Raw genomic sequence first — 71,104 nt, forward strand, 5'->3', positions numbered from 1 at the left:
GGCTACCTTAACTTAAAATTGTTCCGTAACTTTTATATTGTCTGGTTTTTAAATAAAAAGTGTATTTATAACTTAAATCATAAAAGACAAGAAGCTTTTTGTATTTATTGTGTTGTCTTAAGTTTTAATGCAAGTGCTGCAAAGAAATACTGAGTTGTGATTTTGGAAATTAATATCAAGCTTGTCGATGTGTCAGCCAGCGTATGTTGGCTATTTCAGAAAGGCTCTCTCTTTTTTGATGCGTTGCTCATCTTTCAGCAAAAGAGTTGTGTAAGTTTAAACAAAGTAGTTAATCATCTTTTCAGAACACTGTTCCTGACATTAGTAGTGAAACCCCTTAAAATGGACAAACTATGCAATGCAGATACAAGGAAAACTCTGCAATGTAGCAATAAGGTAGAAGAAATTACAGTGTATTGAATTATACTAATGACCCAGGTACTCTCAAAGCACTGTTCTAGTTCTGTTATCTAACTGCATTTATTTGAAAGGAAGATAGCCCTAAATGGAAGATGATCTCTCGAAAAATGTTATGTATGACTTTCCAAAGTGTAGCATCCCCGTAGTGTTTTAGAACTACACGTTTTCTTGCTGATACCAGTGCTGTCGTTTCTCTTCTGACCAGTTGGTGTCTTTTAAAAAGATCAGTGTGCAGAAAAGATGACAGTTTTGTTTCAAAGTTGTATGATAAGAACGATACTCTCATTCAGTTGTGGATGGGACAATGATTTTTTTCACCACAGATCAGACAAAAAGCTCGGCAGCTAGCCAGTGCTGAACTCTTTAAAGTGGTTGCATCTACTGTGAGAAAAGCCCTACAGCAAGGGAGGGAATGGAGTTTAGCAAGAGCATCTCCATAAGTTCACTGGGAGCAGTATTGGTGCGTTAGAGTCGATGTTTTAATTAAACTGCGAAACCTTTTCTTAGGATCTATAATATGTCAAATTGCGCTTATCGCCAAGATAGCATGTATTAGGTGATAAGTTATAACACTAAATTATACAAAGCCAACACTTGTTTAATTTCTGGAACCTCTCAGTTTGCTTGCTCAAAATTCTGATCCCAGTAAAGTCTAGCAAATTTGGTTAGTTTTAAATTAAGAAGACTCAAAAGGAGCTTTGGGAAGAAGATAAATATGAGACTGTCTTATTAAAAATTGCCATCCTTCTTTCGCTCATGTGCTGCATTCTTTAATTTTGACCTGACATTTCAGAAACGCTAAAATAGGTTTGTAAATTGCAGGCTCAAATTATATGTGATCATGGGAGACCCATTTGTTTGAATCTGGATCTGTCCTAATTTATTTATTTATTATGTCACCTCTCCAGATATTTGCTCAAGACAAAGTAAAACAATATAATAAAATGATAAGAACATCAACATAAGAAATAATAATAAAACAATCCAGGAGCATAAAAATGGCATAAAACAACATTCACTTCACCAAAAATAATACCCATAAAACAGTCCTCAGACTAGAAGCAGGCCATAAAAACAGCTAAAATAGACGGAACCCCAAAGTTAAAAGCTTGAGTAAAAAGAAATGTTTTGACCTGCCTGGCACCTAAAGAACTGTAGGGTAGGTACCAGGTGAACTTCAAGGGTGGTGGCATGCCATAGGCAAGGCTCTACCACTAAAAGAGCCCTGTCTTCATTGCCACTCACCTCACTTCTGCATTGGTTTCTCACAGGGTTGGGGAAGGGGATCGTAACTGGTGGGGTGGACAGTACAGGAGGAAGAGGTGCTTCAAGTAATCCAGCCCCAAGCCACTTAGAGCTTTATAGATAATGACCAGCACTTTGGATTATACATTGCAGTAACTTTACCTGAATATGTTTAGAGTATGAGCACCATGACCATATCACGCTTTTCAAAAAACAGCTATAGCTCACAGGTAGAGTTGACAGGTCCCCCGGGGCCCAAACTGGGGGATGGGGGGGGGCTATGGGGGTGCGTGTGGGAGAAAATTAATGTAAGCCTTTGTTGTTGCGTCAGGAATTACATAATTCCTGGTGCAACAATGAAGTTCCAGAGCGTGCTCCGGAGCTCCTAATCCGGGCACCTTTCCCCCCCTGCTGGCCAGGTAAGAGGCAGCGGGAGGGCAGAGGCTGGTTGCCGACCAAGGAACCTGAGAGCTGTCACAGCTGCATTTTGTTGGCACCTCAATTATTTATAAAGTAGAAGGAGGAAAAATTTTAAAGCCCACAATTTTGCTTTTAAGAGTTCCTCCCTTTTCCAAATGCAGACACTATTTTTTTCCCCAAAGGGCAGAATGGTGCAGGAGAAATTGCTCTTTACCCCTTTTGTTTGCTATTTTCTTGCTGAAAACCGACACCACTGAGCAGCTCCCCCTACTGGGGAAAACTTACAAGTATCTGTTTTTCTTCAATGGGAGGAAAAGTGGCTTGGCAATTGGGATGGCGTTTTTCAGCCGGAAAATGACAGCTGGGGAAGTTTAAAGTTCCTCTCCCCTTGAGATGTTCTCTTCCTCCAAAAAAACAGCCTGATCAATTGTGTTTACAAACTCTCGAAATGATCCCAGAATTAAATGCTGTGTAGTTCTCTCTTGAGCAGATTTGGCTCTAATCTGCAGAGGATACATGGATGGGGTCTTTTCAGTTGTGATCCGTTGCTTCCGGAACTCTTCCCTGCTACAGTTATTTTCCTGGTGTCAGGCCTATTAAGTACCAAGTTTAAGCTCTTAGACAATTTGTTGGGGGGAATTATTTTTCTTCTTTCCTGACCATTACTGTTACTTTAAAATGTTTTCACCATTCATGCTGTTCTCTGGTTTTATGCTTGGACTCCACCCGCCACACCCCCGGTTATGCTTGGATTATATGGCCTTGTAAATCATTGATATTTTTATTAGTACCTGTATTTGTATTTTAATTTGTTTTAAATTAGGTAGCTGGTAATCGCTTTGAGAGTAGTGGCTGAGAATGTGAAGTATACCTTTTAAATTATAGGTGTGTGTATATATAATGTATATACAAGCTTGTCACAATAGAGCGCTAAGTACTGCTTTCCAACATGTTACCATGTGCTTTCAGAAACATCTTTCCTCCTTAGGATTTGCACTGATCATTGGGACACCAGTGATGTAAGTATAACATTCTGCTGCAGAAATTATTAATTCAGTTCTTAATTAGCTTAGAAAACCTTTATGGTTAAGAGAGTAATGGTAGTATTTGGTGATACAGTTTGTTCCTCTTGCAGAACGTTTGCCTGTTTCTATCTTTTACTAGCAAATACTGATTGCATGAGAGCACATGTGATATCAGTAGTAAAAATGGTTTCCAGCCTCCAGGTCAATTGTGTTTACAACAGAAACATTACAATAGATCTCTAGACTTCAGAGATCAGTTTCCATGGAGAAAATGGCTGCTTTGAGGGAGGGACTTTATGGCATTATACCCTGCTGAGGTCCCTCTGCTCCCCACAGGCTCCAACCTCAGATCTCCAGGGATTTTCCAAACTGGAGTTGGCAACCCTAATTAGTAAACATGCCTGCTTGTACCAATAGGGACCTGTGTGAGGGGTTTGTTACAAGCATCTGCTTAGTTGCATTTGAAGTCCTGGCAAATGTGTTCTCTTGGGGTCAAATGTAGCTGGAGCAGGTAAGGGGTGTCTGTGATGGTATCTCAGAAATCATTGTTCCTGTGTGTGGATGAGAACAGTGAATGCAGCTGAGCACTTGTAATATGCAAACAGTAAAGGTTTATTGAACTACCTCCAACTATAGGAGAGAAGAATTTCAGAATGCAGTTTCAAGGTTTGCTTAAAGACAAGTGGGAAGAAGAGACAAACTTCTAGGGAAAAAGGCTTAAAAAAAAAGAAATTATTTTCTTGTGTAATTCTTGAAGTTCCTGAGAGGTGTTTCTTTGCTGGGACAAGAATTACAAGAAAGGACCTTTTCGCACTCTCCTAATGTTACTTAGTTGGTTTCTCTTCGACTGTTTTGACCTGGGATGAGACGACCCTGCCGTCAACCACTTCCTCTACAATTGTCTTAACCATTCTGGTTTTCGTGGACTCTGTAAATAAATTTTAGAAAGGGATAAGATTACATAGGTGCTTAAAATAGATTATTGCCTTTTCTTCCATTATATGTATTTTACTGTTCTTGCAGAAGCAGGCTATTATTATTAAACTTTAACATAGAGAGGGCCTAACTAGTCATTTTCTTTGCTGGTTTGTTATTTATATTCTACTTTTCTCACTGAGCCGCAAGGTGAATTGCACAGTGTAAGTTAATCCAATCAAAGGCTGGTACATTCAATAAGCAATACAATAAAGTACGACTGCAGAAATTTCAAAACAAGCATAAATCTGAACACAGTGCTGAAACAGGGCTAGTGGCAGATGCGTGAGTCAGTTCTCTATCAAGTGGGGTAGGGTTTTTAAAATACACTACGGGTGCATTGAAGGGGGAGCTGAACCCCTCCCCTCTTTCTTTCCTTTCTGAAATTGCTATGGTGTACCAGTTATCCCCTTGATTGAAAATAATCCTTAATGGGACACCTGATTCAAGTCCTTGCTTGCTGCGATACCTGCTTGATGATCTTGGGCCAGTCATTCTCAAACTACAAGTTACTTGATTAGTGTCTGGGTTCTTCCAACCTGACTTTGACTTAAACAGTCACACATCAGGGTTCAAGGAACCTTATTTCCAGGGTAAACTGGGCCCTGATTTGTGCTGGAACCATGGCACAGGAAGAGAAGGGTCTTTAGCCTTCCTCCCAATCAAGAATGGCTTGGAGGTGCTATTTGTCCCATTGGGGGGATATCATCAGTATATGGACACCGTCAGTATATGTGCAGCCTCCCAGTGACCCCTGGGCTGTTTCAGGTCAGGAAAACTGCTGAAGCCCTCTCCCTTCACCATGGTCCTGATCCAGAGGCCTGCATGCTTTGCCCAAGTCTAAAGTATCTGTTTTGAAGGTATGATGGAGGAAGGGAGAGTCATGTATGTTGCCCTGAGCTATTTGGAGCAAGGGTGTGATTTTTAAAAAAAATTCAAACGGTGCAGTGCTAACAAGTTCATTGGAAATAGAAGGTTGGATTGCACTGTAAATAAATGAATGAAACAGCAAACGAGGAATAGTTTCAGGGAGAAAAGCAACGGGTTCATCCTGCTGCCCCTGCTCTGGTATTGTCAAGACCTGGTTTGGCTCTTGCCACATCATGTCTAGTTGTGCCCTGTTAGGCTAGTAAATTATTTGTTGGTGTCAAGCATATTAACTTTTAAGCACCATGTGCAAAAAAAATTTATGCCTCTAGATAATTTGTTCGGGGGAAGACACATAGTGTTGAAGATGAACTGAAATTAAAATTAGTCAGAACAGTTACAGTATCACTTATAAAAAGCCAGACAGTTTAAAGTTGGCAAAAATCATATTCTTCCAGTGATTTTAAGTTAGGACGTAGGGGACAAACCCAATGCTTAGACAGGCAGCTGAGATGCTTGAGTTGTGAAAGTATAGTGGGCGGTGAAACTCAAGATATATCTAGAACACAACCTTAAAGATAATTTCAGAATAATTTCATTTCATCAGGGCATCTTCCAAGATAGTAGGGTTAGGATTAGGGTTAGGGAGGAAACGGTTAAAAAAAAGGGGGGGAAGTGGGAAAAATGCCATATGGCACCCAGGATGATAAGTGGCAACTTACTGTGGTTAAGAGGGAACTGGGCAGAAGCAGCCTTTGAACCCAGAGGTCTGTAGGTTAGATGTTGTGATGTGTGCCTCATAGAACAGAGACATGGTATTGGTGGATGATGAGTTTCAATACTGATATTAAACAACTGGCTAAGATGTTCTCTGTATATCTTTATAATTACCTTTGCCAGAGCCTCCTGAAAACGTAGAACCATAGCTTGCAGATCCGTAGCCTCCCGATCCAGAAATACTGTTAAAAACAAGCCACACACATGGGTTTGAAACCAGTAGTGCTATTCTTTGCTTTTTAATAAGTGGGTGTAGAATGATTATAACAACGTGTTTAATGTGATTTGATAATCTGTTCAGAGTTGTGTTTGAATTGGACTAATGGGGATCATTTATAACCATATGCAATTATTCCAGATTCACTTGGGAAGGGGGGACAGGACAGGATCGAGCCCACCAACCTTGCTCCTGATCTCTGTGTGTTTATCTGAAACCACAGCCCCCAGAGTTACCTGGGCGGGAAGGTGGGGCCTGCATGCCCAGTCTCCCCAGTAAGGGGATTCCTATAAGGAATCTTGGGAGAGAATTATGGTGGTGCATGCGCAACTCGGGGGATGCCGGGGTATATTCACTCCCAGGTGCCAGGGGAATCACACAGGGGCATATACCCACGTGATCCCCACCTCTGGCTGCCTCTCCTTGGTCCCCCCCTGTGGTAGTCTGGGGGGACTGACAGACATAGGCTGGCAAGTGGGTCACCCAATACTTGCGATCCAACCCCTATGCATTGCCAGTGCTCCTCATAACTGTAATAAAGTTGTGGCTGTTTTTAGTCCAGAAAAACATGTGGTGTTCGTTTGTCGCTGTGCTCCCCACTCCCCTTGGCCACCATCATCGCTGGGCTGCAAATCCTGTTCTGAGTCTATGTGTATGCAAACACTGTGCACAATCAGCCTACATGTTGATTTGAAGGTCCTCAGAGAGCTTATGCGTCTGCAAGCTGTACATGCTTTGCATATACATTAGGCTTTATGTAGACCATACTTGGGTGGCAGGTCTAGTAGTTACGGTCTCAATCTCCTCTGGGTTTGTTGCTTCTCTACAAATGTAAAATGTTTGCCAAAAGCTGATCTGAAATCCTAGATCTTGCCCTTTAGCATATATGTAGATGTGCCCGAATGTAGAGTGTGTTCTCAAATGAATGAACGGATGGAAAGATTCAAACTGATTTCAGTGAAGGTCGTGGTATCCATAACATGCAAGTGGATCTGTGGATCTTGCCTTATAGTGAGATTTAGCAAGCTCCAGAATTTAATTTGGGATACAGATTTGACTATTGGGTGAAATCTGTGTGATGTTGAGAATAATATGGGTCATATAACTGGAACATTAATATAGACATGGAAGAATGTTAAGGGATCTGACTTGGGATAGGGTAGTGCTCTGTGGAAAGAGTCTTCTATTTTGTATTTACCCTTGGCTGACTGCCTCCCTGCACTTTGGTGACGTCATCATGCAGGGCGGACGGAAGCAGCGTGCGGGGCTGAGAAGCCGCCCGCCCCATTCGCCTCCCTGCAGGCGAATGGCGCGGGGGGCCTCGCAGCCGCCCGCGCTGCTTTCACCTGCCCCGCAGGAGAGGACAGGGGGCGGCCGGCTTGCCGTGCACCCCCTGCCCTCCACGGCAGACAAAAGGCAGTGCCCCCCCCGCGCTGCTTTCGCCAGCCCCGCAGGACAGGGGGCAGCCAGCTTGCCGCGCACTCCCTGCCCTCCAGGGCAGGCAAAAGCAGTGCAGGGGGCTGTGAGGCTGCCCGCGCTGCTGCCTGCGCACTCCGGCAGCTGGGAGCTGCTCCCGGCGCCCCCTCCCTGGCGGCGCCGGGGGCAGACTACCCCCCTGGCCCCCTAGATCCGGCCCTGGATGCTGGGTTAGAAGGGCCACTTTTTTATTCTCTTTGGAGTGGGTAGAAGGTAGAAAGAAACAGAGCAGTGGATTAGTTCTGGTTTGGTGGGTTTGTATTTAATATTTTAGAATGTTTTAAAATTGGGGAAGTTTGATACTTTACATTATATCCGTATAGAAATAAATTGATTGATTTGACATTTTTAAAAATATTTTGGTTTCTTCTTTGACCACATCCACACTGATGTGGTCTATCTGTATTTCTACAGAAGTCACAAGTGATATTGTTTAATACCCGTCAGTTAAATAGGAACAGAAATCTGTTGCAGCAGAGGAGAGAAATCTTGTCACAATCAAATGATATGTTTTCTGGACAAATCTGTTAACTGACATGGTAGAGTCTTCAGTAGCATATGAAATCTCTTCCTTACCCCCCTTCTCCATCCAGTAGGCGGCGGTAGGTTTCAATTTCCCTCTCCAGTCGTGTCTTGATGCCAAGAAGCTGCTGATATTCTATGTTCTGGCCCTCCATTTCAGATCGAAGCTGCAGAAGCTGTTCTTCTAAGCTACCGATCTGACCCTGTATTTGGCCAAGCTGGTCACAGTAATTCCTTTCTGTTTCTGCCAAAGTGCCTTCAAGGGATTGTTTCTGTCATGTAACAGTCAAGGGGAAGGTGGAGGGAAATGATATCACACCAATTAGTGAATACAGACAGAGGAATACTTCACTAAAGAAAGTAAACATCTTAATTGAAACGAATAATTTTAAATCCTTCCAACAGGAAATTTCCATTGCATATTTAGATGTTATTAAAAGTTGTGGCTTGCCTTGTCACCCTTTTAAGTTTCGCTTTTCGCTTTCTTCCTTGCTGCTTCCCTCCATTTTGTAAATGTTCTGTTTTCCTCTCCTATCCCTCTTTGGGCAATGAATGACCATTTTTTTTATGATTTATGATTTCAGGTGGGTCCTTGTGTTAGTCCACAGCAGAAGAGCAAGTTAAGGTGCAACAGCACCTTAAAGGCCCACAAGATTTCCAAGGTATAAACTTCCGAGATCAAAGCTCTCTTCATCAGATACTTTATAGAACCAGGTTTCTGAGGAAGGGAGCTTTGATTCTTGAAAGCTTATGCTGTGGTAATCGTGTTGGTCTTTAAGGTGCTACTGCACTTGAATCTTGCTGTTTTATATGACAGTTCCTATGTTGGCTTGATGCAAATGCTCCAATGTGTCTCCTGCACAACTTGAGATGAAGATTCAGAATCTCCCAGAGAGCTTTCAAAATATGGATCACATCAAGAGATACCGTATTACCAATCCATCATATATGGGAAATATTTGTAAAACAATGCTAAATATAATTAATCACATCAAAAATAATTGTGTGAATTGGCTCCCCTCCCTCCAGACTACAGTAGCATAATGTTCACAGTTCCTTCTTTACTGTTTTGAATATCTACCTACCATGGCAAGTTGGGCCTGCAACTCCAGTTCCAGCGCTTGCAGAGTCCGCTTCAGATCCGTGATTTCACTCTTGCTTGAGCTCAGTTGATCCACATTGGCAGATATCTCTTGCCTCAGAGCTCCGACCTGAGAGAGGACAGCCAAACAGATGAAGCATTTTAGCAGATTAGTTAATCGGAGCATTTTCTGTGTGTTTTGGGTTAGGCTGCTTCCTTGCCTGTTTGTTGAACTGTTCTTCTGCCTCTCGACGATTCTTCTCTGCAAGTTGTTCATATTGGGATCTCATGTCATTTAGTAGCTTAGTCAAGTCAATTCCTGGTGCAGCGTCCATTTCTACATTGACGTCGCCACTAGCCAGCCCTCGGAAGCTCTTCAGTTCCTGCAGAAAGAGAAGCCCAATAGATTTTTGGCATGGTTGTTACTGGCCACCAGATTACTGACCATTAAATGACAATCTATTAAGAACAGGAGGTTTCATCTGCAAATTACATTGGGATGTATCCAGTGACTCTCTTCTGCTAAGTGAGGAGTCTGATGAAAGAAAATTATTGATGTATTGTCGAAGGCTTTCACGGCCGGAGAACAATGGTTGTTGGGGGTTTTCCGGGCTGTATTGCCGTGGTCTTGGCATTGTAGTTCCTGACGTTTCGCCAGCAGCTGTGGCTGGCATCTTCAGAGGTGTAGCACCAAAAGACAGAGATCTCTCAGTGTCTCAGGGACACTGAGAGATCTCTGTCTTTTGGTGCTACACCTCTGAAGATGCCAGCCACAGCTGCTGGCGAAACGTCAGGAACTACAATGCCAAGACCACGGCAATACAGCCCGGAAAACCTCCAACAACCAAAGAAAATTATTATTTATTATTTATTTATTGCCGACCTTTTCCCCCAAAGGGTGCCCAAGGTGGCTTACATCCTTCTCCTTTTAATCACCATAATAACTCTGTCAGATAGATTAGGCTGAGTGACTGGCCCAAGATCACCCATCAAGCTTCCATGGCAGAGTAGGGATTCAAAACTTGGGGCCCCAGATCCTTGTCCAACACTCTAACCACTACACCACAATGGTTGTCATAAAATGTCTCATTTAGGAGATGGGATTCATTGAATTGGGCCCTACAAGCTTTTCTGCAAGCAAAAGAAGATGGAGGTTTCCCTTTTGACAACCAAAAAGGTTATGACAGGGATTGTGATACTGGCATGGATGAAAGCTGTGCAGGACACTGTGAGGAGAGAAATGAGTGAGATCAAGAGGAAAAGCTACTAGGATCCCCCTCCTTTTTGAGCTTGTAGGCACCTTTGGAATTTTGAGAGGGAGTGGTTTGTGCCACCCCAAAATGGCATCTGCAGGAGTTGGTGCCAAATACCTCCCTCCCCACATCTCCTTGGAAGAAGGAAAGCTTGAAGGGGGAATAAAACCACATGCTGGCTCAGGAAAGCCCAGGTGCTTATCAGTTTTCCTGGTCCCCTTTCATTTGAACGAGGGCAGAAAATAACAAGCCCTGCTTTACAATGGCCCTACCCACTTTCTGAAAAGATCAGTGGGTGCCAAAGGAAGTACTGGCAAAAGCCATGGTGCTCATGAGTGCCACATTGGGGTACCCTGATCTAACTCATTGGCGCTAGCACATGAAATCCCATCCATTGGAAGGAAAACAATCTGTGCAAGGGTGCATAGGTTTTGTGATTTTTGTTTTTCAGGGTTTTTTAAGGCAGCATAGGAATGGAACTTGAACATGTGGGAGGGGCATATGGTTATTCACATTGAATCTTTTTGAAAAAACTGGACTATAATGCTGTTACAAATAAATTGTTGAATTACACTTCAGTTGCCTGTATTAGAAAATTGTTGTAATGGCATCTCACATATGAGAAGAAATTATTAATTCATTAGTATCATCACAAATTCTACTTCCATGGTATGTAGACATACATACATAGAAAACACTGCGAACAAATTCTATACACACACAATCATATAACTCTCAACTCTTCCTTGTGTGGGAAGTTTTTGCATTTCGCAGAGATCTGTCTTCACTCCAAGTTGTGAGAAGTTGAATGGGTGAAGGTGGATGGGAAGGATGGAGTGTGATGAGTCAAAAAGATTATGGCAGGGCATTTTTGGACAATAGCAGCTGAACTCCACCTTTATTAGCAGGTTGGCTATACGAGGAAGTGGAATTCAGTTCAAATCTGTCTCTCTCTTCTCGCATTTGACCACTAGATGGCAGATACACCTGACATTATGGGATTTTTATTTGAAGGGATAAAAATAAAGGTTTTGAAATAAAGGTGGTGAAATTGGAATTCTTAAGATTTCTATATAGATTACATATTTATATAGTTGCAAATGTAGGTTGTATTGAGTAGTACATTTAATTTTTAAAAAAACATTTTAAAATAAAGCTTTACTTGAAATGTGGTGATATCATATCCTTTATTCATCCGGAAAATTTATATGTCACCTCTCCAGAGGCCTGCTGATTTTTTTCTTATCCTTTTGTTGAATGATAAATTTTATATTAAGAGAAATTCAGGAAGCCAAACTTCCTGAATTTTCCTAATTATTTGCTAATCCTTTCTCAACATAAATTTATCTTTTATTGTTTTAGAATGATCTAAGCGTTCCCATCCTTTAAAAAGGATGCAAGTTTTCATCACTCGCTCATTCCCGGGCAGAGCAGTAAAAAGAGGAAGGCAGACCATGGTGAGTCCTGCTTGGCTTTAAGATCCCATAGGACATTCCATTAGTGAAGGGGAAATGCTCTGAAACCAAAGAGGATGGCTCCCTTTCCCAGTACTGCTGGGATTTGGAGGCACTCATGCCCATAAGCATTCAGCTAAAGAAAAGAGACACAAGTTGGTATACTTGTGGCCAGGGCTTTTTTTTCTGGGAAAAGAGGTGGCGGAACTCTCAGTGGCTTGCCCACGGAGAAAATGGTCACATGGCTGGTGGCCCCGCCCCCTGATCTCCAGACAGAGGGGAGTTTAGATTGCGCGGAGGGCAATCTAAACTCCCCTCTGTCTGGAGATCAGGGGGCGGGGCCATCAGCCATGTGACCATTTTCAAGAGGTTCCGGAACTCCGTTCCACTGCGTTCCAGCTGGAAAAAAGCCCTGCTTGTGGCACACCCTCATTCTCCCAGCAAGGTTCACTTCCTTAGCACTGCCCCCTTCCCCATCACCATTCCACATTGCAAAAGTCTCATATTCGCATGCTGTGTTCCTTCCTTCTGTAGTGGCTTGTCTTGCACAGGTTTCTGAAGTAGGATGTACATTAGTGAGGCAACCGTCAATAGTTTCCTTGTTTTTTAAAAAATAAAACTACGGAACAGAATGGATCAAACAGTTTTTAGAGAGACTGCAACTTGTTACAATGGAATTGCAAAACATTATGTAAATACTTTGCCATTCTCTCCAAGGTCCAAAATGTATACCTCTTCCTCTCTAAGGTGTGGCATAGTAGCTTTGAAATAAAGAGTTTTTTCCTACCTCTTCGTGGTTTTTCTTGAGATAGGCAAGCTCCTCATTCAGGTTTTCAATCTGCAGTTCTAGGTCAGACCTGTTCATGGTTAAGTCATCCAAGACTCTCCGCAAGCCATTGATGTCACTTTCCACACTCTGATGTAGGAACAACTCGTTTTCATACCTTTTAAAGGGAATGCAGGAATCACATTGGCAGAATATACTGACTGCAAATCACATGCATTTAAAATCAAGGGCAATTATATGTTAGGTTTTTGCTTCTTGCCAAGGTGGAGGAAGAGATGTACAGGAGGGGAGATTTCATTTCCTTGTCCTTGCCAGGACTTTGGTACTTACTTAAGTTTGAAATCATCAGCTGCCAGTCGAGCATTGTCGACTTGCAAAACGATCCTGGCATTCTCAATAGTCGCTGCAGCTATCTATAATGAAACACAAAATCTTGTTGCAGTGATTCCTAGACAGGGTATTGTTATTATCATCATTAATTTGTATATATTCTGGATTTTATTTCTTTATTTACTTTATTTATAGTATTCTCTTTGTGTACTTCATTTTTAGCAACAGCAACTTACATAGCTTCCCCACCCCAGCAATATTTGGCATCCTGGACATTTTACACCAAAATAATACAGTGAAATCATACTGAAAATCCTTTAAAAGCTATTGTTAGAATGGGGAGGAGAAAGAAAGGGACTTCACCGATTTCGTTGGGCTTAGACTGGAGTAGCACTAATTGCAAGGGGCTGAGCATAGAGTAACTGTGCATAGGATTTCACAGTTAAATTTGCTGGAGTTTTTGGTGGTGTAGATGTCAAAACAGAGATGGCTCTATGGAGGGAATCTGCAGCAGCAAAAAACACAAACAGCCCCTCCAGTGAGATTCCAGAGGGGCGTGCTATTCAAAATCCCTCCATTTCTTTCCTTTCCATTCTCACAGTGCAACCAAATCTAACTCTGGCAGCTCTGACAAGAAACATCCCTCAGATTTTCCATGGAGAGGCAGACCATTTATTTTACAGTATTAAAAATACACTGGATTCACTTGTGTTGCATGAAGTGTCATAGTTCAGTCATAAAGCACGTGCTTTGCATGAAGAAGACTCCTGCCCTTGACATCTCCAATGAAAAGGATTACAAATAAAAGAGCTGGAGGGACAGACCTCTCCCTTTGACCTTAAAGAGCTGCTACCGTTCATGGGCAGCTTGTCTGTAAGCTTCACATGTGGGAAAAGAAGGTTTTTCTCTTAGGATAAAGTAACAATATGTCAATTGTCAAGGTAACTGATTGTGTGCTAACAATTTTGTATTGTATGTTTTGTACAAATGTAACACTCAAATGTGGAATGGAGTGTAATCACTAAAATTTCACATTTATCTGGGATTTGCTGCCTCTCATTAAATAAAATGTGTGATTATTAGCTATTTTTACATTTAATTACTTTACAAAAATATTTAACATGAGTGTGAGCAGTGCACTTGTCTAGAGATCAACATTTTCTTTTATTTATTAATTTTCAAATGCCTGATGGTGACTCTGCCCTAGCAGTGAGAAGTGTTACTCCTATTACCTCTGAGAGTAACGGTTACCTGGAGTTGTGAAAATTTTACCAATTGACTCTTCAGTATTGTAAAGCAGAAGAATTATGAAATGGTATAGATACCAAGTTATACATTAGCATAACATCTGAAGATTAAAGTCAGGGTATTTTAGGTTACTTACTTGATTCCGTAGATCTTCAATCATTCTGAAGTATTTGCTGTAGTCTCTGTCAGTGTCAGGAGTGCTGTATTTTGCATACCATTCCTTAATTTTGCGTTCAAGTTCTGCATTTGCCTCTTCAAGAGCATGTACTTTGCCCAGGTAGTTGGCAAGGCGGTCATTGAGATTCTGCATAGTTTGCTTCTCATCACCAGTTAGGAGACCGCCATCTCCCCCTCCAAAGCCACTAGCAAAGCCACCAGCAAAGCTGCTACCCAGGCCCCCACCAAGGCCACCTCCGTATCCAAGGCCACCTCCATATCCCCCACCAAGGCCACCTCCGTATCCCCCACCAAGGCCACCTCCATACCCCCCAACAAGGCTTCCTGCTCCATAACCCCCAGCAAAGTTGGAACCACCACTGAACCCTGCGCCACTAGATAATCTGACCGATCCTCCACCACCACCTCCAAGACTGTATGAGGAAAGCTGTCGGGAAGAGCCTGATGTGAGAACAGAAAGAGCCATGGTGTTTGAGCAAGAAGTGTGGCCTCTGTCCTGTCCTGTCCTGTCCTGTCCCAGCAAGGCAAGCTGATCAGAAAGAGTGCATCGCTTCGGTGGGTTTTCAGTGTTTATATACCGTTAACAGAGTGTATCATTTCCGCCCCATCACTGCAAAATGTTTCTTTTGCCAAGTTACTGCCTTAATATCTGTAATGAGATAATCATTTTGTCTAATTAAAAACTGATGTTACCAAGTTCAGTTCTGCAAAAGTATGTATCTCTGGGCTATTTGTTATGCCCAAATTCTGGATGGAAGAACATGGAGAGAAGCCAAATCTATTTTGCTTTCCCTTTTATCTTTAACATTTTGATGAGCAAGCCATTTTTTCCCTTTTCCTCTCTTTCTTTTAACTTTGGCTATATTACATTCTTTTCAACATTTCAAGCCTCCAGGCATAACCCTTGCCAAGCTTCAAGTGACACGTACGAACAGCACATACTCTATACTCTGAAGTGTGGGGGGTATTTTTTTTAATGTAGCAGAAAAAGAGATCTTAAATCCCCTGTCATTGTTTGGCTCAAAGTTGCAATTTGCCTGATTTATTCATTACTTCTTGGATGATGATTAAACACGTTTGATGTTAACTCTGTATTTTTCATTAGATATTCAGCCTGTCTTTGCAAGTCCTAGGAGGTGATGAGAAGTGGGAGTTTGGATTAGCAAAGCAAAGAATTCCTGTTTAAACTGCTATTTAGAAGCAGACAAGTTAATTCATATTTATTAGTAGTAATAAAACTCTGGTGATGATATATATATATTTCAGCATATTTTTACAATCAATGATTTAGCAAAAGTCTACAGTAAATATACTCTTCATTTGCAAGAGCAAAGCATGCATATTGTGGCTGCATCTCCTTTATTTCTCTCTGTTCTTCATTTGAGAATGTTAGATCCTCTTTTAGGCCACAACTTCAGCTTTCCCTGTGAGAACTTATTTAATAATCATCCTCGTAACAACTGTACTTATATCCTGCTGTTCTAAACAGATTAGTTCCCCACTCAGAGCGGTGAACAAGTTAGTATTATTATTATCCTCACAATGTGGCTGGCGAGCTGGGGCTGAGAGGAGTGGCTTACTCAAAGCCACCTACTGATCCTCCATTTTTCAGTGCACTGTGGTTGCACATGGCTTACAAAACATTTGGAATAGTACTAAACCTAGTGAAGATTTTGCACATTTTGAGCTGCTGTGTAATTTGGCCAATTTTCACTTTTTCCAACCATACACTGCCAAATGTGTATGGGATTGACAAATACTAAGAACCATGTATGCTCAAGGCCTTTGGTCAAAGGAGCTTATTAATAAAGGGACTAAGAAACATGACCCAGTACCTTTTTCCAATTGAACAGTACGTGACTTGTCTAGACTGACAGACACTTGCTTTAAAATATTTTCTCCCTTTTGTCTTATGCTGAGTGTGGCACTACCTTATGTATTAATTTTTTTCCCTGTTGTGGGACTGATTGATGGGTTGCATTTGCACAAAGTAGAGCTGAGATAAAGAAAAAGGGAAAATCAAGGGGGAAAGGGAGGGGCTCATATTTTTAAAGAGGAAGGAGCAGGAACTCAAAATGTTTGACTGCTGTGCTTTCAGTTGCAAACATCATTTTGCAATTTAGCAAACAGGGAGATTTGGCCTTTGTGACTGATGGGCAGAGGTCCTGCCCCTTTTTGTCAGTCTCCAATCCCGTCTGCTTATTTGGTGTTTGAGTGTGCAGAGCAGCTAATAATGAATTGGCCCATGGCTGGTTGAGGAAGCTAAAATGCGTGGGGGTGGGGTGAGAGAGAAAAAGCTGCTACAGAGTTTGCTCATATCAGAATAGGGTTTGCATTCCAGAATGTTAGTTGGGAGAGAACCGGTCTCAGAGTCTGTTTTAAGTGCAAGCAGACTATATCCGAAAATGTTTCAAGAGAGGATTTGTGCTTAGAAAAGTGTAGACTCGTAATCCTTTCTCAGGAGACTTTGGAAGTCTCAGAGGCTGTTATGATAAAGCAGGTCAGCATAGTGAATGCTTGAGGAAGAGACTGAAGTTGTCTCAGAGCCCAGTTTCTGAGGGAAACTGGCTAATAAATTTGTAGTTTCAGGAAAAAGCTCACATTTGCAAGAATCCTGTGGTTTGGGGAAAAGACCATAATCGCCTGAAGTATACAAGTTTGGCTGTTAACTGTTCTGTGCACCCAAGCATTGACATTGAGAACGTTGACTTAATGTGTCCAGCAAAACCTATGTGTGTTATCTGTAAATAATTTTACACCTCATTACCGAACGCCCTTAATTCTACCATCCCTGGTAGAGAATAAAAGTTATTTTTTAAAAATCCTGTTTCTCTGATCTCTTATACATAATAACTACATTTAGAAGGTGAGTTGGGTTTAGTCTGCCAACAGAAAGACTGGGGTACTAGAGACCACTGTAGTCGAACTATGCAGCACACTAGCTCTGATTAAATGGCCTTAAACCCCCAATTTGCACAACCCTTTAAAGCAGTTTTTAAACATTTCAAAACATTGCCTATTTGACTCAAATTGCCACGAATTTTTTCAATGCTGAAAGAAGCAAAAAACAGATTTCTAGGATACAGGATTATATATTTAGGAGCAAGACTTCTATTAGACTGAAAAATAAATCTCAATCCTGAAGAGTTTACTCTGCTTGTAGGGTTGCCAGGCCCCCTCAACCTCCTGGTAGGGGGATTGGGGCCTGGCACTCACCTTTCGGGGGGGGGGAGTGATGTCCGGGAAGTGACATCATCATGCAGCACCCCCCCCGGAGCACGCCCACGCTCCACAGGGGCTTGGATCGGGGCAGTTGCAGAAGGCAGGAGCACTCCTGCCCTCCGCAGCGGCCCAAAATGGGCCCAATCCGTGCCAAAACTGGCTCATTTTGGGCCCATTTTGGCACGGATTGGGCCCATTTTGAGCCGCTGTGGAGCGCTCCTGCCCTCCGCAGTGATTCCAAATGGGCCTGATCCGCACCAAAACAGGCTCGTTTGGGGCCCATTTTGGCATGGATCGGGCCCGTTTTGAGTCGCTGTGGAGCGCTCCTGCCCTCTGCAGTGACCCAAAATGGGCCCAATCTGTGCCAAAACGGGCTCATTTCGGGCCCATTTTGGCCTGGATTGGGCCTGTTTTGAGCTGCTGCAGAGGGCAGGAACACTCCTGCGCTCCGCAGCGGCCCCAATCCAGGCCAAATTGGGCCGATCCAGGTGGCTGCTGTGCACGGGAGCACGCAGCACCGCAGGGGAGTGCACACAGAAGGTGCACCCCCCCACCAGCAAGGTAAGTGGGGGCAGGGTGTGAGGGGTGGGGGTGAGGGATCCTGCGTCCCACCAGGGGTATGGTATCCCTATCTGCCTGTAATGTCAGAATGGGTCAGAATCCTACTATATAGTGTGAAAGAGGAATGCTTAATGGATAGATGGAATCTCTGTAGTTTTTGATCAATTTACCGTGTGCATTTCTTCTTGTCCAGTGCTCATCGATTCGGACCAGTACTAGCTCCAGAGTTTGAGGATCGCTTGGGCAAGACTCCCATCAGAGGACTTTTCTTCTCCTTGCTGCCTTCGCTGTTTCCCACTTGCTCTTTCCCTCAGTGCAAGTGAGAATCAGCTACATGCGCATTCATTTGCCCACTGCCTCTTTTGTTATGGTTCTTTTCCTTTCGCTGCATACTGAGCTCATTTTCCAGTTCAGAGAACTGCAGAGCAAATGGCAGTGGAAGCCTTTTTTCGGAAGCCTGCAAAGTATTGTGCCTTGCAACAAACCAGTGGTTTGAAGCATTTGTCATGGTTGCAGATGTCAAGTTGGCATGGCATTACAAAGCATTCTGTCACCATTTGACCTGTAGCGTGCTGAGTTACGATCTGTGCTGCTGAAGAAAGTCTGAGATCTCTCATTGACCCTGAATACTGTTGTATACCAGGAAGACAGATGATTTGCTTGCTCTGCTTGGATTCATTTTATGTACGTTTCTCATTTTGTGTGCTCAGGAAAACAAACATGTCAAAGTAAGTATGGTGATTTAGATGTGTTGCATTTCTTTTTCAGAAAAGCATGAAAGTGATGAGGTGTGAATGAATAACTGCCTACATTTTGGACTACTGTATTACTGCTACACAAACTTTGAGCTGATTAATCTCATTGCTTCAGTCTTAACTTCATGCAATATCTTGCAGCACTTTTATTTAATAGATGTGTTACATTGTAAGGATGCTTTAATGATGTAATGGGATTTTTAATAACAATTTCCCCCTAACTTTGATATTTAGTGCTAAAAAAACCTTCAATATGATTATGCAGATCACCCATAATTGAGATCCCGAGAGGTTCTTGAGGAGGAAAGAAGCAATGGGTTGGCTAAAGTAGGTAATGTAGATAAGCAGACTGAACAACCTGGGTGGGAGGGGCTCTGAGCATTGAAAAGGACCAGTGTGGTAGTGAGAGTGGGACTTGTGCGTCTATGAGCATCTTTGCAATGGCTTCCTTGCCCCACTGAACTAATTGATAACAGTTCCCCCAGCCTTTAGTGTAGGTAAGATGTATCCCACAGTGTGTGAACTGGGTAAGTTCAGTGTGGGTCAGAAACTAGCTCTATTCTGCACTCAAGAGTCCTAACCAGCAGGTACACCCTTGGAAGGTGTGATTCTACTCAAGCCCAGAAGTCTTAACTGAAGTGTGTGTGTTGGATTACAGATGGCTGGACTGCTGCAGCAGCACAGCAGTTCATAGGATGGGGTTGTAGGGACTTCAGGTTAATGCAAGGCTGCAGCCAGTAGTACTGGATTGATGACAAGTGCAGAGGCAACCCCAAGTCCTGTAGCAGCTCCAGAGGCTGTGTCCCTCGTCTCAGTGTTACTAGAAATCATATGAGTGCCCTTCTACTACAGTCTCTGGAAGGCAGAAGGGACTGGAAAGAAAGCTGGCCCAGTAGGGTGATAGATCCAGTTGTTTCAGCTATCCCACATAAACAGTCAGAAATAACTTTATTTAAGGATAATGCAGATGATTTTAAGTAATTGCAACAGCATAGGAGATATTATTAAAACTCAGCAAATGTTAGTGCGGGAATCTGCTTTCAATGTGTGTAAGAGTATACTAAAGAAAGAAGTTTCTTATTAAAGGAATTGATTCAATTGGCCTCTTGGTATTTTGATGCTACAATTAACATATATGCTTTCTGAAAGATGCTTTGGGCTAATGTTGATGTTCCAGATGTTGGTGTTTATATAGCTGGGTTTTCTTCAATGGACTGGATCTTGGAGGATGTTACTCGGCCATTTTCATCTAATTCCTCAATGATTGTTTTAACCACTCTCGTTTTCTTGGGATCTAAAGATAAAAAAGAACAAGTAATTGAAATGGTAAATGCCAGAAGTGTGTGTATGAGAAGCTTCTCAAACAAGAAAAATATATTTACCCTCACAACATAAAGGTAGGATTCTTTCCATAACATAGTCATTTGAGCGTTTATCTGATACAATATTTTGTACTTACAGAGAGACTTTTTGCTTGATCTCTTTAGAGCAGTCAAATGGAAGAGCTACCTTGGAATTTATGTACTTTCTAACAGTGAACTGGTCATCCAACCCAACAGGAGTCAGTCTGTACAGAAAGATTTGGCTGCCTTGTCTTATGCTTTAATGTGCAACAGCAAGTGCATACAGACAAGATAAGAAAATAGGATGTGCCCCACCCAAACATCCAATAATCCACTATTTGTGGATTGTGACAACTGTGCCTAACATGAGATTCATCGTATCTGCTATATGCTAGATGCATTATATCTGCTATATGCAGATAGCTAGATGAATCAGAGATGTCTGTTAATGTAAGCTGTGTCAGCTAAGAGAGTCAGAGTGGTATAGTGGTTAGAGTTTCTGACTATGATCTAGGAGACTCAGGTTCAAGTCCACACTGAACCATGGGAGCTTCCAGGTGACCTTGGGCCTGTCACATACTCTCATCCTAGCCTATCTTACAGGGTTGCTTGTAAGGTTACAATGGAGACAAGGGAGAATGTTGTAAGCCACTTTGGGTCCTCATTGCGGAGAAAAGTGGGGTGTTTATGAAGTAAATAAATAATGTTTAGGCGATCAGAATGATGGTCTGTGCATCAGCAGCCTAAAATCTTGTTCATGGAACTGTTCACTGAAAAGAGTATGAAGATAATAACTTCTAATCAGCAGGAAAAAATTAGTTAATTGAGTTCTACTTGTTAGATCAGAATTAGTTGTAAATTGAGCCCAGTAGTAATAATTAATAAAACAAGTTAAAGAATGATACTTACCCTTGTCTCTGGGCTTTGGGTCAGACTGTGCAGTTACAGTCCCACTAGAACCAGGTTCTGTGCCAGATCCAATGGTGCCTCTAGCACCAGATACTGAGGTTCTTGATCCTGAGCTTGATCCAAAGCCAAGGTTTCTTGAACCCAGATCTCTGCTACCACCATATCCAGATTCACTGTCAATAGGTAATTGGATTTATTCTTGTTACTCTTGCTTAATTAGATTTCCAGCATTTTTACTATCTGCATTAATCAAATATGATTTGATCTAGGGAAAACTTGAAGCTTCCTCAAGTTGCACATATTCTATATTAGGTACTTGGTAAACTATAATTCTAAGTGGAAAATCAGTGATGAAGCAGAAAATTTTAATTCTTGGTTTAGAAAAGATTATTTCACATTTGTATAGGAGGAATATAGAGAAAATTTACAATGAGAAAGACCAGTGATCCAACTGCCAATATAGTTTTAGCATAGGTTTCCAGGATCTTTGGAGGCAGTCTCTTCTGGCCATGTTATCTGAAACCACTTAAATGGAAGATGCTGTGCATCAAACTTGGGATGTCATACATGCAAGTCATACATTTAATCATTACTGAACATTCAACTGTTTTGCATAAGAAATCTTACAAGGATGGCAGTTGTAAAGGCTTTCACACTGGGATTATTCAGGAAACTATGCTATAATTGCACAAGAGTTAAAACAGAAGTACAGAATAAGAGATGAGTTTTTCTTGGTTCAAAGTATGAAAAGTCATTCTAGTTCTTGGACTTTTTAGTTAACATCAGGGCTTTTTTTCAGGGGGAACGCGGGGGAACGGAGTTCAGGAACTTCTTGAAAATGGTCACATGGCTGGTGGCCCCGCCCCCTGATCTCCAGACAGAGGGGAGTTGAGATTGGAGGTCAATCTAAACTCCCCTCTGTCTGGAGCTCAGGAGGCAGGGTCACCAGCCATATGACCATTTTCTCTGAGGGCAACCCACTGAGTTCCACCAGCTCTTTTCCCAGAAAAAAGTCCTAGTTAACATCAAGGATTTCCAACAACTTCCCAGTGCAGCTGGTAGACTTTCAACTCTAACTCACCAGGTTTCTCTTCAACTGATTGCTCATCAGTGGATAAAGGAATGTGGTTTGCCATTAGTTTGAACCTCAACTATAAATTGTAAGGTTGCCATGTCTACTAGAAAAGGGTCTTGCAAAATAAACTGCAATGGATGATATTCCATGGAAATCATAGACTAAAGATGTATTTGCTCTTGAAGTTATGTCAGAACTGTTATAGGCTGAACCGTTGCATTAAAAGAAATGTAGCTGTCTAAAGCAAAATGAAGTTTCATCGGATAGCCCAGTGCACTGCTATTATATGCCAGTTTGTTGCTCATTTATGTTGGCCTACAGAGCATCTGATGTGCAACCAACTTACTATCTGTACTAATGTGGACAACTTTTAGGCATGTAGATAAAATTTCCAAAGTTATAGCTATTTATGACAAACCTAACTCATATACTCATTTTTAACAAAAAAGAATGGGCAAAAAGGAGCACACAAACAAGGTTTCCTACCTTGCTTCTCCATCAATCAGACGCCGATAGGTCTCGATCTCATTCTCCAAGCGGATCTTGATGTCCAGGAGTTGTCTGTAGTCTGCACTTTGGCATTCCATGTCCTCTCTTAGCTGGTGCACTTGGGTCTCCACGTGGCTGATCAGCCCTTGCAATTGCAGGAGCTGGGCACAGTAGCGACCTTCTGTTTCTGCTAAAGTGGCTTCAAGTGATTGCCTCTGACATAGAAGAGATTAACAAACATAATTAACCCAGAGCTTGTTTTACACAAAAGATTGCTATACCGGCATGCCCTTGAAGGACAACATTATTTTTGTGCTGTTTTGGCAATACATCCATCTGTGAGCTGTCTTTGAGTTATTTATTTGCTGTGCATCTGTGACCACAACCCACAAGATGCACTGATTAGATTGTTTAAGGTTGCATGGTAGGCTTTTGTGTGAAAAATGTTAGCTCAACTCCATTGGGTACACAAAACTAGTTGTATGGTTCATTTAGATACTGTCCTCTGCATTTGTAAGGGTTTTGTTTCTATCGAGTTGTTGCCTGTTCAGGGTCTTTGGAATGGAGCTGGCTGCAGATCAAATAAACGTTATTCCTAATGAGTGTATATGAGGTGCCATAACTGGTTAGATGACATTCCGTTTTTGAAATATTGGAGCTGCATTATTAGAACAGAAAATTTTAAGGTGTTGCTTTACTGAGTGTATTAGATTTTTCTCCGCAGATGCAGCAAACGTATCTTATAATGAGTTGGCCAAAGGATCCATTATTTTCAGTCTGCCTAGCATTGAATCTTAAACTTAGAATCAAAGAGAGGCAGATCAGGAGTGCCTGTTATTTCTAAGAAATGCTGATTTTTAATTAACTTCAGCTTTCTTTTTCACCCCTTGAATGTGTAAACAAATTAGAAAGTGAATTCAGAAGTTGTTTTCCATGTGTAACTAACCAAGAATTTGGGGGAGAGAAGGGAAAAAAGTCTTGACACGTGAGATATAGAAAGAGGTTTGCTTACCAAAAGTAACTACCTTCAGGCATTCTATTCAGATTCTGCTATGGAGGGGAGGGGTCACACCCAGCCTGGATTGTGCATTATTTACATTTACATGACCCTTACTCCCTGCACCCTCTCCCCCTTCCCCTCACCACCTATATATCGCTGGCTAGTTTCTTCATACCCTCCATGCATCTGACAAAGAGAGCTGAGGCTCTTGAAAGCTTATGCTACAATAAAGTTGGTTAGTCTTAAAGGTGCTACTGGACTCTTTGCAATTTTGCTACTACAGACTAACATGGCCAACTCCTCTGGATCTATAAGGACATGAGAGATGTGGTGAAAAAAAGCAGCATTTTGCAAGTTACTCAGATAATCATTTGTATCTAATTTAAATATTCCTTATAGGGCAACTCATGAGATCAGGTTTATGTGTTGGAAGGAGATGGTAATTTAATTTTTTTTTAAAGAAGGTGTTCTGTCTGGCTAAAACTTCAGTCCATACCAAAGCAAGTTGAGATTTCAGGTCTATCTCCAAAGCCTGAAGAGTGCGTCTCAGGTCTGTGATCTCACTCTTGTTGGTGCTGGTCTCCTTAACACTCACATTGATCTTCGTGTTTAATTCTTTGCTCTGCAGTAATGCAATAACATAATTAAAATGCAGAATTCAAATGAGACAAAACATTTGAGCACTTGATTCTGTTATTTTAAAAACAAAACATTGGTTCTCTCCAGTTTATAAACTGAAAGGTGAGAAGGTAATTTGAGTGTCCGTGCCTATAAAATGAAAGGTGAGAAGGTAATTTGAGTGTCCATGCCTATGAACTCCTAGTATATGAATGCTAGTAGTAAGGGGCTGGATAATCCATCCACAGTGTTCAGGTCTTCTCCAAGCACTTTCTTAATTACTCAGGAATCGAATCAGGACCAGACAACAGGGATCTTCTCTTTACCTGGTGCCAACTATGGAACTCTCTGCTTGAGAGCTACCTCAGCTCATGATTCTTTCAGTGATTATTTGTGACAGACACTGGTTTCTGCTTTGCCACTCCTGGAAAACAGCCAATGAGAACTGACAGAATGCTGGGCTAGTGACAGTTGAAAATTCGTTTTAAGGCAGTTACAGGGAATGGTTTTTGGCTGCTGAGGAGAAGCAGCAGGGGTATTGCTGGCTGTTGAAACTTGTTCTATTACATAGTAATCATTCCCTGTTTAACCACAATATATCTGTGAGTTTTGAAATCATTCACTCCTGTGTTCTATGTTATAAATAAAATTTATTCTTCATTCTGTTTTAACCCTGACTGGTGTGAAGCTGTTGGCTGAGGGGAAATAAAACACACATATGAACCTCAAACACTCTGGTTGCGACGACCAATGGGACAAGTTTAATTAAATGGTGGCAGCATATATGGGAAGTAAACACAACATTCCCTTTCCCCAATAACCTTAGGCAAGAGGTGGATGAGGGGGAGTAAATACAGGGAACAGGTTGCCTATCTGGTGGAGCCTCTGGAAGGAGGAGAGAGGGAACCTGGAGTGGATTTGGGTCAGGGATCTCTGCCTGAAAAATAAAGTTTAGGCAGGTGGTGTGACTACCCTTAACTGCCTGGGAAGCCTCAAACCTGTGAAAGGAGGTTTATGGTGGGTGGCAGTGTTGTAAGGTGATCAAATGATCTTGTAGGATTTCTTTTCATTGGGCTTGCTTTCAGTGTCCCAAATGAATCTTTGAGTACTAGATGAGCTTTAAGGATATGTTTTATTTAGCATGTTTCTTTGTTAGATATTTTATGGTGATTTATAGCATAGCTTGCTAGCTACATAGATCCAGCAACCCAGCATCCTTAAATAAACATTACCCATTAAGCCCCTTTTTTAAATAAAAAAAAATCAAGAACAGTAACAGTCAGTGGATGATGTGGGAGATTCAGGCCATTATCACACCAATGTTTACTTTAACAATCCCTTACTTGTTTACATACAACAAGTACTTACTGTACTTGTTTAGAGAGAAATTAAAACTAGGAGAGGACAGAAATATGGACCCCTCCAGCTGAACTATGTGGACGTTATCAAAGTAGTGCCTGGATCTCATCATCCTGTGTACTTGTCTCCACCACAGAGAGGAAAGTGGAGCAAAGAGAATTCTGTAATACAAGCTGTGAAGGATTATGGGAGTGGTATTAGTAAATGGCTCCACATAGTTTAGAAGTTTAGAGAGGAGGGTTGGTGAGCAGGAGAAGGAAAAACAATGAACTGAAAACTGAATAGGGAGTGAAAGGAATGAGAGATAATCATACTTGGTGACAGCAGGTTCATCTTGTTTTCTCCTTGCTGGTCATCAACAGAGAGCCACATGTTTGGTGAGCTGTAAGATACATCTGGGCCACTTTAGATGCATCTTATTTGTGCAGTCTCACATGATTACACTGCTTTCTTGCACCCCCTGGCTAATCAATTGCTAGTTTTTAAAATATGTATAGTAAACGGGATGGGGGGGATCCCATTGGGGTTTTTTGAGCTACTGGTTAAATTCCCTGTGTACCCTTGGTGTCTGCCCACAAGCCCAGCTAATATTGCAGTTAGTTCTTGTGATCATTTCTCAAACCAGATGACACTGACTGCAAAAAGCAGATGATGCAGTTTAGCCGATGCTACTTATGTAAAGGATGTGTCTAACTGCACAGGTGCAAAAGAGGGGATGAACAGCAAGTTGTTTCATGCTTTGCACAAATCATTAGTTTAATGATATGACCATAACCCCAACATATATGCCTCTTCTCCAGTAATTGAAGTTATTCAAGACTGTGGAAAAGTAGCCATAAGCTGTGTTGAGTCCTGCAATGTAATGCAAGTGGCAGAGCCCCTGGGGATGGGCGGTATATAAATTGAATAAATAAATAAATAAATAAATAAATTACATTACTTGTAATGCAAGTGAAATAGCTGCCCATTTTTAGCTGTCAAATTGCTTCAATTTGTCAGTTCCATAAATGGAAATAACTGTTGAATTGACAGGTATCATTAGATTTTGTATTAATTTAGTGTTGGGCATGATACACTGCCATGTAGATTTCTGCATGCAGGACTGCTGATTTACCTTTTCATTGAACCAGCTTTCGGCATCTTTACGATTTTGCTCTGCCAGAGACTCATACTCAGCTCTCATCTTGTTCAAAAGTGTGGTCAGGTCAGTTCCTGGAGTGGCATTCATTTCAACATTGACATCACCAGAAGCTGTGCTCTGCAACTCTTTCATTTCCTACATATAGAAAAAGAGGGGATGGGGGGAGACTCAAGATTTCCCAGGGAATACACAAAGTATTTTTAGGTGTTTTCTGCATATGCACACACTGTAGCATCACACTGACTCACTTCATGCATTTTCATACATTAACATTTCTACATTTTTGGAAAAGTCACGCCCACAGTTTATTTTTTACTATGTGAGAATGTGTGTAGCACAGGGAAGAGATCTTGGTTATGTTTTTCTCAGTAGCAAAAGTCAAAATCTGGCAAGTGATTTTGATAATTTTTAAAGTTTTGTCTCTGAGAACAAGAAATGCATACTCATTGTCTCATCAAACTAAGCAGCTCTATGTGTAGATATACTTTTGGGGGTGGTTAAAATTATTTTTGGTATTCATAGTGCATTGATCAAAATAGAAGCTGGAGTCAGGGGAATGAATCCAATGGTACAAGAAAAAAACAACGCAGTTGTGAAATTGCTCTTGTTGGAGAATTTATGTCAAATGAAAAGTGGGATTTAACAATTTGCTGTTTTAGTTTTCCATGCTAACTGGTAGCTTCTTTTGTGCTTTTACTTGTAGAAACAGATCCTTTATCTGTATGAATATATTCTGTACAAAAGCGAGTATAAAAATAAGACAAACTTCTTTTTAATAAAGCAGTCTGTCTTTTCCATTATACAGGAAAAGTAATTGCTTTCCCACTTTTGAATAAACTAATGCTATGATGGAATTGCTTTGCATTAATTCTTCAGTGGATATCTTCAGTGGATATCTTCAGTGGATAAATGGATTAAAGTTGAATGAATATATACAAGCCCTTCAGTGGCTCCCTTCCATTAAGTGAAGAATCTTCCTCTGAAGGAATCTTCCTAGAGGGAAGACTTTAAACCAGTTGAAGGTGATAATTGTGTTAATTCAGTGGAGGATTTCCATCGATGAAAGAGATCTCTGTTCACTGAGCATATCTTGCCTCCTCCTTCCTAGCTGAAATGCCCCCTGAAATGCTGTTCCAAGGTGGACAGAGGACCGTGTGAGGGATAAAGACAGAGGTCTGGACTCTGGAGAAGGAGTGGTAACAGATAAAAATCACCCCCTTTCACCCACGAAACCTTCTGTTGCATCCAAGCCACTGAATCCAACTGTATCAGTGTATGGATATATAGACATGGGCATGAACAAAAAAACCCCCGAACCATGAGGTTCATGGTTTGTGGATTTTGACGAACCAAAAACCACGAACTTGCAAGGAACTGGGGCCAGTTACAAACCAGTTCGTGGTTCGTGGTTTGTGGGGTTTGAATACCTTTTCTGGCTGCTTAGCAGCAGCAGGGAAAGGGGCGTTTAACAGTTTAAAGGGCCCTTTCCTGCCTTGCACAAGCAGCAGATCCCTTTAAACTATCAGCTGGCAGGCGGCTGGGGGAACCCCCGTTTCCGCCTGCCAGCTGATAGTTTAAAGGGACCTGCCGATGGCAAGGCCCTTTAAACTGCCCAAACCCCAGCCCCCACCACCCCAGCCCCAACCCCTGCCCCAGCCCCACACTTACCTTTCCCTGTGGCGCAACGTCCTCCCTTTCCTCCAGCGAGGGGCAGGAAGGCCATTTTCAGCCTCCTCTGCCCCTGTGCAGGCCCGCAGAGGTGGAGGAGGCTGAAAACGGCCTTGCCACCCCTCAAATAGCACAAGCTTCCCAAGGTTTTCAGCTTTTCTGATGGCGCGGTGGCCATTTGAGGGGTGGCAAGGCCATTTTTGGCCTCCTCCATCCCTCTGTGGGCCTGTGCAGGGGTGGAGAAGGCCAAAAATGGCCTTGCTGCCCCTTGCAGGAGGAGGGGGAGGATGTCGTGGGCCGCAGGAGTCCTCAAGGTAAGTGTGGGGCTGGGACTGGGGGAGATCCCCCCCCCCCCGCCAGCTAATAGTTTAAAGGGACCTGCCACTTGCAAGCTGCAGGAAAAGTTTAAATGGCCATTTCCTCAAGGAAATGGCCATTTAAACTGTCCCTTTCCCAATACGACCCAAACGAACCCGAACCAGTAACTAGTTCATGGAAGTTTGTAGAAAGGAGCTTCCACGATCCGTGGTTTACAAACCACGAACTGGCCTGGTTCGTGCATTTTTTGGGTCATAATTGGATTCATGTCCACCTCTACTGATACATAGGAAGCCAGTGTGGTGTAGTGGTTGATGCTTCACTAGGGCTGGAGAGACCTGGGTTTAAATCTCTAATTAGCCATGAAGCAGGCTGGGTGACCTTGACTCATTTCTCTCATAGCTTAACTTCCCTAACAGGGTTGTTGTGAGAATAAAACGAAAAAAAGGAGAATGGCGTGAGTCCCCCTGAGCTCCTTAGAGGAAGGATGAGATACGAAAAATGGTATAAATAATGAAATGTTGCATGATTGTTTCTAGTTTGTCGCACACAAGTTGGGAGACTTGTCAAGGTTTGCTCCTGTTGTAGAGATACTACATTTTCCTAGTAACCCGATTGCAATATTTTGTGGCTGGAAAAATGTAACTAACCCCTTATGATGTAATTAATAACAAGAGAACTCTCCATTTCTATGCTGCTTTGTGGTGTTATATTATTGTTACTGCTCATTTGCTGGAATAGCAAGATTACTTAGCATTCAGATAACAAACTGTTAACTTGCTTTACTCTGCAGACAGCAAAATTGTATTGTATATTCTCATTTTCTCTTAAAGAGACAACAACATGCACACAAATGCTCTGAATATACAGCCCACCTCATTTTGTTTTAAGATGAAGGGGCAATTCCAGGGGTGTAATCTCAGAAGTTTTATTGAAGTTTAAGTGGTTTGTAATTCCCAAAAGGGGACATGAGATTTGCGTATTTCATAACCTCTTTTGTTGTGTAGATCATTTTGCCTTAGATCTTTACAGTTCTATTATTTTGATGGGATGCATTGCCTTTTATACAAAGGATTGTGGAAATGCCCACTTTTACTTTATTCTTTCATTTTCATGTAATAATAAGAAAAATAAACCTACTTTGAGTTCCTGGTATTGCCTGAATAACATAAATCCACCTGTGGGCAGGTAGATGGTTTTGATTTCTGATGAGGAATTTTAATTCAATGAGATTTTGGTATCTTCCTTTTTTTAAAAAAAAAATCAAGTATACAAATGCAAAACCACATGAAAACAAAATATGTTATTCTGAATGATGCACATTTTAATACAAAATAAACATAGACCAATTAGTCACAAATCTTGTTGCCTCCCTTCCCATGTTGTCATACAATTTGTAAGTTTATGTAAACTGCAGTTTGGCAAATTCATAAGTGTCAGCCAAATAGTTTTGAGACATTCCCCCCCCACCACACACACACCTTTTCCATCAACGTGTCATATTTTAGCTTTTGATTATAAGGGCAAAATAAATGCCGTACTACTTCATTCCACAATATTTTTAGGTTTATATTTTTGTGTTTAGCCAGTAGTTAGAGTGACAGACTAAGATCTGGAAGACTCCAGGTCTGAGTCCCCGCTCTGCCATGGAGACCTGCTGGGTGATGTTGGACTAGTCACATGCTCTCAGCTAACTTACCTCACAGTGTTGTTGTGAGGAAAAAATGGAGGAGAGGAGAATAAAGTAAGCTGCTTTGGGTCCCCATTGGGGAGAAAGACGGAGTATAAATGAAATTAAAAATAAAAATTTAATAATATAACATTGTTTTAATTTCCCACAGAAATTCATTTGGCGCCAAATTTGCTTGCCGCATTTGGACAACAACCCCAAACATATTTCCTCCCCGTGCCTTTTCTTCACCCTTCCCCTGCCTTTCTTATCCAAGAGTGTTCTGATGCATACTGATCTGAGGTGGGCTGGAGGCTTTTATTTTTTCAGTTTTTTGGGTTGACAGTCCTTTGGCTGTATATTCTGTGTGTTATTTATTGCTCTATTTTATTATTTTAATGAAATATAAATAATTTCAATCTCCTTTATGGGGGAACTGTGATATTCATTATGAGTGATGTGATATTTTATAGATTTGATTTTTCGCTAAATCTGACAGATCTATCAAACACCACTAGTCTGGATCTTCACAAACTTTCCTTGTAAGTTAATACTTGTTAAATTTTATTTATTTCATTTATACCCCAATGGCTTACAGAATTCTCCCCTTCTCCATTTAAATGCACTGATACCGTATTCAAGGTTTATTTACAGTCTGGGACTTTTTGGTTGCTTTTAACTTTACGGTCCTTTCCACAGAATGAATTTGTTGATCATCAAACAGGATATCATTTGCACATCCTCCCTCATGATAATGCCTCTTTTTAAGAGATACCATCTTTTGTGGGCAAGCTGTTATATTCATAAGATGCTTAACTTGATAACAATGCAATTCAAAACAGAGTTAAACCCTTCAAAGCCCATAGACCTCAATGGAGGGAGAAGGGAGTAAGTCAGCTCCAACTGCACTGAGAGATACTTCATAGTCATTGCTATTGTGGTTATGATGTAAAACATGGTTGCTGCACAAAAGAGCAAAGGCACCCATGGGGCTGCAGTATTTGTTTACAGTTTATAATTTATGTTTATTTCTGTGTTTTGCCATAAATCCAAGAGAAAGCAGTTTGCAATAAAAAGTATGTGCTATGATTAGTGAGGGGTGACACGTCTCATTCCTCCTCACTCACATTCCATTAGTTGAATTAAACATGCTGTGTCCCTTTTATCACCTTTTAATTATTTTAATTGTTTTATTTGCTTTGGGCTGAAATAAATAATAGCAAGACAGCACATAAGTGCGCCGGCAGAAATACTCTAGGGTTCACATATTGTGCTGTAGGATGCACTCACCGTGATAGTATAGTGTGCTGTTGTACAAAGCCATTTTTATTTGTTACAGCCACCTCTGTTAGTCTCTTTCCATGAAAACCCTACCGAGGGTTGCCATAAGTCAGCTATGACTTGAGGGCACTCTCCACCACCACCACCACCACTACGTGTACGGGGTGAACACATTGTTTGTGATCCTCCTGATACGTGCAATTGTTATTTTGTCTGAAAGGGGCAAGATCCACATTTTTACCTTCAGCACTCGCAGAAGCATGCTGAAAGCTTGTGTGTTTCCCCTTTCAGACACAATGGAGATTGCACATATCGGGAGCATCACATGTAGTGCATTGATTCTCCTCATATGCCTGGTAAAACTGAAAAGGGCTACAGATTTCACAATAGCTGTTTCATCCTCTTGTAGGGCATTAAATAGCCACTGACAACCAATGTTAGCCATATTAAAGTTGTTGCGGGTCTTAGATTCAGCCATTGTGAAATGCCAGCATTTGCTCATGATAAATTTGAACTGGCTGATCAAGTATAGCATCCTCTGTTTTGGCAGATTTGCTACCTTACCTCTTCGTGGTTCTTCTTGAGGAAGACCAGCTCTTCAGTCACACTTTCAACCTGCATTTCCAGATCACTCTTTGTCAAAGTCAGCTCATCGAGTACTTTCCGTAGCCCATTGATGTCTGCTTCAGTACTGTGGCGGAGGAACATCTCATTTTCATATCTGAAAAAGGTTTAAGTGTTTAATAATACCTAGCATTTGTACAGCACTTTGCATCCAAATTTCTCTTCGTGTGTTATCACAGTAGTTTTTACAAAAGCCATATAAGGCAATCCAAGGTTGGTTTTTCCATAGACAGGCTACTAAGGGAGAAATCCTAACTATATCTACTTGGTAGTAGTCCCATTTTAATCAATGGGGCTTACTCCCAGGAAAGTATTCTTAGGACTGTAGTTTTAGTGCCTTTTAAACTAAATATGAACCAGCATCGCTCCTTGATCCTTTTCACTATGCTGCAACAGATTACAACTCTGATTAATTCCTGTGGGGCTTAAGCTACTACACTTTTATATGTTTCTTGACCTGTGAATTGCCATTGTTGGACATTGCAAAGACTTTGTGTCCTCCATGTGTCTGGTTGATCAGATGTGCACTAGAAATTCCATGCTCAGAATTTCCCCCAGGCATAGGGCCACAATGTGTGGGGAAAGACTTCGGTCACTGACCTGAAAAAGCCCCAGGCAGCTGCTGCAATTTTCTCCACTGGAGAAACGTCCATGTCGCCATCGTATTTATAGTGGCTTCCGGGGAGAGACAAGCCTCTCTCCCCCATGTACCATGGTTCTGATTTTAACTGGGCGTATGCATGCCTGAGAATTAAGTTCTGACCACTGGACTCCCAAAGCATGTGTGATCAACAAGACCCACGGCATGTGAGATTTAAGAACTTTGTAATGGGATGTGATTGTGAGTTTTTTCTTTCTTGTTCTGGTTATTTTTGTCAGTTAAATTCAATGCACTCCACTTTGAAACTTACTTCATTCTGAAGTCATCGGCAGCCAACCTGGCATTGTCTATCTGTAGGAGAATGCTAGCATTGGTAACACTGGCTGAAAGGATCTGGAAGGGCAGAAACAAGAAACGGCATCGAATGTAAAATATTACCAGAATAATTAGAACTGTACACATGTGTTAGTATAATTGATAAATTGGGCAAATATATAGAGTGAAAGAGAGAGTTTGTTTTGCTGGCGTGTAATTTTTAAAAAATTATTGTGATTACATCCGCACAGGTTTTGTTCACCTTGTGGGGTGGAGCATCTTTCCCTGTCTTTGATACATTCTTTCTCAAACCTGGTTAGTATGATCTTTCTGGAAAGAACACAGCCCAAGCATGTTTGTAAGGATGGGAAGATACTTATTTTCAAAGGTTCTGTCTAAATTGGGACTTTTCCTTCTGTCAGCCCCTTGTGGTTGCCATTTTTCCTTCTGTGTCACCAGAAGGTTTAGGTTTGTTTGTTTTTAATAAAAAGGAAATTGCTATTGTGCTATCGTGAAATTAAGTTATAACGATCTATTGCCCCAAGCTACTAATTCCTTTGAATCCCCAACTTTCATTTTTAAAAAATCCTCTATCCCTTTTTGCTTCCTGGAAGAACTAGTAGATCGTGGCTATAGATTGCCATAGGTTGTGGTGGTACAGTGGGGGGAAGATGCAGCAGAAACGGTGGCTGATGAAGGGAGGATATACACACCCCATGTGGAAGCTCTGTTGCCAGTGGCGACTGCCTCTGCATTTGCCCTGGCTATGACAAGGAAAAAGAGAATCCTCTCCATGTGTCAAACTCTAGCATAAGGCTCAGGCTGGAAATTACTCAAGATGGGGTTTGCTGCTGAAAATGGCACTGGTGCAGTTTCTTACCCAGTGCAAGATTCTTTAAATGGGGACTCATCTGGGTCTTCGAAGTCTAGTTGATCTAAAGTGCTATTGGGACCTGGATCTTGCTCTTCGACTGCAGACAAACACAGCTTACCCACCCAAAACTATTTAAATGGGGACTGAATCTGGAATCCTTTGCATGCAAAGAATGTGCTCTACCACTAACCCTTGGCCTCTCCACATGTTTTAAATGGCATGGAGAGACTGGCCAGAGACTTTTTTCTTCCTCTTTCATAATACTGGAACTTGGACACATCCAATTAAATTAATTGTAGATTCAGGACATTCTTCTTATGTAAAGCATAATTAATTGATGGAGTTTGGTACCAGAGGATGTGGTGATCATCTCTTCCTTGGAAGGTTTTTAAAAAGTGTCAGTCAAGATTCATTGGGGGTTGGTAACTTTATCAGTGTCTGTTAGCCACAATGAATAAATGGAACCTCCATGTTCAGCATCAGAATACCGGGTGTTGGGGCGGGACAGGTTTTGCCTTCATGGCCTGCTTATAAAGCCCTTGTTGGAAATGGAACGCTCAATTGCATGGACTTAGGTGGAGTGCATGGGCTTAGGGCTGCTCATATGTTCTTAAGCAATTTCCCATTTCTCTGACTTATCTCATGGGGAACAAAAATGAGTTTGGAAAATATATAATACATTTTCATCATAGATGACAGCTTTCTTGGTAACCTCAAAAGAACAAACATTCTTTCTTTTGGAAATTCAGGACTTTCCATAATAAACTAGAAGACGTATCTAGGATGATGTTATATTTCTTCAGGATTTCCCCTAGATTTCTTCAACTGAACTGCAAGTGTGACATTTTATTTCCTTGGACACTCTCCCCATTATTTTAAATGAAAATGCACTGAAGCCTGCTACTTTATGCCTGGTCTGTTTTCAGATAGGGCAAACTTATCAATTTGGTTTTCATGCCATAGTAGTCTTTCCCAGAAGACACCATTGACTTCTGAGGGAGGTGTGACAACACTGACAAGCCACAAGGGCAAAGTACATGTTAAATGCAATGGCATGTGAGGAAGTCTTACCATCATTTCATAAAAATAAGAAATAACATTGAGAGAAGGGAACTTGGAATGAAAAGTGTGTGCGCTCACCTAATGTTGCACTGTCCATCATTTCTCCACTCTATACTCCCCAATAAATAAATAAATAAATTTATTGAAATGTATTTCAATAAATAAATTTAGGCTGGAGGAAGGCTTTAAATTCTGCTGAGTTGTCACATTCATGCCATTGTTTTAATGACAGATGTACTGAAACAGTTCTGTCTGGATCAATTATGCTGAAATTTCTATTTGTTCAAAGAAGTACGTAAGTTTGTGTGTGCGTGTACATACGTGTGCATGTAGAACAGGAATTGGAACTCCAGCAATGGTATGTAACAGGATGTGACCTTCATCTCGTACAATTGAAAAGGCAGTTTTCATGAATATCACAATATTTAGAAACTGTCCCTTTTATTGCCCTAGTGAATATAGTTTCTTTCTTACTGCCTTTTCATTTCAGAATATATTCTGCATTATTCAATAGCATAAGCGATATACTAGAGAATCTCTTTCAAGACAGATTCTCTTTCAAGATGAAGGAGGCTTGAAAGCTCATACCTTGGAATTTTAGTTGGTTTTTAAGGTGCTACTGGACCCAAATCTTGCTCTTCTACTACAGACAACTAGCCACCTGAAACTATATTTCAAAATAAAGAGTCTACTCACCTTATTTCGAAGCTCATCAATTGTAGTGTAATATTTGCTATAGTCACGGGGTTTGCCATCATTGTGCGGACCAGATTTTTCATACCAGTTTTTGATTTTTTGCTCAAGGTCATTGTTTGCCTCCTCCAGAGCACGTACTTTAGCCAGGTAAGAGGCCAGACGGTCATTAAGGTTCTGCATGGTTTCTTTTCCACCCCCAGAGAGAAATCCGCCATCACAAACAACAGTGCCAGGACTGTACATAGGAAAGCAACCAGCAGTGCCCCCGCCAATGCCACCCCAGCTTGATTCAGCACCACAGGCTACCCCAGTACCAAAGACATTGGACCCTCCACCACTAGAAAAGCTGTATGTTCCACCGCTACCAAAAGTTCCCACAACGGACCCTCCACCCAGGCCGTACATTCCACAACTAGAAGGCTTTATGGATCCCCCACTGCTTCGAGGAGAGCAAACCTGCCTAGATGCACGGCCAAAGAAAGACATAATCTTGAGGCAGAGTTTCAAGCGAGTATGCAAAAGTAGCAGTGTCACCTAAGCAGAGTTTGAACTGCAAGAATAGCATCAAGCTTTTATATACCGATTTTTGCAAGGGCGTATTCTTTGTTTGCAGCATGTTTTCTTAACTCCATTGTTTGTTCAGCCAATTTATCATTTCTAACTTGCATGACTTCTGGATATTAATAGCCAGACCCAGTATTTCATCTTGTTCGTTTTCCCTTGGGCCATTTGTGATTTTTTTCCCTCAAGATGGAGAATGGGGTGGATTTGACCAGGTGAAAACTTTCATTAACTTTTCAGCAACGTTGAGTAATTCCTCCCGTCCCAGTCCTGCCATTTTTTTTAACCCATCATTATAAACATACTTCTTTAAGTTCCTACTATGTCACACTCACACTTGCAACACAGAGACTCCTTTGTGACAAAAGGGTACGCAAACTTCTTTAAAGGATGGTTCCTCTTCGTCTCATTTCCTCATTCTGGGTGGTGCAGAGAGCTATGTGGTTCATGTTGTCTCTGTGAGAGCATCCTTTCATTGTTCCAGCTGTCTTCTTTTCTCATGTGGGAGCTTTGCAAATACATTTTTATGTTATTCCTTTAAGCTCTTTGCTATAATCACAGACTTTAATCTAACAACATGTTGATTTTGCTTCCTGAAACTTTTTTTGCTTTCCTGTTGTCAAGGATCCAGTGAATGAAAGGGGTTTCAATAGTCAGCTTAATTAAAACGTGCAACACTTGGGAAATTTCAACAGCGCTTTAGAAATTTAAAAGCATCCAACAAGTGAGGAGATAACTTTTATTGAATCAAATGGTCTTTATGTCTTAGGGTGCTCTTAAGAAAAAAAATGAAAGATATATTCAAACTGATGATTACTTGGTTGAAAAGAAGGTTTGAGCAAGTAGAGTCAGTTATAATATAAAGAATCTGGGGAATCAGGTTGCCCACACAGCCACGGAGAAAGCTGTGAGAAATTCAGTGGATAATTAAAAACACACCAATTCTATTACACAATTCACAGTGCAATCCTAAGCAGAGTACTGGAGTGACTGTTTAAAATTGCACTGTTTGTCTTCAGTTCCTTCTCTGGCTTAGGGCACGCACACACACAAGGTTCTTGTGGACATCTGAACTGGCCTAGTGCATTTGCATACTGGCTGGCCTCTTGTTTGCATACACAAATTCATTCTTGGATTCTGCAGGATGTACTCCATGTTCTCTCACAATAGGGGACGGCCATCACCTTCATGATCAGCAACACTCAGAGGCACTGGGCTGTCATGTGGAATTTGGTCTGATTAGGATGTTCTAATGCTTTCAGTCCAGAAGTAAATCCAGAATCTTGCATACAGTACAAACAGTATGCTGGAGTACGATGAGAGTGTTGAGCATTAATGGGTTTGTAGACAAGTGCAAAACACAGTCACAAGTCTTTATAAATACGGGGCATTTTTTTTTATAATTAGTTATAAGAAAGTTTTCTGGAATGAATGCTCATAGTCATATGTACCAGCAGTTTCTAATATGAAATCTTCCCTTTCAGTAAATGTACAATGAAGGAATTCAGAGAGTGATCAGTGTCTTATACTCTAAAATCTGGATGGTTCTATGTGATATACAATCATTTTTTAAAAGGGTGAAGGGAGTGGTTTTTCATCTAAGAAAAAACATTTATTTTTTTTGTGCCTTCAAATTTAATAAATGATATGGGGGCAAACAGGCATGTTTCACATCCATATACAATTAGCCTTTCCAGGCCAGGTCTAGACATAAAGTCTCTCTACACAAGACATCTTACATGGGGATGCTCAAGTGTAGGGAGACGCAATGTTAGCTGGGAAGCGTAGTTTAAAAATAAAAAGCTGGGGGAGAGATCACTCCTTAGAGGGTTTGTTAATTTCATCTTCCCCATCCTGAAGGCTCTGTCAATTTCACCTTCCCTTGGGGGAGGCAAAGATAAAATTAACAAACTCTCTGAGGAGCAATCTCTGCCTGCTCTGTCTTTTAAAACTACCTTCACTAGTGAGGTGAAATTGACAGAACTTTTGTGGAGGTGAAATGAAATTAACAAACCCTCTGAGGGGAGATCTCTCCCACCTCTGTCTTTTAAAACTACGCTTCTCAGCTAACATTGTGTCTCCCTACACTTGAGCATCCCCGTGTAAGATGTCTTGTGTAGAGAGACTCTCAGTGTGGCTAAAGCACTGGCACAAATCTTGGTTCTATGAACTTAAGAGGTAGCCTTGGATAATTCACTAGGTTACTCTGTGATCTCTTAGTTTCAGCCATGCTCTTTACATTTGTAATATGAAGATTGTAATATTGACACTTAGGGTTGTTGTAAGAATTACCAAGATAATATACATGAAATGTTTTAAATACTCTGAAGGACTATACAAGTATTCACTATTGTTATAATTATTATTGCAGATAGCTGCCTAGCCCAAAGCAAAACCTTAAGAAGACCAAGCAAAACAACACAGACAAGAAGGCATTGAGAACGTATAGACTATCTTGGTTGGTCTTTATAAGAAGGTATTGCATGACTTTTGTCTTGTATTATTAAAATAATTGCAATTTTACTGCTACAAAGTGGGAATTTGAACCTGGGTCTCCAGAATCTGCAGAAAGCTGGTGAAACTGCAAAGCTGCTCTGGGCTTATTGCAGAGAAAGTGCAGTGGTGGACAGGCTGGTTTTCCTAGGATTGGGGAGGTGAGATGATACGCCATCACTATTCACAGGACATTCATCTGCAGCATTGAGAACAGAGGGCTACAGTCAGTTTACACTTAACTAGACTGAGCTACAGTTGCAGTGGCTTTTTTTTTTAAGATTATGATAAATCAGTGCTTAAAAAAATACAGAAGGATAAGACTGAAACAGGGATGCAGTGTTCCAGCCATCTGGGTTCTCAATAAAACAGAACGAGCACAATCGTTCTCTCTTTTGGATCTGATGTGGGCTCCTGTAGTTCTGCTTCTGGCAGTTAACCCAGTGGTAGCCCTGTACTATGAGGCACTTCTATGAGGCACTTCTATGGGAGCTGCTATGATGTCTCCAGTCCACCAGGCCATTTAGAACAATCTTAGCATGACAGTGGTTACCTCAATGCCAGTATTTTCCTGTTAGAATTAAATAAGACTGGTAGATCCATAAAGTGCTGTTGAATTTGTAATTAGCCAATACGTCAAAATCTGAAATCAGAAGTGTTTGATTAACCAGCAAGCTGGACCGTTTCCACATGGCTCCCCGCTGCTTGTAACAACCTGGAAGATCGTGCAAAAAACACAGAAGATCGCGTTTTCTCACATGAGATTTGTGCGATGTCATGTGACATCGCACAAATCTTGTGCGAGAAAATGCGATCTTCCGCTTTTTTGCACGATCTTCCAGGTTGTTACAAGCAGCGGGGAGCCGTGTGGAAGCGGCCCTGCCCTAAAGTTTTATCCTACCATTGTTGTAGTGACGACTGGGCAGCCACTGGTGAATAGAGATGGGCACGATCCAAAAAAAAAATAACGATCCAGCTCATCGTGGATCAGTGCCGGCAACGATCCTGAATTAACGACCTGCACCAAGCATCTCCTGTTCCCGAGCCGTGGATCGTGGAGGCCAAAGTGGGGCACGCTGGTATTCCCAGCTATGTAGGAAGGTGGGTGGTGGCGGCCACCGCCAGGCCTGGCGGGCACGGGGAGGTGGCGATGAGCCGCCTCCCCTCAGGGGACGGGGGGGGGGGGTCTGGCCGCTCGCCAGCTGCTCCATGGTTGGAAGGAAGCCCTGCTGATCAAGGAAAGCTGGGCTTCCATTCGGGTTTCCAGGGCGACAGGAGGGCAAACAGAGCTCAGGCATTCCCCGGGCTCCGTTGCTGGTGCCTGAGTGTCTAGATCCCTAAACTGAGCCCTATTGCCCCAATCCAGGCCCCTCCTGACCGCTGGATCATTGGCCATGGACGATCACGATCCGCCAGGTCATGATCATGTGATCGCCATTATCGTGGGTTTTTGTTTGTTCATAATGCAGATCGTGCCCATCTCTACTGGTGAACCATGACAGAAATATGTGGACAACCATTATAAATTATTGCTAAGTAATGATGAGTGTTCAACAACTTGTATGTAAGAATAATGACCCAAATATCTTAATTTCAGTTGCCACAGTAGGAAAAAGTTTATTATGGAATGCAGGAAAATGAAGTCAGCATTATCTATTGGTTTTCATGGAAGGAATGTTTTCGTAGAAGCAGCAGTAACAGAAACACAGAAACAAAGAAAATTCTAATAAAAGATTGTAATGTTTAGGTAGACATTTTTAATGATTAGCTGTGCAATCCTAAACAGAGTTACACCCTTCTAAATCCATTGAAGCCAGTGGGCTTAGGTGTGGCTCTCTTCGGACTGCATTGTACATTTCTGTATAGTTTGTTTTTTTGCTACAGCATATTTAAAAAGTCTTCCTATAGGAGTCAGAGGTTGCTTATTTTATTGGTTTTTCTTCTACAGACTGGACATGCGAAGAGATAACTTGGTCACCAATTCTGTCTTCCACAATTGTCTTGATCACTCTTGTTTTTTGTGAATCTGTGTAACAAATCAGACAAAATTCAGAGAAGATAGAGGAAAGCAGGAATTCTTTTAAGTACATAATGCTGTTGTTTATGTATTACACTGGTAGGAAGAAGAAGAATGTGCAATTAAGTCACAACCAACTTATAGCAACACCTCATGGAGTTATCAAGGCAAAAGATGAGCCAAGGTGGTTTGCCATTGCCTTCCTCTGCATAGCAGCCCCAGTCTTCCTCGGTGGTCTCCTGTCCAAGTACTAAACATGGCTGACCATGCATAGCTTTCAAGCTGAGATAGCTGAGGCTAAGTTGGGCTATTTGGGCTGCCATGGCATTAGTAAACCATATAGTAAAAAGGTGCTATACCTAAAGATCACTCAGTCATTTACTGTTGTTTCATTTTGCAGGTTATCTTACAGGATTCTAAAATAGACTTTTCATGCACAGAGTTTGGAGGCTAGATTACAAGGGGACAGTCCCAAGCTCCCTGGCTCCATGTGTTCATTTCTATACTGGATGACCTTCCTGTAGGACTTGAGGGTGAAATACAAGTTGTCATGGATAGCATCATCTTTGGTATTTTCCGGTCCCCTTTCTAACTCTCAAAACTTTATGGATGGTGCAACTATAACACTATCTGAAGTTTTTCGCTGCAGTGATGCTTCCATGCAAAGCCTGTAATTAGATCCTGATGCCCCATTAAGAAAATTGTTCCCCTTTGCCAGCAAAAGAGCCATTGCATCTGATTCCATACTCAGTTGTTCCTGTGTAGTGGAACAGAGTTTCATGTTGTTATGTTAAAAACTGTCTCCCTCCCCAAGGTGATTTGTTAGCTTTGTGAGGTTCATTGGCAATTTATTAGGACTTTTTAAATCCTTAAATGCGTAGCAAGAGAAAATTGTTCCTAGAAATATGGAATTTAAAAATGTATAGAACTATATGAGCAAACTTGATTACCTCTGGAAGTGCTTCCGCTTCTTGATCCTGAGTCATCAGAACTTCTACCACTAGATCTTGTGCCTGCAGATCCTGAAATTCTGGATCTGGACTCTCCATAGCTGGAGACTTGGGATTCTTGGCCTCTAGACCTCGAATCTGCAGATCCAGAATTCCTAGATGGGGAGACAGAAGAACCCAAACCTCTGGATCTTCCATCTGTAGCTCCCAAAGCCCTGGATCTTGAATCTGTAGCTCCTAATGCTCCAGATCCAAAGTTGGATGATGATTGGTCTGTAGATCTTAGAGTTGTTGATCCTGATTCTCTAGACCTAACTTGTGAGAAGGTTCCCACATTTCGTCCTCCTGATGAACTAGATTCAGTAGTACTTCCAGATTCAAAATCACTGTAAAAACAGTAAAAAAAATTGTTTCTTTATCAAGACTCAGAATAAAAAGGACTCATAATCTAACAGTATAAACTTTGACAAAGTCTACTTTATTGCTATGAAATGAGATTTAAATTTTACATGATAAAATATCCTATAAAAATGAATCATAACCAAATTTAAGTAATAATGGTATATAAAATGAAAATATATGGAATAATTACACTTAAGGATGCCGGAATTCACAGAATTCATTATGATAATTTAATGTTTTGTGTGGGGGCATAACTAGATGTTTTTCACTGGGCAGACTTTAAAAAAATGTCATCCTTTCCATTTTTTTTAACAAAAATGGCTCTTGCAGTTCTACAGTATTGTGATTTTGTTCTGTTCGACATTATGAACTTGAAGACATTCTGAAAATCGTTTTATTATAAGCAACATGTACAAATGGGAAGGCAAGCAAGCACTGCCCCAGACAGTACCCCAGGGGCAGTAAGAGGGAGATGATTCCCCCAGTCATCTAGTATTAGTAATTAATTGCTGAGAAATCAAGTGGTGGGCATGCACAGATAATGAGCACATAAATAAAGGAGGAGCTAGGTGAAAGATACCCCATTCCAGTTTATTCACCTCTCTTCCCCATCCATCAGGCTGTGGTAAGTTTCAATCTCGCTCTCCAGGCGGATCTTGATATCTAGAAGCTGCTGATATTCCCTGTTCTGGCTCTCTGTATCATCTCTGATCTGCTGCACTTGGTCCTCCACACTGCTTATTGCTCTTTGTATTTGAGAAAGCTGGGCACAGTATTGACCTTCGACCTCTGTTAGGGTGGCCTCAAGAGATTGTTTCTAATGTAAGAAGAAAATAGAAGAAAAGTTCTTTGAGTGAAAAGTTGATTGGGAACCTGAAACAAAGAGTTTCTCTTCATGTTGCTATGTACCTATGGACACTCAAGTGAGCCTCATTTCATATGTCCCCCCTCCAACTTTCCATGCACTCAATTGCACAGTCACACTTTAATTTGCTCTGTGGCACATTTGATAATCAGTTCCTCCTCAACTGCTAAAAGTATCCATTTCCTTCACATCCATTCATTGAAATGCAGATCTTGACACTTTCTCACACCTTAAGGAAATGTAAATTCGCAATTCAAAGGCGCCTACAGTACTTGTTCTCACAGCAAAAACAGAGTGGAATTAGTGTTTTGCCATCCGGAATCACTTGCAGATGCATTCACACAGAAGGAGCTCCCGTAAAATCGGCATTCATGTGCGTAGAGCAAGAACAGCCTGCACGTGAATTGAGGGCTAGACATACAGTTCTGCACTTGAGCATCCCTAGGTACTTAGTAACATGTAGAGAGGCTCACAGATGCCCTCAAACATTGTCCTCAAAACCTTCCTTTTGTAAATGTCGATGTTGAATAATTGCTAAATATCTGTTCAGTATTCATATATTTTTGCAAATACTTTATATTTAGTTACAGTACTCAGTATCCAGCTGGTATTTGTTTTTTCATGCAATGTTTGACTTTTGTATTTAGTACATGACTATTTTTAACAGCTGCAGTGCAGTGTTAGTTAGTTAGTATTTGATAGTTTTGGTAAGTTTGATAACTCAGGGTATTTAATTTTGACACCTATCAAATACCAGATCATCAAGATATCAGTCTATAACAAAAGTAATCAACCCTAATTCTGAATTCTAATTCAAATTATGGAATTAGAAATTTTTCCATACCTTGAAATTTCTCTCAGCATTTCAGCTATAAGCTTGTTTTAATTGTATGGGTGAATATTGCAGCATTCTTAACCTCATCCCACACAATTGTAATAAAAATGAATCCTGCATGTATTGTGTTGTGTTCATAGATATACGGCACCAGATTCAGAGGAGTGCACTGGATAACAGAAGTGCTAACTTGTGCTGGAAAATTTCTTACTCTCTCTCCCATAAAGCAGACTTTTCTGCACCCAACAGGGCAGATTAACTTAGAGAAATCATGTCCTTGTGAGAGTTATGTTTAGTTAAGGGCTGATTCCGCACACGTTGGATAATGCACTTTCAATGCACTTTATCAATCGTTTGAGGTGGATTTTTTGTTCCGCACACAAAAAAATCCATTCCAAATGATCTATAAAGAGGATTGGAAGTGCATTATCCAACGTATGTGGAATCACTCAAGGACAGATTTTGATTTTGTTTTTTCTAGAATAATTTGGTATGCTCATTTTTACAAAATGTAGTCATCATGACATTTGCCACTTGCTTGTATCTCTGGACCAAGTATCAGTTGTCCTGTGATGAACAGACACATGGCAAAGTACAGTTTCTCATCTTCTACTTCCTATGTCCCAGGTACATGTCCTACCTGTAGTGCTGAAAGTTGACATTTGCAGAATGAAGACCCACCCCAGCTACAATTTCTAATACAATACAGCTCCTTATATACCATCTCCCCACAATGGTATATAAAGAGCTGTATTGTATTAGAAACTGTGGACAAGGAAAGTTAGAGACCTTGGATCATATAATAGTTTTTTGCCCTAAGTGGAGTAAGGAAAGAGAGAGATTTATTATTCCTATTATGTTAAAAGAAAAGCTTCCCTTCCTTCCTTGGGCAATCTCAGTGTTATTGTCTGATAACATTCCTGACAATCAAACCTCTGCTATAGTGGCTTCCTTTTTAGCCACGGTGATAAAGAAACAAGATTTTCATGAGTTTAGATAGTTTAAAGTGATAATGACGAGTTATGTCTATGTGAATTGGGTATGTTCAAGTGTACAGTTCATATTTTGTTGGTGTTTGTATGGCTTATGGCTTCGGCTGGAAAAGCAATAAACATATTATTATTATTATTATTATTATTATTATTATTATTATTATTATTATTATTATATACCATCTCCCAAGTCTCTTTCCACTTTAAAGCATAAGTGCAATCCTAAGCAGAGTTACTGTAGTCTAAGTCCATTGATTTCAGTGGCCTTAGACAGGAATAACTCTAGGATTGCACTACAAAATACTCTTTTAAATCAGACTGGAGTGAAAGAGAAACAGCTTGATGTGTATCCAGTATAGCACTAGACTTTAGAACACAGGACTTTAGTCTCCTTTCTATGCTTTTCATTATTCTGGTCTTCAGTGTAAGAAAGTGTTAAACATTTAGTAAATTGGTTGTTGTGGATTTTCTGAGTTGTATAGCCGTGGTCTTGGCGTTGTAGTTCCTGACATCAGGAACTACAACGCCAAGACCACGGTTATACAGCCCAGAAAATCCATAACAACCATCGTTCTCCGGCCGTGAAAGCCTTCAACAATACATTTAGTAAATTAACAAACAGAAAGAATAAGTATTACTTTAAAAAATTCTTATACCAGAGATAATTGCGATTGCAGTTCGATTTCCAGGTTTTGCAAACTGCGTCTCAGTTCCATAATCTCGCTCTTGTTTGTGCTGGTCTCTTCAGTGCTACTGCTGATCTGCTTGTTCAGTTCTTGACTCTGTGATATTGTAATTGGCAAAACATTTAAATAGTTCCAAAGTCTTCCATTAAAAAAATAATTTAGCTTAAAGAAGAGGCCTCCAGTAAGGACATTGTTAGTATTTACTTCACCTGTTCGATGAACCACGTTTCAATGTCTTTTCTGTTCTCTTCAGCAATGGCCTCATATTCAGCTCTCATCTTGTTGAGAAGAGTGGTCAGGTTGACTCCAGGTGCAGCATTGATCTTTACATCTATGTCTCCAGCAGTAGAATCCACCGCAGAATCCACATCCTGCATTAATAAAAGCTTTCTTTTAAAACTTGATGCAAAAAGCATGAATTTAGATTTAACCTTCTTTTAAAAAGCAAAACAGGCAGCACAGACGATATTCTGATGATTTCCAGACTACTTTGATTCCAAGTTGAGATTTTCTCCAGTTAATCAGTTTAATAGTGTGTTCTCTTTACTGAAATATTTGGCGCAGCAGCTTGGGTATCTTAGGACTTGTTTTAAGCTTGCTAGATAATCAGAAATTCAAAACAAAACACATACTATTTCCTTATGGTAAAAGTGTATACTTGTCAATTTTTTACGTAAATACTGAGGATAGAGAAGATGTGGTAATTTTAATTTAGTTTATGCAAAGAAACCATTTAAGGAAGTCCAACCCTGTATTGGAGAGTGGATCCACGGAAGACCAGTGAGACTGCTGGTTCTGTCAGCAGCTTGCACTTTTGGAGAACTCCCTGTGCCATTATTCTTTTCTGAAAGTTAGCAAGGCAAGGGAGAATGGTGGAGAGACCTCACATGAACTTAGGTATGGCTATTTGGCCACTGAAAAAAGACTTGATCAATGCAGTAGTCCCGTTGTCAACTATTTTAAAAGCAATAACTATTAGAACACCAGAAAAAGATATTTTAAGTAGGTTTGATACTTATGCTAACAACAAACACAAATTACTTGCTATCACGCGAGACTGGAATTAACTTTTAAAAACTATTGAATTATTGTAATTTCTAAAGATTTCTATAAAATTGAACACTTCACTGAATGATCCTTCTCTTTGGTTTTTATTTGGCTGGTCTTGTGACCGTAATAAACCCTTTGATTGATTGATTTGGTTTATGCAATACCAAAGGAAGCCTATAGTCCCAGCTCTTACTAGCAGCCATAAAGAAACAAATAGGGCATGCTGACCACCTACATGGTGGTTTCAGGGAATAATAAAAAACATTTGATCAGAATCAGATAATAGGTAGTCCAAGTGTTCGGTCATTTGGCAGTATTTGACTAGTCATCAATTAACCAACATGCTGGGCGTGTGGTGTAGTAGTGCCTTGACATTGCCACAAGCATAAGCAGACATCTCCAGGGATGCCAGTAATTGTGAGATCCCCATGTTTCCACTCACAGCATCAAGTGGCCCATGACACTACTACTATGATAGTTCTCCCAAGCCATCTCTACTTTGGTAGGTTAAGGTTGCTCACATCCTTACGTTTGGGAAAAGGGAGGTGGCAGAGAAACCTCCTTGGGATCTCTACAGGTTGAAAGGATCTATTTCAGATTGGCCAGCACATCAGAGGCATAACTGAGGGTCCAAACTGGATCTGAGGTTGGGGTATGGCAGAAATATGATGCTCAGCTCTCTTCTTCCATATTATTAGCTTTTGATATAACTAGTACCAATACCTTCTTTTAGATCTTTACAAGTTTTCTTTTGTTTTAGAAGACAGCACCAAAATTTAGGAACCGAGCTAATTTTTCTGTCTTCAAGGTTTGTATTTTAACAACCGTGAAACCTAATCCTACCCTCTTCACAGTTTCTTGTAATTTCATTAAAGCTATGACATCGAGTATTGTAGTATATAAATAAATATGGGATAACACTGGCTGTCATCTCCAAAATAAAAAAACTAACCTCTAACACAGGGATCCCCAACTTTTTTGAGCCTTTGAAATTCTGACACAGGGTGATGGGCACAACCACAAAATGGCTGCCACAGGATGAGGAGCCTCACATACAAAGGAAGCCCAAGTGCACGTGAGAAGAGGGGAAATTAGAATAAAACAAACACTGGTGGCAACTGCTCTAACATAACCTGATTGCTCTCCAATTTCTCATTATTGGTTTTGAAAGCTTAAATATTGGTGCTAGTATAAAATGCAAATGGTTAAAAAATGAATGTATTTACAACCACTGAATAGTGGTGTTAGCATAAACAAGTAATGACAAGAACTTCACTCAAATGCATTTTTCTGTTGTGCAACAAAACATTCCAATGTGAAATGAACAATAAGTTTTGTATTTCTGAAAGTCAATGAGAGGCACTATACTGAAACCTTTCCTGAAAATACTTGGCACCACAATGAAATGTCTAGGCGCCTTGGTACCTGGGATTTGTTGAGCCCTGTCATTTTTTAATGCTCAAATAGAGATAAAAGCAGAACACTAGTCTTATTATCTATGAAGGCGATGCAGTCCAGCTGTCCGTTAATGCTACTGGGAGTTTTGCTACTGAGTTGCAACAGCTGTTTCTACAGCATGTATTTTGACTTCATTTTGTGCATAATATAGGCATGTGTTACCTCCTCATGATTCTTCTTAATATAGTGCAACTCCTCTGTCAGGTTTTCAATCTGCATTTCAAGATCACTCCTAGTCATGGTCATTTCATCGAGGACTCTACGCAGGCCATTAATGTCAGCTTCAACACTCTGGCGGAGAGACACTTCATTGTCGTACCTAAAGAAAAGTATTTGAAAGAGGTTGTCAGTGGGTATGTGTGGCCCATCTGAACTGAGAGAGAGAAAAAATATATTCCTTCGTTGTTGGTGTTTGTTCAGCACCATCAGCAGTCAGTCTGTTCATTTGTATATCGAGTTTTATCTGAAGTGCTGTTAGTATCAGGGGTCCTTTTCAGCGTTCTGTGAAACAGGTCCCAAATTATCTACATTTTCCTGCTTTCCCACATGCTGAATAATGCACTTCTAGTCTACTTTGCAACTGAGTTTTACTGTGTGAAACAGGAAAATCCACTTGCAAATGATTGCTAAAATGCATTGAAAGTGCATTTTTCACTGTGCAGCTGGCTAATTTCGTTGTGTGAAACTAGCATATTTGTGCAATTGGCTATGGTGAATGGAAATACATTTTACCTGAGTATGTGGGTTCAGGAACATTGTATCTACACATCATGGAATATCCTACTGTTAGGATAAGCTAAGGACATGTACACATGGGTCATCTGTTTCTGTGTGTTGCTGACTGCAATGAGAACTTTATTCAAAATAGAGTGATGATAATTCTGCATGAATGTAGTACTCCGTTTCCAAAGACCATTCACCCTAGCAAGGTGCCTGGCCCTTCCTTCTGCAGTACTGGAAGGCAAACATAATAGAATCCCTTATCTGGAAAGGCTTTGTTCCTGTCCGTTAACTATAGAGCATATGTTTTTTAGCTGACCATACTATAAGGAAGCATGTGATGAGATGATCATACCATTATTAGGTAAAATTCTGTCTCACTGAAAAAGCTAGACTTGATTACCTTCTGTGTGATAAGAATGCCAAGATTACCTATCAAGTAGTCAGATATTGTTTGGTGATATTCAGGTCTCAGAAATCATGTTGTACTGTAACTAGATCTTAATTTCAAATTGTTTCATTTGTTCTATTCTATGTTTTGAATTTTCTTTTTAGTGCAACAGTGTTACATGATTGGTTAAATGACTATAAATAAAGACATAAAACGAATGAATGAATTTAGAACTGGATTGGTTTGGGATCTATTACTTATACGCAAAGCCCTTGGTTTGCAATGCATGTTCTGCTGTTTGGCTTGTTAAACCTTTGATGTATAGCTCATTGTGTGGCACTCACTTGACTTGGAAATCGGCACCAGCCAGCCTGGCATTGTCAATCTGCAAAATGACTTTTCCATTGTCTGTGACTGCAGTAATTATCTGAAAAGAAAAAGGGGGAAAAACAGTATAATAAGAGTGTTGATATTTTATCCTACCCCTTTATTATTATCCATTTGCTTTGTATGGGAAATCCAGAAAAACCTGCTTAGCTAGGTAATGTAAAATAACATTATATAGGAAATCCTAAGGCTCCTAATTGTTAAATGGCATCATTACTTATTACTAGAGATGGGCACGAACCGGGAAAATGGCTGTTCATTGCAGTTCATGGTTCGTCGTGTTTAACAAACCATGAACTGGCATGAAATTACCTAGTTTGCGAACCAGTTTGTTTGGTTTGTGAATATGTCATTTCAGCAGAAGGTCTGCAGAAAGCCCATCCCCACCCACCCCGTTGCTTAGGAAACTGATTGATCAGCACCGGGTTGTCTGCAGTGAATGATGAACCAAAAAATGAACCAAACGAGCGGGCTTAAAAATCGTTGCAGTTCATCACAGTACATCAGAAATGCCCTCCTACAAACAGCTGGTTCACGAACCAAAATATGGCCCGGTTTGCGGTGAACTTTGGTTCGTATTTCAGTTCATGCCCATCTCTACTCTATTCAAGAAACTTTGTGAAAAACCTGGTAAAGTTAATTTGTACATCTAAATATAAAATTTCATTTGTACATTGTTGTATGTGGTCTATAGTATATGTAAGACTGATGGGGCCATCCTAAGAACCCTTTTTGGGAGTAAGCCTCATTAAGTATGTTTGAGTAGGATTCTGAGTAGACCTGCTTAGGATACTTTCATAGTCTTAGATCAGATCAGATCCCTGCAATAAATACACTAATTATTAATAGTTCTGTGTTTCCATTTAAGTCACTACATTTTGTAATTCAAGAATTTTGAGAAATATACAGTCTGAAACTTAAGGAGAATAAACTATAAAATACTTTAGGAGTGTTCCCATACCTGTTTCCGGAGGTCCTCAATGATGGCATAATATTTGCTGTAATCACGTGACCCTCCATTGCTGGTTCCTTGTCCCATCTTCTTGTACCACTCTGCAATTTTCTCCTCGAGGTCAGTGTTAGCCTCCTCTAGAGCATGCACTTTGCCAAGGTAGGCTGCCAAGCGGTCATTAAGGTTTTGCATGGTTTGCTTTTCATCACCAGAAAGAAGGCCGCTCTCTCCACCACCAAATCCGTTAAAGCCTCCAGCTGAGCCACATCCAGACACTTCCCATCCAGCACTTGATCCCCAGGACCCACCAGCACTGCATGCTGTGCCGCTAGATCTCCATCTTCCTTGACCTCCAGATGTCCTGTGGACATTGCCTGTGCCAGAGCCCCATGCACCACCACCACTGCTGGAGTTCCCACCAAAGACTCTGCCACCAGAACTCCCACTTAAGCTGCATGTTCCACTGCCTGACGTTCTTACCACTCCTCTGTTGCTGCGGGAGCAAGAGCCTTGTTTGGAAGATTGGCTAAAGAAACTCATACTTGACTGTTACAGGTGACAGAGGATCTTTCCTGTGCAGCAGTGCAGCTTAAGGAGAAGCTATCCTTAGAAGACAATTTTTATCTTTTTATATACAAACCTGCAATTGCATCACACTCCTAAATGTATGGTATTTTTTGCCAACTTACTAACATAGTCCATCATTACTTAATTATAATAATTAATAGCTAATCCTAATATGTACATCTGGGCTTGTCCCTCTGGGTGTTCAGTATGTCTAGCTGGAAAATAGGTGGAGCAAAATGGAACCAGCCTTTCATTACAGCTTTGTATCTTGTTTGGAACAAAATTGAGTAATTACTTTCCTTTTTATAGATTTTCTGCTTCCTATTAACTGTTCATATTCAGTCTGTTCTCATTTGTACTTATATTTATCCCTATTTTATCATGCTCTGATCTGGATAGTCCAGGAGAACCAGAGCTTGTTAGATCTCAGAAGATAAGCCAGGTTGGCCTTGGTTAGTAATTGGATGGGAGACCTCCAATGAAGACCAAGGCTGCAGAGGCAGGCAATAGCAAACCACCTCTGTTAGTCTCTTGCCATGAAAATCCCACCAGGGTTGCCATAAATCATCTTTGACTTGAGGGCACTCTCCTCTTCCTATTTTACCATATACACTTCCATCTAGTATAGCTTTTGAAGAACCATGTAAAAGAACTCTGGCCAAAATCACAGATGCATTGAAAAGCACAGAAATGTTTTTATTAATCATCCTTTCTCTAGAACTGACTTAGAAATCTGACCTGTGCTTTTAGAAATGCTTCTTTTTAAAAGCAGCAGGAGAGGAAAGGCAATCCTTGAGGTTTGTAGGAAATCAGTCTGTGATGTTAAGGGAAAAGATAATTCTGGCTTATTTTATATGTTGAATCAAAGTCTGACAAATATTGTTCTGGGATAGATAGCCCCTACAGAATATATTTATTTTAGGTGATTTAAACTCGCATCAGTCCTGACTTTCTTTTATCTTATTTGGAGGAGGATGTGTTTTTGTAAAGTCCAGGAGGCTGGCTTTTGGATCTGGAGGGAATGCTCATTCAGAAACAGCTGCTTCCATTTTGTGATTGCCCCCCCTCCCATGGCAGCCATTTTATGACATCTTCTACTTCCTTTTGCAGCCATTTTGTGGTGTTACTACCCTTTCTTAAAATTCTAAAAGAGTGTACAGGCTTAACAAGTTTGGAGAACCTTTCTTAGTTATTGAAAGAGTAATTCAGAATTAATCATTTAACAATTTAGTTTACTTCATTTATTTTTTTGTACCTCACCTTTTACCCCAGTGGGAACTCACAGCAGCTTACAATGTTCTCCTCTCCATTTTATTTTCACAAGTCTGTAAGGCCAAGCCAATCAAGCCTTTATTGGCATATATAAAATATAAAATTTTTAAATACAGAGACTCCATACAAAATACAGATAGGAGCAGGGCAACAGTGCAGCAAAACCAGTACAGAATTATACTTGTCATGGCGTATAGCCATGGCACTGTAGAGAAACTTAGCTACTATTTCAGTTATTTCCCCATCTGGGTTGTCAAGCAGGAACTGAACTTTAAAATCATCAGAAAACTCTGAAAGTTGGGCTAATATAGGATGTAGAAGATCCCGGCATGTCGCCAGATAAAAAGGACACTGGAGAAGAACATGGGAAACCGTTTCAACACAGTCCATCAAACAAGGACAACACCTGCCATAATAAGGAATCCCATGAAATCTGCCAGATAAAATGGCTGAAGGAAGAACATTAAATCTGGCCAGAGAAAAGGCTCTATGTAAATTGGGAGCCAGGAGTTGGTAAAGGTATACTGCTGGGAAACATTAGGGAAAATCCCCAAGTTTTGGGGAGAACAAGTTCTATTAGCAGAACTATAGAGAGTTTGTAACTCTAATCCCAAAAGGTAGGTTAGGCTGAGAGAGTGTGACTGGCCTACACATCTCAGTAAAGGATTCCTAAGGTTATGTGGATCATTAAACATTAGTGCAATCCTAAGCAAAATTTTACCCGTCTAAAACCACTGAAGACAATGGGTTGAATCCACCAGCGTTTGCACTCAGCTTTATCCAATTTCCCTCCTTATTTCAGCCCCCTTGCCTCACATGAATTTGTTTATGCAGGTCCCATGAGGTCATGAATGATGATCCTTAAAATAGTCCTTTTTGAGTGGTCACATTGGACCTCTCCTTCCTTTTTCACCAGCAGAAAAGTTGGATCCAACCCACTAGGTTTAGAAGGGTGTAACACTGCTTAGGATGGGCACTATAAGTACAGGACTTCTAATTTTTCTTAAACTATTGACAGAAGGTTGCTTTGCCTAGTTTTAAGGTCAAATATATATTTTGGATGGAATTCAAAACCTTGTCTGGAAAGCAATTAAAACCACTATCTTAATTTAGCACCATGTCTGTGTATTAAAAATCATTATGCTGTCAATGAACAGTGACAGCTGAGTGTATGATGTGGCACTTACAGTGTACTGGCTATTTTTTAAACTGTTTTCAAAGGGAAGGTAAAGCTGTTTTCATCCTGCAAATTAGTTAGAGCCTGGCCTAATGACTGCTGACTAGGTAAATCTTTTCAATTAAAATAATGGTTTATATACTGCAAAATGTATGTATTGCCAAACCCTGAAACATAAACCATGCCATTAGACCTCAAAGGCAAGCTTTGTTAACCGATTAGTCATCTTCATGAACCACGGTCAACTCACTTGGGAAAGTTAAAAAAGTACTTTTGTTACAGCTTCTGTCCCATTGAAAAATTGACTAATACAGCTTCACAAAGGCAAGATGTGATGCACAAGAGTTGAGGCTGTCTTTTACATAACCTTAGAACAACCTTATTGTTATCCTTAATGGTGTTCATCAGAAACATTAACCATTGACTCAGCATTTCTCATAGCTTTAAGAAATTCCCTCCTATTTCTTCCAGTTTTGTAGCAGAAATGGAAGAAGTGTATTGATACAATGATTTTTACTCCATCAGTTCCTTAATGGTTTTGTAATTCAACCAATAAATTCCTAGCAAGAGCAAGTTTGGTGTAGTGGTTAAGAGCAGCGGGACTCTAATCTGGGTTTGATTCCCCACTCCTCCACAGCTGGGTGACCTTGGGTCGGTCACAGCTCTCCCAGAGCTCTCTCAGCCCCACCCACCTCACAGGGTGATTGTTGTGGGGATAATAATGACATGCCTTGTAAACTGCTTTGAGTTGGCATTAAATTGTCCTGAAGGGTGGTATATAAATCGAATGTTGTTGTTGTTGTTATTAAACTCAACTAAAATGTTACATCCTAACAAGATGAAGTGAAATGAAGAGCATGCCCTGGATTCCCAACTTCTATTTTCTGTAATAATTAGTGATGCTCAGTGTCTCTTGTCCCCAGATTCATCATTATTTCACATCTTTCATGATAAGGCCATCACTCAAAATGTCTTTAGGGTACTCTGGCAATAAATTATGTCAGCCATTTATATAGTGATGTTTCTGATTATCTGCATCTGTGGTGTTATTTGCAGCAACTACACAGTCTTGAATAGCAATAAGAGAACCTTCAGGTCCTGTTTTAGGTCAGTTTGCTTTTAGCCTCTTTACTAGCCCTTTCTCCACAACGTTCTGGGGAGTGTGGCACCAGGGTGCAGGCTGCACCCCTGATTTACACCTATTCAGTTGAAGGTATGTACAGGTCCTACACGTGCTGTGGCATAGAAAGCTATCCACATGTTATCAGGTTTACTATATTTGATCTCCTTTGAAATCATGCAGAAAAATTGATGGTCTATGTCCACATTTCCTCTGTGAAGGTGTTCTGCATAGTTCCCATGCTGACCTTTTGATTTCTCAAATGGCAATGCTTTGCTTTATTTTCTGTTTTGCCTTTGTGGTTTGTTGAGTCTACTGGACTTCTGATAGATCAAGGAGGTTCTCTGGAGAGATGCATATATATATTAATTTATTTACTTGGTTTATATTTTTTCCATTCTCAGTCAGGACCCAAAGTGGCTCACATCCTTCTCCTCATCTCCATTTTATCGTCACAACAACCCTGTGAGGTAGGTTAGGCTGAAAGTGTATGACTGGCCCAACATCACCCAGTGAGCTTCCATGGGAGAGAGGGAATTCAAACCTGGGTCATCCAGATCCTAGTCTGACAACCACTAAACCATATTAACTCTCGAAATAAATAGATCTGAACTTATTCTAATACCCCATGCATTCTGTATATCTTGTACTTATTACTGTATATATTATATATTATTATATACTTCCCCACCCCCCCCACACACATGCGTGCTTGGAATATAAGTAGCTACATTTGATTGAACTCTCCTCACATACCTTGCTTATTTATTGATATTGATGTCTCTGAAAAGGAAAAGGTTTGGGGTTAGAATTTCAAACAAAAAAAAAGTTTAATTTTTATCAAATGTCCTGTTACCTTGCACACACACACCCATCCTGAAAATCTCCACATGTGAACAATGTACTGTAAGTCTTTTTATTCTCAGGCATGGGCAACAGCTGTAACTCCGACAAAGTCAAGTAAACATCCTCAAAGGGGAATTTAAAGTTTTGTGATACTAACAGCTAGACATGGGCACAAACCAGAAAAAAATCAAACCATGGGGTTTGTGGTTCATGGGGTTTCCACAAACCACAAACTGGCACGGAACTGGCTCAGTTACGAACCAGTTCTTGGTTCATGGTTCGTGGGGTTTAAATGCCCCTTTCCCTGCCGGGAATTAATTTAATTTAATTATTTAAAGGGCCCTTTCCTGCTGCTTGCAAGGGGGAGGACCCTTTAAGCTATCAGCTGGCAGGCGGGGAATCCCCCCTGCTGCCTGCCAGCTGATAGTTTAAAGAGACCTACTGCTTGCAAGCAGCAGGGCCCTTTAAACTCCCCAAACCCCAGCACCCACCCCCGTGCCCACCCCCACCCCCCACTTACCTTCCATCTGATGCTGGGGTGGTGGATGCCTCCTTCACTGCCCTGCAGGCCCACGCTGCAGAGGAGAAGGCCAAAAACACCCTTTCCGCCCCTCAAATGGCAGCCATGGCTGCCATTTGAGGGGCGGAAAGGCCATTTTCAGCTTCCTCTGCTGTCTTGCATTCCCGCAGGGCAGCGGAGGAGGCCCCAGGGGATTTCTCCCTGGGGAAATGGCCATTTAAACTGGCCCTTTAATACAAACCAAACGAACCAATAGTCCAGTTCATGGAAGTTTGTGGAAACGAGCTTCCATGAACACTGGTTCGCGAACTCCGAACCGGGCTGGTTCATGGGTTTTTTTGGTTCATATTTAGGTTCGTGCTCATCTCTACTAGCAGCCAATCTGGGTGGGTCTGGGGGTACTTTTGGAATTTTGAAAAAGGTGAGTGGGTACCACCACAAAAGGTTGCCAAGTAGGGCATGGCCAACCACAAAATGGCTGCTATGGGGTGCTGGGGTTAATCACAGCATCCAATGAGGTTGCAAGAAAAGCATCCCCCTATGATGGAGGCAGTTGTTTCTGAATAGGTGTTCTCTGCAGACACAAAGGCAATGATGCCTCCTGAGTTCACTTGAATTACCTTCTGCTTCAGTGGGGATGGGTTATTGGGAAAGAGAAGCTCTTTAGGGAAGCAGCAAAAGGGCTCTAGGAAATATATTGGTAGGTTCCATGAAACCCATGGGCACCATGTTGGGGATTACTTTCTGTAGTCTGATGGACAGGCCCAGGAATCCCCCAGAGTCCTGAGAAACAGTCCCTGGACTTGTCTGACCAAGTTCTGGAAAGCATCTCAATCTTCACAGTCAAAGGTTAAAAGCAATGGTACTCACTCCAGGGTTTGCAGGGAGCCACTTTCGGAATTACCACCTACCCAAACAGCCACATTTACTTCCATCCCTAGCATAAGTCCTGCAACTTAGGAAGGCTCACAGTTTACCCATTCCTCTGGCAGTGGCTGTTTTCATGATGAGAACTACCTGCCCATGCCCAACCACAAATCCCACTGGGCAAACGCCTTGCCCACTTTCTGAAAACATGAGGCTGGTGCCCCATTTGGAAACAGTGCTCAGAAAAACCACATGTGGCTCATGAGAGTGACAGTGAGTATGACTGGTTTAAAGACTTTTTAACATTTTCTCTGCTTTCTCCCGTTTACAACCTTTATTTCCTTGATATTTCAAGCTTACAGTTAGCCCTACTACTCCCAAGAGTTACTCCCCAAAGCCTCAGTGTGAAATGCTTTTATGAAAAACCATGTTTAAAATTGAGGGTTTGTTTTTTGATTCCCAAAATACTGCTTCTTAAAATGACCATGTGACTCTGTGTCATCTGACTATGACAGGAAGCCATTCAGCATTTTCATTTTGAGATACCGCTTTAAACAAGATTTCCTTGCAGTAGATTTTTATTTATTCTTTCTCTAGCTTTTGTGGTGGGGTTTTTTTGGCCTTTGTTCTCATCTCCTAACTTTGTTAGTTGTTCCAGGTGACTCACAGCTCTGTACCCAGACTGCATCATCTGGAAAAAGAGGAAAGGGTTTTTGATATTGGAGGGGTTTCCAAGAACTCTTGAGTTATGACATATTTAATTGCAAGAGTATAAGTATGAACTGAGTACAGTGTGGACTGATCCTTGGTGCTTCAAAAAATCTAAAACAGTAAATTTACCCTAGACTGCATTTCCTATGTGAAAGTTGGGGTCTGCTGCACACATCCCTCACTGTGTTCTACTGAATGTCAAAGCAGCTGTGGGAAAGGGAGGAACATGGAAGAGTTACACAATTTTGAACTCCATCATCAGTTATGCAATAACATTTTGGACTTCAGTAGTTTGTGAGCCACCACCCCTTTCATTGTCAGATAAATACAGAGGCATGTAAATGAATAAATGGAACTGGCCCAGTGATGAGTGCATGAGAGCTCAGTGCTTAATAGGGGAAAAGCATGTTTTCGCTACAAAGTAAAATCTTTGGAATTCTCGTTTTCTTGAGTCCCCAGTAGATGGCAATCCATGATTTCTAAACACTGGTTTGAAATGTGCTGTTTGCTGTTGTAGAAACTTGCTTCAGTGGACCTGTTAGCTTTATGCCCAATATAGTCATTTTTATTTCTCTCCCAGATCCTTTTTGGATTTATTTAAAAACTTGTTTGCCTTAACTGAGTTCTTAATTGAGCCTTTTTATGAAGTTTTCCCTCCTTTGTTGGTGTTTCAGGCTTCCTAGCTTTTAAGCCTGCAGGAAATAACAATTTACAATTATTCTTACTGCATTGCTGACAACTTCATGCAAAATCTTAGTTTTCATTGTGTGTTTTTTTTCATGTGACTACAATGCTGTTACAAAACTGATATATCAGGGATGTACTGAGGAAGCAATTGATCCACGCATCATGTTATTATAATTTAATCATAATTTTTGTATTCTCTAATGAGAGAATGTGAGCAGAATCTGTTTCTCTTCAAATCTCTCAGCCATGCTCTGAGGCGAAGGGAAAGTCAATTTTTTCCCAATAGTATTGGTATTTGGAGAAGGGATTTGCAGCATTAACGCCAGGGATTCATTTTGTCCCAGCCCCACATCAAAGAAAATTGACATGTGACAAAATCAGTGGGGCAAAGGGGGTCTTGGCTAATCAGGGGACAGCTGTAGGAAGCTTTTTGCTTTCCAGCACCCTCCCACTGGTAGGCATTTTGCTACGACAGTTGACCCATCCTTCCTCCCAGGTTGCAACAAGGCATCAGCTGGACAACTTTGGGAGCCAAGCAGGAATTTTGGAGGGGGGGTCTGCATCTGATTGGCTGTGGTGTAGCCCATTTTTTGTTTGCCTGTTTCATACTGTCGTTGGGTTAGCATTCACTTAAGTAGGCCTGGTTTAAATATTGGTTAGGTCACAAGTCGTTGTGGCAAATACCCAGAGGCATCACGGTGAAGGGGATGTCTTCTGAACAGGCCATCACATGCTGGCTGGCTGGGTGGTGCTGTGATGGAGCACCCTAGGTGCTGAGTGGCATCTCTTAAACCTGGGAGGTACCTGGCAGCCCATCAGGGGAGGTGGATGAAGCTGGGCACAGAAGACCTGTACGGACTTGGGAAAACAAGGCAGGTGATAACCACCTGCTGAGTTTGGAACCAGGGTGGAGGTGCCAGGTGGGTGCCCAGAACAGTTGCTTCTCACAGCTTGTCCTCAAAAGGGGCAGCTTCGTTAAATAAACAATGTCGTAGATCAGCCATTTAAATAAATTTGAATAAATGAACAAAACTAGTTGAATCCACACACAAGTGCCTGGTATCTTTATTGTCTCATGTTATATTACGGGTGCGGGGGCAAGGTAAGAAATAGCAGGCATCTGTTCCACTCTTTCTTACGTGTTCCCTCCTTACTGTGTTAATTATTGTACTGGAGTACGGTACAAACAACACAACCTAAAAGAAGACTTCCTAGCAAATGTAATCTTGACTTATCTGGTTACAGTTGTGAAGCTTTAAGCCCTATATTTAATATCAGACTTATCAAATGCCCCTCATTAACAATGCAGTTGTTATGGTTCTGAAAAATGAATGGTAAAACTAGAGGTACATTATTGTTTAAAAATAGAGGAAAGAATATTTATTTAATAATTTATAGATCACACGTGCTGTAATGAATGTGGACTCAGGGTGATTAAATATGAGAAGATATGAATATATTTTTTAAAAAGTTACATTGCCAGAGTATGTTTATATTAAAAGCCTGTTAATTTATACATGAGTGAGTCAAGAAAATTCCATACTGAAAATTTCAAAGTATGCTACTTGTTGCTTTATAGAAGCCTATGATAGTGTCTGGAACGTGGTATTTTAGTACATACGTTAGAAGAAACCTAAAGTGTAGAACATTTCCTAAAAGCAGCCATGCAGGATTAAATTACTTGTAAAGTAATAGACAATATAAACTGAAGTACAATGTTTATTGAATTATTTAACTAGAGAGGAAATTTCAAATATGACTTTGCTTCTATAATATTTCATACTTCTTTTCTCTCCTAAGTGAATCTGATAATTTCCCGAGATTCGAAGAATGAATGGCTGGCATTTTGCTTATAGTTTTTCTTCCACTTCCCTAACTTGGGATGAAACCACTTTGCCATCCACCACTTCCTCGACAATTGTCTTGATCTTTCTGGTTTTGGTTGGATCTAAATAGGAAAAAAAGGAAGGTTCACAAAAATGCTCTTATCATAAATTAGAGTTCCATACTTTTCATTTCCTACCCAGGGCCGGCGCCACCATTGAGGCAGTGAGGCGGGCACCGTGGGCACCATGGGGCTGGAGGGGGTACTGGAGGGGGTACCGGGGGCCGAGGTGCACACCACGGAGCTGGCATGCCTGGCCCGCAGCTGCTGCTGTAGCTGGCCAGCCCTGCGCCACCACTGCTGCTGCCACACATCCCTGGCCAGGCGCAGCAGTCATGGGCCAGGCACGGCAGGCGGCCAAGGTGGCGTGTGAAGCACAGGCAGCCTCCTCACGCCACCCCAGCCACCTGCTGACCAATGGGCCTGGTTTTGCTGAGTGATGACATCACGTGATGATGTCATCATGCAGTCCGGGGGCACATGCGTGCATGGGAGGGTGGCCGCAGGCACCAGAAACCCTGGCGCCAGCGGTGTTCCTACCACATTAAAATTTACAGAGCAGTAATATATGAATTAATCCAATAGGCAATACAGGCTGTGTGTTTTTACACACATGCAGAACCCATGAGAAAGTGAGGTTGAGAATCAAAAACAGTGAAAGTGAGGTTAAACAACAGCTGAAAGAAAGGGAAATTAAACTAAACATTGAAAATAAATAATACTGAAAGTATTCCTGTCAATTGGTTGTTTCATCAATGTATTCTTAAACATACTTCTGAAATTCTGATGTCTGCTTACCAGGAGTGGAATCTACTGATTTTGTACTTGCCACAGAAGCACTTTCAAATGAGCTACAAAGAGAGAGTAGAGTTGTTATTCCACATAAGATTGCCAGGACTGGGTTTATGATGAACTCAGACTTTTTCAAAGAACTGACATTTCAACAGTGGTCATTTAACAATCATTTTGAATATTTGGGCAGTTTTCTCACCCAATCTCGCCATCAAGTAGCCTGCGGTAAGTCTCAATCTCCATTTCCAATCGGGCCTTGATATCCAGAAGCTGCTGGTACTCTGCATTCTGCCGCTCCATGTCTGCCCGGACCTGGAAAAGCTGCGTTTCCAGATTTCCGATTTGAAGTTGCATCTGTGACAGCTGGCCACAATATCCTGCTTCTGTTTCTGCTAGGGTGTCTTCAAGAGATTTTTTCTTTATTGAGAAAGAGAGAGATTACCAAATATATGAAATGAAAATAAAACAACTTGTGTGTGTTAGGTCACATAACCAGCTGAGAGGTAGTGGCAGGTGTGAGATCTTTACTTCTTTCAGTTTGGTAGCCAAAGGCTTGATATACATCTTTAAAAGTTCTGCAAACAGTTCTGTAAGAACCTATTCTATCTAAGAGCTGATACATTGCAAACAAAACCATGGCAATGGTAATCCAAGAGCTTGTTTTGGAGAGAGCTATTTCCAGAAAGAGTGATTGAGAATGGAGAAGCATTCACGTTAGGTTGTGCCATTATAAGGTCATCTTTGATCAGTATAAACATACCATATAAGTTATTCAATGTTTTAAAATTCCTGTTTGGTTTGGAGTGAATCTGGTTACTGTACCATAGCAAATTGAGATTGCAATTCTATTTCCAGGCTTTGCAGAGTACGTCTCAGGTCGGTGATCTCACTTTTCCCTGACTGAAGCTGTTCTGTGTTCGAGGAAATTTCTCTTTTCAGCTCCCCACTCTGAAATATCACAGCAAGAGAGGGTGAAAAAAGTCGTACGCCAGTTCCAACCATTCTGTTCAAGCAAATTATCTCTTTCTGACATACCTTTTCATTGAACCAAGCTTCAGCCTCTTTCCGGTGCTGTTCGGCAACTACCTCATACTGCGCTCTCATTTCATTCAGAAGTTTGGTCAAATCAATCCCTGGAGCAGCATCCATTTCCACACTGACTTGACCAGTGGCATTGCTTTGGAAACCTTGGAGTTCCTACAAAGACAAAAGAGCTAGCATAGACCGGCCTGTTGTTACATGTAGAGCAATTGATTAGAGAGCCTACTTGGCCATGCATTAGTCAATATCCTATTATCCAGTATTTAAGGAATTTTCTTGTATTTCTTGTGGCAGAGATGTATATTGGTGCTTCAGCACATGGGGAAGTATGAGTCTTCAGACATTTGGGTATGTAGGGTGGCTGCTGCTCCTTCAAATGCAGGGATTTTTTTCAGCGGGAACTCAGTGGAACGGAGTTCTGGCACCTCTTAAAAATGGTCACATGGCCAGTGGCCCCACCCCCTGATCTCCAGACAGAGGGGAGTTTAGATTGCCCTCTGCACTGCTGAGTGGCACAGAGGGCAATCCAAACTCCCCTCTGTCTGGAGATCAGGAGGAAGGGACACTGGTCGCCCTTTTTGCCAAGGGTGATTTAAACTTTAAAAAACACCCCCTTTGTTCCAGCTGACCCAAAGTGACGTCATTGTGCGGTCTTGAGTTCTACCACTGAGTTCCACCACTTCATTTACCAGAAGAAAAGCCCTGCTCAAATATATGTTTGGAGATATCGAAGTCTGATGGCAGTCCACTCTTGTATGAAGTAGGCTGAATGTCAAAGCAATTCATCTCAGTGTTGTCGCCTGACTGCAAAGCTCAAAGCCATCCTGACGGGATAACAAAACCTCTTTAATTTATACCTGTAGTATTCATTTTTAAAACAGAAAGACTTAGAAATATTAAACTGTTCAAATACATAGTAACTTTTATTTATCAACTAGCATACCTGGTTGAGCTAGGTTCTGTATGTAAGTTACCAAATTGGCTGTTAGATTTGGAGTGTGAGTTATACCGTGGGTCTACTCACAAATTACGCTTTACCTTGTATTGCATAGGGATATATACTCTTTGTTCCATGGAATTTATCTTTGTATTTTGCTAAATCAGAAATCTGGGGAAAAAACTAGGAGGCCTGTGTTTTGTTGTTTCATCTTCTCTTGGTGTATATCCTCCCTATCTGAATTGCAGAAAGAACAAAGAAGTTCTTGCACGGTGACTTAATGCAAAAGGAGCTTGAAAGCATAATGTTGAGACTTGGAATAAAAAAGAAAAGAATTGACAAGAAGCACTCAAGTGACTGAAACCAAAGCCTACCTCTTCGTGGTTCTTCTTGAGGTATGCCAGTTCCTCATTCAGACTTTCGATTTGCATTTCCAAATCAGCCCTGGTCAAAGTCAGTTCATCAAGGACTCTACGCAGGCCATTAATGTCGGCTTCCACCCCCTGGCGAAGAACCGCTTCATTCTCGAATCTGAGAAGAAATCAAATGTAGAGCTTGTAAGTTCTAACAAAGCCAAAGTCTCTCAACTAATAATGCAGAGATATATTTAGACAATAGGGCTGGGGCTAAATCTATCATCGTGTCTTTCCTTTATCTGGCCAGTATACAGAAGAAATTTCTCATGCAGGATATGCCATTCACCAATCACTTATGAACCACACACATTCATTTCTCTGATTCTAACATCATAATTCTGCTTGTCCTTTTACTTTTTCTCTCTCTTTGAGATCTGTATCTATTTCTCCTTCCCAAGATTTTAACTGGGGTTTCTTTTTAAAATTTCTACTGTTTTTAAATAGCGTTCTTTCCAACAGTTGAAAATTCTAAACTTTAATCTTTGCTTTCGTTTGATACCACAAAGACTGCTTAATTCTTTTCTAAAACCTAGACTTAATTAGTTACTGTCATGCTCTTTTTTATCTAGATCTTTAACCTATTTTTGTTTCAAATTATGCAGCTTCCCTCCCTCCTTATTTCTTGTTTTATGTGTATTTTTCTTTTCTTTCCAAATTTTTGTTGTTCTCTTTCTTATATTTCTGGTCTCTCTCTCTCTTTTTTTAATATTTGCTGTCTTTCAGTGGATGTGATGCTAAATGTTCAGAGGTGCAGGGAAGAAACTCTAAATATTTTTAAGAGCCTTCACCAAATTGTACTTACTTCAGTCTGAAATCCTCAGCTGCCAGTCTTGCATTATCAATTTGAAGAACTATCCGGGCGTTGTCAATAGTTGCACTGATAATCTGGAAAACAGAAGGAGTATTTCTGGGGAAGGCAGTTTTACCCTGATGACTCTTTCCTCACTACAGCTCGGGCTTCAATAATAGTACTGAGTTAAATATATACAAATAAAACCAGGATTTTCTACCTCAGCTCTAAAATAGTAGCAGCTCCAGAAAAAGAGCAGCAGCTTTCTTAGATGTTGTGACTTCACTAGAAATGGATATTCTTCCATGTGTATGTTTGTGTGTGTGTGTGTGTGTGTGTGTAAGATGCAGCCAACAGATGGCAACCCCATAAGATTTTCAAGACAAGAGACTATCAGAGGTGGTTTGTCAGCTTCTGAGATCTGATGAGATTGGGCTAGCTTGGACCATCCAGGACAAGGAGATCTTCAGTATACCCAGTGGGAAATGAGACGTGACAAATCTCTCTATATTATACCACTGGCCTACTCCCAAGGGTAGAGGAGCAGAAGTCGAAATTTATTGAGCTTTGGTACCCAGTCCTAGAATTTTTAACCAAAGATGAATGTGCAAAACAGCTAGTTAGACCTAAAGACTATTTTCATGTACTGCTCATCATCTAGAATAAAGCAACAAACTCAGCTACTTACCGTATTGTTATAACAGCATAACTGACGTTGATGTATAAAAAGGGACGAACGAATGTTGGAAACCAAGTTTCACTGTTAATGTTTTGTTTGTTACTGTTATATTTGAAAAACTAAATAAATATATATATTTTTTAAAAAATAATTCTTATATGACATTATTGGAAAGCTATTTAACTGAATTTATCCGAGTCATGCCGGTATATGCAAGCTTAGTATATCATCAAGTATATTTTCAAATACTGCACAGTTTTAAAAATGCAGAAGAAATGTACAGCCTGGCTTTATGTATGTTTACCAAGAAGTAAATTCTACTTTTATTAATTTGGACCTATTGTAAAACAAACCCAGTTAGCCTATACTTTAGCAGTGTACTGTAAAAGTTAAAAAGTTGCTATTATTGTAGACATTCTTAATGTAGTTAAACCTTTGTATAACACTCAGATGCTTTACTGTACTTTTTAGTTGGCTCTCACAACAACCTTGTGAGGTAGTCATTGTTATCGCCGTTAAATAAACTGGGAACAGATCGAGAATGTAAGCTGCCCAGTGCCTCAGGTGTGACCAGAATCAATTTCAGGTCATTTTTATCCATCTTGTTTCTGTTTTCTTGAGATTAATAAGGCAACCGATATAATTTCATTTTATAAAACCATGATTTTTTGTGTGTGGTGGTACTGAACCTTTGCAGGGAGGGTGGGGGGGCTCTCCCAAGTCCTGGGGGGGGGACTGGAGGAAATCACTGCAACCCTGTATATGAGTATTGGCCCTTTTAAAAAAATAAATAAGCACTCTAAAGTGAGATTTGTTCTTGATGACCACTAAAGGAGACCTATCTATGCAACTGTAATGTAATATAGCAACAGACTACAAGTCCCACTTTTGTAAAATATAAATGATCCATTCACCTCCAAGAGCAGTTTCATGATCTTTCCTCTGCCCAGTACTATACAGAATTCAGTTTATAAAGAAATGCAGGGACCTCGTGATGGCTTACCTTGTTCTTGAGTTCTTCAATTATTGGGTAGTATTTGCTGTAATCTCTGCCAGCTGCTGGGCCACCAGCTCCTGGTCCATTTTTCTCGTACCATTCACGGATTTTGCGTTCCAGCTCAGTATTAGCTTCCTCCAGTGAGTGCACCTTGTCCAGGTAGGCAGCTAAGCGGTCATTCAGATTCTGCATGGTTTCCTTTTCGGTGCCTGATAAAAGGTTGCCTTCACCTCCCGCACCAAAGAGCCCACCAAAACCAGCAGTTGAGCCTCCACCAAAGCCACTGCTTGACCCACCGCCAAAGGTACTGCCCAGTCCTATACCACTACTGGCACCTCCACCACCAAAGCTGAGAAGAGACCCCCCGCCAAATCCTCCCCCCATACTCCCTGCACTACTGGAGCTAGAAAGCCTAACAGAACCTCCACCAAGCCCACTCCGAGTAGAGAATTGTCGCGGTCCAGTAGATGCTCGAATGGAGAGCGCCATGGTATACTAAGAGGGCTTTGGTCAAAACCTGGTGCAGTGATGGGGTGAAGCAGAGTAGCTTTATTGTGGGCTTCTGCTTTATATATGAAGCTAATGAGAATGTTTGGCTGGTGAAGTCCCCACCTCCTTAAGGCAACATGCTTTCATCTGTTGCCTATTGAATTCATCTCCTGACCAAGTGGGATGATATGTTCAAAGAACCCAAAATTGTCCATTGGTATGGAAAATTCAATGCCCTCTGGGTGTTTGTTCTTCTAATGGGTGTATTGGGTGGAGATAAGCTTAGAAATAATCCATCCGCTGCAGCTGAAGCCAGAAATAACTTATGGTTTTAAATCCCCCTCCCCCAATGAATTAACTTTTTAAAACCTTCATTGCTTTGGTGTACTATTAAAAACATTATATATCTTCCTTTATCTCATCTTCTTTCTCTCCTTATGGGTTTTGGGTCATGTAAAATGTAAACGCCCTTTTTTTTTGTTTGCTTTGTTTTTGTTCATTGCTGAATATGAAATCCATCCTTCTGAATGGATAGCATATAATATTCTCTGCTTTGTTTAAAGACCATCTCTCTTGTTGAATCAGGGTAGGATCTGGCAAAGCATTTTTTTCTTCCACATATAAATGTGGCTGCCTTAATGGATGCTCATGCATCGACCAAGTATAGCTATACTGAAACTGTGCTGTATCATGAATGCATTGTTGTGTGTTAGTGAAAAACTACATTTAGCAAAGTAGTCATGTTTATGGAACCCAAAGGCCAGAAGCCAAAGACAAGGGTCATGAGTTCCACATGCCCATGGAGCTTTGTGCTTGTATTTCTCGAATAGTGCCTCCAATGCCCCATGGCAAACTACTTTTGAAACTAAGTGAACTTTCAAAACTAGTTTCTTGATGCATGGGGGAAGGGGTTTGCTGTTCAAAGAAAAGAAGTAGAAATTCCACTAGATGTGTCCAAAGCTTTGGGTGCACCGCCCCCTCCTTGAATCTTGCCCCATGTCTTGTACTCCATTGCTGTCCTCTTGTGCTTCAAGGATGTGCTCCATTATCTGCAGGTATAAGAGCATGTGTACAGCCTTCAGCCATTTCTGTTGCTCACTACGTACATATGTGCCATCAAGTCACAACTGACTTATGGCAACCCCAGCAAGGGGCTTTCGAGGCAAGTGAGAAATGGAGATGGTTTGCCATTATCTTCCTCTGTAGACAGTCTTCCTTGGCAGTCCCTCATCCAAGTACTGACCTTGTTTTGCTGATGAGATCTAATGAGCTCAGCCTATGCTCTGCTGCCTTCCCATTGCTCTCAAGTGTAAAGTAATTATGGCTTAAACTTCATTTACCCCTTCTACAAAATGGAAATGCTGACCTGCCTCATGGGGTTGTTGTTAGGGCAAATGCAAAAAGATTGTAAAATTACAGTTTGTAAAATTAATGATAAATAGTAGTTCAACCACACATCAAACTGATTGAGATGTAAAGAGACACTGGAAATTACGTATGGCTGTGTGATCATGCTACTCAAGGTTTAGTTTGTTCTTTATTAACTAATTACATTCATATTCCATTCTTCCTCCTTGGAGGACATAGTGGTTTACAAGGCTCTCCTGTTCTCTGTTTTATCCTCACAACAACCCTACAAGATAGCCTAGGCTGAGGAAGCGGCTTGCCAGTAGTTACCAAAGACAGTGGAGATTTAAATATAGGTCTCTCTCATCCTTGGCTCAGAACCTCTCTGGCACCACACTGGTTACGGAGTTGATGTTTGTTAGATGCATAACAAAACACTGGATAATCATTTTAAAATAACTTGCAACCCCTTGTGAAATCATTTTGAGATATGACAGGGTATGTTATGCTTCTTATTTAGAACAATGTAACCCAGTCTGGATCATTCTTTTTTAAGCGTTACAGCAAACAGATAACTTTTTAAAAACATGTACGTTGCTTTTTATCATCTTGTTGGGTTGTCATTTTGAGTTTTATCACTTTTGGAATCCAAGCTGGAGGATTATGGGCGTGGTTGTTTGAACAGAGATTTTCTGTGAACGGTATTTCGTTCAAGAACCTGAAGTGAAAGAATTCTCATTTTTTGGTATAGAATTAGATAATGACTCATGGCTATGAAACTATGGAGTGTTTTCTTTGACTTTGTATGGGCAAAGATTATCAAAGGGAGAAAGGGAGTTTTGTGAAAGATGGCTTTGTATATTTGTGAGTTTGTTTAATCAGAAGGAAAGTCTCTGCTTCCTGCTTTGGAGACCTGGATGTTGGCCAAAGGGTTGTGCTATAGGGGCATATGTGCTAGTTGATAGGCAAAGCCCTATTTTCCCTATCAAATAAGGTATAAATAAGCAGTAGTGTTACTCAGGTGAAGTAATAGGGGCACCTGCTCTGGGAACAGCCAGGGCAAGGCAGGAGAGCAAAATAGATGTCAAAGGTCATGTAGTTTCTGCCATATCTTAAGAGTAACATCAACTCAAGATCCTCCCCCCAAAAAAGAATAATTAAGTGCAATCTAAGATGGTGGATGCAGAACCAGACAATAACTTCCTCAAAGGGTTCAGTGGCACAACTGCAGATTCTCTTTGGCTCTGTGACTATTGCAAAAAAAGCAATTCTGCTACTGAATACTGCTGGTGGAAAAGGAGAAAATACACTCTTGTATTTCAGCTGTCCCCTGTAGGTCTGTAGCAGCAAAATAAAATAGGAGTTCAGTGGTACCTTGAAGAGAGTCAATTTGGTGTAGTGGTTAAGAGTAGCAGGACTCTAATCTGGAAAACTGGGTTTGATTCCCCACTCCTCTGCTTGAAGCCAGCTAGGTGACCTTGGGCCAATCACAGCTCTCTCAAAGCTTGCTCAGCCTCATCCACCTCACAGGGTGATTGTCGTGAGGATAATAATAACATGCTCTGTAAACTGCTGTGTTAAATTATCCAGAAGGGTAGTATATAAATTGAATGTTGATGTTGTTATTGTTAACAGAATTTATTCTAGCATAAGCTTTCATATGTTCAGGTTCCAGTGATGAACAGAGATGGGCACGAACCAAAATACAAACCAAAGTTTGTGACAAACCAGGCCGGTTCGTGGTTCGCGAACTGATGGTTTGTCAGAGCCCATTTCTGATGAACCGCTATGAACTTTAGGCTGGTTCCTTTGGTTAATGTTTTGGCTCATCACTGCAGGCAGCCTGGCTGCAGTGACCTTCTGCTTACCCAGAAGTGATGATTTGCTGACCTGGATGTGACGTTTTAAAGAACCAAATGAACCAGTTCGCGAACCAGGGCAGGTTCGTGAAAGTTTTGGCTCATCACTGCAGACAGCCTGGCTGCAGTGACCGTCTGCTGACCCAGAAGTGACGATTTGCTGACCTGGATGTGACGTTTTAAAAAACCAAATGAACCAGTTCGCGAACCAGGGCAGGTTCGTGAAAGTTCGTGGTTTGTGGTTCAGAACCACACAGTTCATTTTTTTCTGGTTCGTGCCCATCTCTAGTGATGAAATGAGCTCTGACTCATGAAAGCTTCTGCTGGAATAAATTGTGCTAGTCTTTAATGTGCTTCTGGACTACTGCTGTATTCTGCTTTACAACTTTTAGTCTGCTTTTCTCAAAACAATTCAAGGCAGCATCTTCATAAAGATTCAAGGTGTTTTTGCAATTCTTGGTTTTCCTTTCACCACAAATAAAACGATTGTCCTCATCATACTCATGGCTCCAGTTCCCCTGCACATTCTACCTTTCTTCCTCCCCCCCCACCCCTGGCATTAAACAAAGTCAAACAGAATTTTTGCAGATTTAATCTTTTATTTATCCCCCCGCTTTTCTCCCCAACAGGGACCAAAAACAGCTTACAACATTGTTCTCCCCTTCTTCCTTTTATCTTGATTTACAGAATTTACTGCACAAGCAAAAAGATGTGATGATTTGTCTAAAAGTTTTTCTTGGTACAGAATTCTAGTACAAAATTCTATTAGACAGAAAAACAAACAAGGAATTATTTTATAGATCCAAAATCATTTAAAAAAATGGGGTGTTCTTTGGCTGTAATCCTAAGAATACTTTCCTGGGAGTAAGCCCTATTAAATAAAAAAGGACTTCTGAATAGGATTGCTATTTAGGATTGCTCCCTAAATCACGTAAACAGAAAGTAAGCTAATTCTGGTTAACAAGTTTTGTAGAATGATGTTAAAAAGTAATCATGGTATCCTTGTTTGGGAAAAGCCCTACATTGCACAAGTAAAGCAATTCTTGTTTTGCTCCTGGAGGCCGAAACCTTTTTTTCTTTTTAAGCTTGGTAAATTATGGTTGCTTTATATAGAGAAATTTTCCAGAAATCTCAGGGAAATTATTCAATTACTTATAGGCATGATTAAATAGACAAGCTAAATCTCAAGCAATTAGAGAGAGTGCATTAACACAATGTATTTTCATTCTGCAATTATACAACCCATTCATTAGCAAAGATACTAGTGGTGTTTTGAATACAGAGTTTTTAAATGGGAAGAAAGGAAACAATATATTATTTCTTTATGAATAACATGATGGTAACTCATCTCTCTCTTTAAATCTGTTGAAAAACATCATAAAAGCATAGAAATCAAGGGGGGGTTGCAATTCGCATTAATACAAAATGCACTTCATTCCATTGCTGGCTACATCTTCTCTTCCCTTTCTCTGATTTGAGATGAGACCACTTT

The 71,104-nt window shown here is 40.9% G+C and overlaps 4 protein-coding genes and 1 pseudogene across 4 annotated transcripts in view; all 5 read right to left on the minus strand.

The window, feature by feature from the left end:
• Positions 1–3,698: 3,698 nt before the first annotated feature.
• On the minus strand, positions 3,699–14,832 carry LOC129338255 (keratin, type I cytoskeletal 24-like). The gene is made up of 8 exons (XM_054992329.1): positions 14,234–14,832; positions 12,850–12,932; positions 12,520–12,676; positions 9,247–9,408; positions 9,030–9,155; positions 7,999–8,216; positions 5,844–5,911; positions 3,699–4,038 (listed from the first exon to the last, which is right to left on the minus strand). The coding sequence occupies exons 1-8, from the start codon at positions 14,738–14,740 to the stop codon at positions 3,935–3,937; spliced, it is 1,425 nt and encodes a 474-aa protein (XP_054848304.1). The 5' UTR covers positions 14,741–14,832; the 3' UTR covers positions 3,699–3,934.
• Positions 14,833–19,743: 4,911 nt separating this feature from the next.
• On the minus strand, positions 19,744–36,486 carry LOC129338352 (keratin, type I cytoskeletal 47 kDa-like; annotated as a pseudogene).
• Positions 36,487–40,830: 4,344 nt separating this feature from the next.
• LOC129338353 (keratin, type I cytoskeletal 12-like) lies at positions 40,831–51,153 on the minus strand. Its single transcript, XM_054992501.1, has 9 exons — positions 50,623–51,153; positions 49,619–49,701; positions 48,326–48,482; positions 45,865–46,026; positions 45,626–45,751; positions 42,877–43,094; positions 42,649–42,659; positions 41,876–42,118; positions 40,831–40,934 (listed from the first exon to the last, which is right to left on the minus strand). Exons 1-9 carry the CDS (start codon positions 51,151–51,153, stop codon positions 40,831–40,833), a joined length of 1,635 nt encoding a protein of 544 aa, XP_054848476.1.
• Positions 51,154–60,081: 8,928 nt separating this feature from the next.
• On the minus strand, positions 60,082–66,444 carry LOC129338354 (keratin, type I cytoskeletal 12-like). The gene is made up of 8 exons (XM_054992502.1): positions 65,924–66,444; positions 64,254–64,336; positions 63,410–63,566; positions 62,093–62,254; positions 61,880–62,005; positions 61,257–61,474; positions 61,064–61,116; positions 60,082–60,328 (listed from the first exon to the last, which is right to left on the minus strand). The coding sequence occupies exons 1-8, from the start codon at positions 66,404–66,406 to the stop codon at positions 60,231–60,233; spliced, it is 1,380 nt and encodes a 459-aa protein (XP_054848477.1). The 5' UTR covers positions 66,407–66,444; the 3' UTR covers positions 60,082–60,230.
• A 3,747-nt stretch (positions 66,445–70,191) lies between these two features.
• LOC129338648 (keratin, type I cytoskeletal 19-like) overlaps positions 70,192–71,104 on the minus strand; it is a 12,903-nt gene continuing 11,990 nt past the window's right edge. Inside the window, exon 8 of the mRNA XM_054993039.1 lies at positions 70,192–71,104. This exon is cut by the window's right edge and continues 53 nt beyond it. Coding sequence (XP_054849014.1) covers positions 71,060–71,104 — 45 coding nt within the window. The 3' untranslated portion in view covers positions 70,192–71,059.

The sequence above is a fragment of the Eublepharis macularius genome, chromosome 12 (genome assembly GCF_028583425.1).
Source record: "Eublepharis macularius isolate TG4126 chromosome 12, MPM_Emac_v1.0, whole genome shotgun sequence".
Lineage (NCBI taxonomy): Eukaryota > Metazoa > Chordata > Lepidosauria > Squamata > Eublepharidae > Eublepharis > Eublepharis macularius.

Bases quoted from the DNA above. Each gene is read 5' to 3' on its own strand.
- LOC129338255 (XM_054992329.1), bottom strand. From the start codon at position 14,740: ATGGCTCTTTCTGTTCTCACATCAGGCTCTTCCCGACAGCTTTCCTCA. The intron at 9,409-12,519 runs GTAGGAAAAAAC...CTCTTTCTGCAG, and splicing joins TCAAGAAAAACCACGAAGAG to GAACTGAAGAGCTTCCGAGG. The intron at 8,217-9,029 runs GTAGGTAGATAT...GTTACATGACAG, and splicing joins TGCAGGCCCAACTTGCCATG to AAACAATCCCTTGAAGGCAC.
- LOC129338353 (XM_054992501.1), bottom strand. From the start codon at position 51,153: ATGAGTTTCTTTAGCCAATCTTCCAAACAAGGCTCTTGCTCCCGCAGC. The intron at 48,483-49,618 runs GTGAGTGCCACA...ACTTTTCTTTAG, and splicing joins GGTGCCGATTTCCAAGTCAA to GTACGACAATGAAGTGTCTC. The intron at 46,027-48,325 runs GTAACACATGCC...TTATTAATGCAG, and splicing joins TTAAGAAGAATCATGAGGAG to GATGTGGATTCTGCGGTGGA.
- LOC129338354 (XM_054992502.1), bottom strand. From the start codon at position 66,406: ATGGCGCTCTCCATTCGAGCATCTACTGGACCGCGACAATTCTCTACT. The intron at 63,567-64,253 runs GTAAGTACAATT...ATTTCTTCTCAG, and splicing joins GCTGAGGATTTCAGACTGAA to ATTCGAGAATGAAGCGGTTC. The intron at 60,329-61,063 runs GTAAGCAGACAT...TTTCCTATTTAG, and splicing joins ATCAGTAGATTCCACTCCTG to ATCCAACCAAAACCAGAAAG.